General features: G+C 36.3%; 7 protein-coding genes and 1 long non-coding RNA gene across 11 annotated transcripts; 4 read left to right on the top strand and 4 right to left on the bottom strand.

Moving 5' to 3' along the window:
- The first annotated feature begins 4,489 nt into the window (after positions 1-4,489).
- LOC105165304 (uncharacterized) lies at positions 4,490-7,093 on the top strand. The gene is made up of 3 exons (XR_848080.3): positions 4,490-4,668; positions 4,761-6,733; positions 6,822-7,093. It is a non-coding gene; the product is annotated as an uncharacterized LOC105165304 (long non-coding RNA).
- Positions 7,094-8,134: 1,041 nt separating this feature from the next.
- On the bottom strand, positions 8,135-10,074 carry LOC105165360 (FCS-Like Zinc finger 8-like). The gene is made up of 2 exons (XM_088881005.1): positions 8,584-10,074; positions 8,135-8,386 (listed from the first exon to the last, which is right to left on the bottom strand). The coding sequence occupies exons 1-2, from the start codon at positions 9,310-9,312 to the stop codon at positions 8,369-8,371; spliced, it is 747 nt and encodes a 248-aa protein (XP_088737131.1). The 5' UTR covers positions 9,313-10,074; the 3' UTR covers positions 8,135-8,368.
- A 9,099-nt stretch (positions 10,075-19,173) lies between these two features.
- Positions 19,174-21,282, bottom strand: LOC105165361 (non-specific lipid transfer protein GPI-anchored 5). Its single transcript, XM_011084341.3, has 3 exons — positions 20,890-21,282; positions 20,562-20,576; positions 19,174-19,380 (listed from the first exon to the last, which is right to left on the bottom strand). Exons 1-3 carry the CDS (start codon positions 21,188-21,190, stop codon positions 19,298-19,300), a joined length of 399 nt encoding a protein of 132 aa, XP_011082643.1. The 5' UTR covers positions 21,191-21,282; the 3' UTR covers positions 19,174-19,297.
- A 927-nt stretch (positions 21,283-22,209) lies between these two features.
- Positions 22,210-23,285, bottom strand: LOC105165362 (non-specific lipid transfer protein GPI-anchored 5). The gene is made up of 3 exons (XM_011084343.3): positions 22,891-23,285; positions 22,682-22,795; positions 22,210-22,597 (listed from the first exon to the last, which is right to left on the bottom strand). The coding sequence occupies exons 1-3, from the start codon at positions 23,207-23,209 to the stop codon at positions 22,473-22,475; spliced, it is 558 nt and encodes a 185-aa protein (XP_011082645.1). The 5' UTR covers positions 23,210-23,285; the 3' UTR covers positions 22,210-22,472.
- Positions 23,286-27,395: 4,110 nt separating this feature from the next.
- On the top strand, positions 27,396-29,402 carry LOC105165363 (uncharacterized). The gene is made up of 4 exons (XM_011084344.3): positions 27,396-27,800; positions 27,880-27,906; positions 28,848-28,973; positions 29,082-29,402. Exons 1-4 carry the CDS (start codon positions 27,464-27,466, stop codon positions 29,315-29,317), a joined length of 726 nt encoding a protein of 241 aa, XP_011082646.2. The 5' UTR covers positions 27,396-27,463; the 3' UTR covers positions 29,318-29,402.
- A 2,501-nt stretch (positions 29,403-31,903) lies between these two features.
- Positions 31,904-34,436, top strand: LOC105165305 (vicilin-like antimicrobial peptides 2-2). 2 transcript variants are annotated; one of them, XM_088880908.1, is made up of 6 exons: positions 31,904-32,739; positions 32,809-32,984; positions 33,086-33,166; positions 33,259-33,525; positions 33,632-33,926; positions 33,999-34,080. In XM_088880908.1, the coding sequence occupies exons 1-6, from the start codon at positions 31,956-31,958 to the stop codon at positions 34,049-34,051; spliced, it is 1,656 nt and encodes a 551-aa protein (XP_088737034.1). In that variant the 5' UTR covers positions 31,904-31,955; the 3' UTR covers positions 34,052-34,080.
- Positions 34,437-35,173: 737 nt separating this feature from the next.
- On the top strand, positions 35,174-37,091 carry LOC105165306 (FCS-Like Zinc finger 16). Its single transcript, XM_011084274.3, has 2 exons — positions 35,174-35,717; positions 36,730-37,091. The coding sequence occupies exons 1-2, from the start codon at positions 35,458-35,460 to the stop codon at positions 36,839-36,841; spliced, it is 372 nt and encodes a 123-aa protein (XP_011082576.1). The 5' UTR covers positions 35,174-35,457; the 3' UTR covers positions 36,842-37,091.
- A 7,294-nt stretch (positions 37,092-44,385) lies between these two features.
- On the bottom strand, positions 44,386-49,394 carry LOC105165307 (type I inositol polyphosphate 5-phosphatase 4). 3 transcript variants are annotated; one of them, XM_020694459.2, is made up of 14 exons: positions 48,713-49,394; positions 48,512-48,599; positions 48,089-48,157; positions 47,837-47,927; positions 47,629-47,733; positions 46,907-47,531; positions 46,623-46,816; positions 46,322-46,430; positions 46,055-46,203; positions 45,635-45,937; positions 45,452-45,526; positions 45,268-45,330; positions 45,091-45,184; positions 44,386-44,998 (listed from the first exon to the last, which is right to left on the bottom strand). In XM_020694459.2, exons 1-10 carry the CDS (start codon positions 48,740-48,742, stop codon positions 45,712-45,714), a joined length of 1,686 nt encoding a protein of 561 aa, XP_020550118.1. In that variant the 5' UTR covers positions 48,743-49,394; the 3' UTR covers positions 44,386-44,998; positions 45,091-45,184; positions 45,268-45,330; positions 45,452-45,526; positions 45,635-45,711. The 3 variants fall into 3 exon arrangements, with proteins under 3 accessions (XP_020550118.1, XP_088738115.1, XP_020550117.1); XM_088881989.1 differs by lacking the exon at positions 45,268-45,330 and having other exon boundaries at positions 44,386-44,759; positions 44,908-44,998; XM_020694458.2 differs by lacking the exon at positions 45,268-45,330.
- Between the last annotated feature and the right edge of the window lie 8,124 nt (positions 49,395-57,518).

The raw sequence follows: 57,518 nt of genomic DNA, 5'->3' as shown, positions 1-57,518 counted from the left end.
CTGAATCAGTTGGTTCTAAATTCTTTCAAGATCTTGGCTGGCTTTTTTATAGCTCTTCACTTTCATGGTCATGATGTAACTACGCATCTTTTTGCTAAGTGTTATCGCCTCAAAAAGGCTGAGAAAGGGTTCTTTTGTTTCGTTCCCCGTAAGGGGGTGTCATTCTTGTCCCCTCCACATCCTCTCATGCATTGGAAGAACAACTTTTACGTCATCCCTCCTCATGTTTGGCATTTTTCTAAATAATGGATCTACGAAACCCCTCCCCCTGCGCATGTAGGGCCAAGGACAACAACCTTGTCCTCCTTGTTGGATAAGCTGAATGCCCCTATTCTTGCCGGTCTTTAGTTGATTAGAGGCTGTTGGGGCACTTCGGGCTGGCCCCTAAAATCGAGCCTTTAGGGGATTATTTGTGTATTTTTTTTTATTTCAGTCTGTTATTACATCTCCTTCTTCATGCTTTCTTGAAGTACTGGTGTTCCTTGTTTGTGTGCAAAGAATATAATGTCCAATAAGCTCATAAGGGATCATGTGATGGGGGGTTGCGCTGGAGGAACCTCGACTCCAAAATCTTCCAAGGGGGCTTCCACTTCCAATGACTCAAGAGGTAAACGTCCTTCCTCCTCCTTCTCTCCTGGTCCCGTGGCTAGGAGTTTTTCGAAGAAACCTCACTGAGGTTCTATGGGGGCTCCTCCTTCTCATACCTCGTCTATGCCTTCTCTTGCTCCCCCTTCTAAGGAAGAGATGATACCCCGCCTAGGTCCTCTCGTGCCTCTTCTATCTATCTCCACAGCTGTCAAGCGCTTGATCAAGAAAGGGGGAAGACCTCCTTGTTGGCAGACTTGAGGAAATGAGTTTTATCTCCTGGGGACAAGCAACTCTTATTCCCTCTTTCTAATAAAGAGCTTGAAGGGATGGGGGCTTACTATATCATCAAGGTACCCTACTTTCGACATTCTTCTTCCTTCCTTGTGCCAATCCCACTTATGGGTCTTGCTCTTTGTAGACAGCCTCTGTTTATGAGGAACTCTCTACCAGGCCTCAAGGGGTTCCTCCTATACCTTCAAACAACACCTATAAACGAAAGTTGGAGGATAGGGTGGATTGTCCAGGCAGTGAAAATACCAAATTGAGGGAGGCAAAGAAGGAGGTGAAGTGCCATTGCCAGCAACTAGAGAGAGGTGAGGAGATTACAAAAAGGAGACGGCCGACAATGAGAGCATCCTGAAGAAGGAAGTGGAGAAGGCAATAATGGGTTTCTCCAATTCTGAGGAGGGCAAGAATTACATAAAAGCCTATTGGAAGAGCCGGCCTGAAGGAGTTCAAGAAATCTAACGGCTATTAGCAGAAGGTGGCCAAGGTAGAGGGCCCCTACTTCAAGCATGGTTTCATAGCCTACAAGAAGCAATTTCAGGATCAAGGGTACCCCCTGCAAGAGATGAGCCTTCCTTCCTTGATCTTGCTACAGCTTTGTACAACGGGCCTGATCTCTTTGTCGAGCCTTCCATCCCCGGAATGGAAGCTTCCCCTAAATTCAGGTTGGTTTTCTTCCTTCCTTGATCTTGCTACAGCTTTGTACAATGGACCTGATCCCTTTGCCGAGCCTCCCGTCCCTGGGAATGGAAGCTTCCTCCCAAATTCAAGTTGGTTTCTTCTTTGTCTTCTATTTGTACTCCTTTCTGACTTTGTGCTGACCCTTGTAAAATTCTTGTAGAAAGAGATCTAGATAATTCATTGGGGGAGGTTGAGGCAGAAGTGAGGAGTCCCCCCAACGAAGCAGCAATTGATTCCACAGCGGGGGATCTCTAAGATGAAGACGCCCCAGAATCGAAGGATGAAAGACCTCCTGTGGCCACTAATGCTGATGTTTTTTTTATGCTTTATTTTAATTATAGTTAATTAATAAGATGAATGATCTAAAATTTAAAAGTAAAGAGAAATGCAAAATTTTATTTTATTGTTTGTACATCAAGGTAGATTTATATTCATCGAAAATATAATAGCATCACCAAAAAAATATTTGGCGGGAAACATTAAACTACAAGCACCAAGTCGAAAATAAATAAATACATTTATTTTACTTTAAATGTATTTTTATATTATAAAGTATATGATATACATACTTTTAAATTTTAATATGATTACCTATCTATATAAAAAATCAATCGTATATTTATTTTTTTTATTTATCAGCTTACACATTGTATATTTATACACACACATACTACATACATATTGATGTGCATGTGTCTTTTTTGTATGCTTGTTGTGTATGTATGTAATTATCTTAACTCCAAATTTATTTATATGAACTGATATTTACGTATACTAAGAAAGATATGCATATATTACATGTAGAAAAAATATAATTTTTATAATATAAAATAATAAATAACATAGAGAAAATATCATTTTATTTTAACCATATAATTTTACTTTGAAAAACTAATATTTTTTATTCATAAAATACCTATTAACTTTTAATTAATATATTTTTATTTATAATTTAATTTTAGTATTATATTGAAATAATACAACTTATATACAACGTACATGCTTCACATTAATTTTCTTAAATGAAGAAATATTAAAAGATAAATGAAAAATGAATTGCATACAATTAAAAGAACATAGAGAAATGCACCAAATTACTATTATTTCAATCTCATTATTGAAGTAGACGTGCCATCTTTTCTTTATGAGAAAGCAAAAGCATCTCCCCTTTTTTCCAAAGGGCAATTATTTTATAGTAAGCTCCCTTTTTTTTCAAATTATTTGTACTATATTATTAAAGAAGCCAATATATTAGTACAATTATCTGTACTATTCTTTAATTCATTTCGTCAATTTAATAAAATTTGATCATAATAATAATTAAAATAAATTTATTAAAAGATCCTTTAAACTTGTACATATATATTAACTTTCAACATATATTATGTTTTGGAATTACTATCTATAACCCGATTATCAACCCATAAAACAAATTTAATTATTTATAATTTTTAGTTATTTTGCACACTCATAGAATGGATCGTGTATGACGTATTAATACATGATGATAGTCCTTCAATTATTAGTTTTTTAAAATTTAAAAGTAAAAAAGTGGCCCCCACTGATCAGCACAACAGGCTTGCCCCTGCTGTCCCATGAGTAAGATATCGAACCCATAAATTTCTACTCTTATGCTAATTTGGTAGGATCCGAAACGAGTTCAATACAACAAGACAACTCAGAAAATAGTAGGGATTCCATAACATACATATTCTTAATATTTTTGTGATATATTATACTGAAATTTTTTTTTATAAGCTCTCTTTATATCCACGGCCAACAAACTCTCAAGATTTCAGGTTGACTGGGCATGACTTGTCCAAATGACCATCTCTCCTTCCCGATAAGTCCAAATCTCAATTCGTTTTTTTATTAGTTAGCCAACACGTGCAATTTTTAGCCAATGTATCACTTGTAGTAACTAACTTTCGAATCTATTTTTCAGCTGGCCTTTAAATAGAGATTATAATGAAGTCATAAGGGTAACTTACTTTCATTCACACACTCTAACATCAAAACCACGAGCCCCTATTCAATTTTTGAACTCCACCATATATTTGACTTGTACTTCAACATTTCACTATTCACTCCAATTTTTCGCACCATATTCTTATGTTATTTCAAAATTTTCAATCATTTATTCAATCAATCGATTACTCACTCAAACTTCGGAGTGGTAATCCATGTTTTTCATATTAGTCCTCCTATTATTTTAAAAATTTATTGAAATTTTTTTAATTTTCATGGTATAGTTGCACTCCAGTGCATATCAATACAATTAGGGTGAATAGTAATTTATTCCACTGTTATATTAAAAATGAGCACATTATCCCCTATAAAAAAATATAGCAATTTACTTCCCTATACATTTAAAACGAAGCAATTTACCTCCTTATACAGGGAGTAAATTGTTTCATTTTAAAAAAACTTAGAAGGTAAATTATTGTATTTTAAAAGATATAGGGAGGTAGATCGCTATTTGTTTTTTCGTAAGAGAATAATTTGCTCATTTACGATATCACAAAAAAATTATTTGTATTTTTCCCAATACAATTATATGTAATCCACGACTCACAATCCGTATGTTTTCACACGGGTGGTACTGAATTTCAAGGAAAAAAATTATCATTTTTAAATTAGAAAGTATAGGATAGTTTATTATTTTTGTCATACATTCAGTTTTTAACGCAACACATAAATCATAATTATATTTCTTCTTGGATATCAATATGTCGTAGTACTAATAATAATAAATAATTGAAGATATTTTTTTAAAGTCTGTTGAAGGACAAAATGGTCAAGTAAGTTTAGATTTGTACGTTGGTGTCAGTAAGGAGTAACGTTCGACTATTGGGAAGGGGGGCCAAGTGCACGGCGGTCCTATATACGACATTTAAATATAATTTATAGTCCCATTTGAGATCCGGGGATTTGGAAATGAAAGCTCTCACAGGCTGTGCAGTGTCTGCACTTACCAGTTACAAGTGGCTCAACCATTTCTCTTCTCTCTCTAAAATTATCACACTGCCCTATACATCCATACATACACTCACACACACTCTCCGTTAACGTATCTCACTCTAAGATTTGCTTTGTCCTCACTCCCGGAATCGGGTACTCTATGATTTGAATCTATTCTTCTACTTGATGTTTTTGCTTGTCTATTTGTGTTTGTTTTGATTTTTGTTTTTGGGTGATGTTTGTAGATCTGAAGGAACTGAAGAGTAAAGGCGGTTGTTGTACATATATGTTCGATGTTTGTGCAGGGTTTAGAGAATTAGATATTGATCTGCTCAGGTTTTGGTGGTTATGGAGGAGATTTAGGGATCCTGATTGTTTAAGATTTGTTTCTTAGTGTTTTGGAGCTGGCAGTCCTTTTCCATTTTTGATTTTTGTTCGAAGAGTTTGTTGTAGATGTAATTTAGAGCAAGTGGATAGGAGAAAAGTGAAAAAAGCTGAACTGAGTTGACTCGCTGAGGGTTGATTGATATGGAGACTCTAGTTGTTGTTGCTCATCACAGGAACCACCATCAGTATTATGGTAGGAACCGTAGCCATGGTCCGACTAAATTTGATTCGTTTGGATCCTCGCCTTCGGGAAATTTGCCAGGAATTAATTGCAGGTCATTTCAATCTGGAGCTGCTGGGTTACTACCAACCCCATCGAAAGATTTCTCCGCACCCGTTACTAAAAATGCCTTTTCTTCACTTTCGCCCAGAACTCCATCTCTGTCTGTTAACGAAAACCATAAATTCTCAAAAAGAAGTGCTAAAAGCATTACTAGTCCAATCCCAATTAAGATCAGTTTTGAAAGCAAGGAGGAGGAATCCCATTTCTCTGAGCGCTGGGCTGGGCCTGCTTATTCAAACTCTCCTCCCCCGAGTTCTTTGCCATTGCCTAAGTTCTTCATGAGGCCTAAAAGAACTGTTTCCCTTGATTTGCCTACTTTAGCCTCAGAAATTGATCTGCATCCCATTGCAAAATCTGCACCTGCTTCTCCAACAAGAGGGCGCAGCTCTTTCCCCATTGATTGGTTTGATAGTGCTGACTCTGCAACAAGGACCCTTCGACGGATCCTCAATCTTGAAATTACTGATGAATAAAGGAGTACTAGGTGTGTTTTAGTGCTCCTGTAGATATGGTAATTTGTCTAATTTGAGGTGTGGGTTAGTGGTAAAGTGTATATAACAAATAAGAGTGGCCCGTGGGGCAGCTTGTTTATTAGGTAACTTAATATGTTCTGAAGTAGTGGCGTGCAAGCACTGTGATGGCTGTGTGATCGACTTTCTCCAAAGTCTCTGGACGTAAATAGTTTGGTTGGGCATAGCGAATGTGGTTTGGTTGCTCAGAAGTGAATTGTGAAGGCAAAGTTAGTGGAAGGCAGGGATACATTGATAAGCAGCTGGTGGTATGGTAATGGTAGAATTAAGATGATTTCTGAATTGGTTAATCAATGGCAGATTTCAGCTTGGAGAAGATGCTCCATGCTGTTGGGTTAGCAATTAAGCTCTCCGAAAATATCTTCTTCTCCTGGTTGTTGTTATTGCTTCCCTCTTTTACCCTTATAGTTAGTTTTTCTCGGCTGTATATACTGTAGAAGAATCATAACTCGGTCGTTATAGTAGGTTTTTATTTTCTCCTACCCTCCTTGGCGCATTCTACTCTGTTACTAGCCTTGATATTCATCTTAGTTTCCATAATTTCCTGTTTTCGTAGTCAAATAGGCAAGTTGGTTTCCAGAAATCTAAATCTGTTTATCTCATTCCCTCGTACCATGTCCTCATTTGTCTATATTGTTGTTTTTGTCTTCTTTTGAAATAGTTGCTGACTGTAATATCTTTGCTGTGCACAGAGCTCGTTGCCCTTAACCATATTTTCTGGTTTTTAGAAAGAAAATTGGGAAGGGAATAGAAATAGGTTATCTTTCTGCTCTCAGTGCTCAGGCTCGGTACATTACCATTTCGATTGCCTAGTACTCTCTGTCGAATGTGGGTTACATGATAATCGTTCTGCTGTTAGTGCCTAGTTTTGATCCTGCTGTTAGTGCCTAGTTTTGATCCATTCCATCTCTTAAGCTTTGCCTACATCCCTTCTCTTTCGATCAAGATACATCACCTAATCTTCTTCTAAAGTTTCATTTGTCATTGGAGAGTCTTGATCACTTCAAGCTATTTACAGGTATTCTTTTTGTAGAACTTGTGCTCTCTTTTTTCGGCATTTATGGCATCGGATTGATACTTACGCATAGTTTTGATGTGTTTTGCAGTGGTTGTACGAGTAGCTGATGGAGGATGATACTTGAAGAGATTGTGTCGGCATCTCATCTAGTAGTCATTGGGTATTCTACTGTTGTCTATGTTGGATTACCATGGAGCAATTATGGCTTGTGTATTAGGTCTTTGTTTTTGAGTGTCATCAGTGAGTATTATGCATTGTGTGTTTGGTCTTTTGTTTCTGAATGTAGTGACTGGTGAGAACCGTCTTTATTTGCTCATGTGTCTGTAGTTTCTATAATCTCCACTTTGATGTTTTCCATTATCCCGGTGTTAATGACTTTAATGAGGCATCCGTCCGCCCAATCCAACTCTGTGTCGAAAGGATAAACTAACAATTGGTTTGAAATTATACTTGGCTTCAATAAGTAATAATCAACTTGTCAAGTTCTTGTTCTGGCATTTAAGAGGATCTTTCTTGCAAGTCGGGCATTAGAAGACGATATATGAAGACATATTTTTACAAGTATGACGCCTTCTAAATGATTGATGAAATTGTCGTTTAAGCAAGGGTGTTTTAGAAGGAGAATTGCTTTCCGGTTCTTATGCTCATCTAGACCAGAATGATGACTTCTCTTTCTTACTATTTCGTCTTCGCTGCTATCAGCGGAGTTTGGCCTACAGTTCCATAGGATTTGAAATTCAACTGTGGAGGTTGAATAGCCAATCACTTGATTGCTCTCGTATGAGCTGTTCCGTTAATTAAACTATGGACGTTGAACTTGTATGTGTTGTATGTTAGTCAGATGAGAGCAGTTCATCAAATATATTTGTTTACAAAGACTGTATGCTCTTTCACATATCTCCACGATAAAGAAATGCCATTTGTATCAAAAGATCTCATCGAATTAAATTAATTATATAATAAATATATTATACTTATTATGTAATTGAATTTTTTTAATTATAAATTAATCATACGATAAATGTATTATATTCAGCACACAAATGGCTCTGGATGATTACATTTAGAATTTTTTGAGCCTCTCATAAATTTCCGCAAACTCTCATTATGATAATTATTGTACATTATCCCTAGAGGTGATAATCAACCAGATATGAACTACATACGAAAGCCACCAAGCAATGACTTGCCTGGCCTGATAAAGTTCAAACGCACAATAACAAGCATATGATCCAAGGTAAAGATCATGGCAAACATAACCTATATATTCTTCCAGTCACATACAGTGAGCCCGTTCAAATGCCAAAAATGATGAGCTAAATGATAGCAAGCACCCATCAAGCTAGAGATGGGTTCATTTTGCAATAGCTTTTCCATCATCACCCCCAGAAAACCATAAAAGGAAAAAGAAGGAATGTTTCACATTAATTTGAAAATATGGTCCCCAGGCTAAGTCATATTCCTACTTATCAAATTCAGGACAAGGAAAAATCGGAGTTGTTTTATGTAAAATTTCTTTTCGAGATGCTGAATTCCTTTGAAGCAAGAAAGTGAAGCATGGAGAATCAGTATAATGTACGAGTCCAAAAGCTGGATTTTTCATTCCTTCATAAAAGCATCTCCCAGCATCGGCATTCATGGGCTCTCTCTCCCCTGATAGGAAAAGAATTCTATAATTATACCCCACCACAAAGGCAAAAGATAAGATTTTTCTCTTAATAGAAGCAGAGTTAAAGGAGATAACCGGAAATGAGTTGACAAGTCATTGATGGATTAGAATTGCGTATAATCCGTTAAGATTCATATGAATTCGTAATCATCCGTGTATAAAAGGAAAAACCTAAACAAACCTGTGATTTAATGTCTTTGCCTTGTCCAAGGCTGTCTGTGCAAGTATGGCAAAAACTCAGGAAATCCAGTGATGCAGAGGTTGAAACATTGGTTTCAGAACCAGATTTCATTTTCAAATTCACATCTTCCCCACAGCAGCTCTCCACAATGCAGTTATCAAATATGTGAGTGGTTTTGGGGTTAGGCCCGTGAGTGATCACACAAGTATAGTCCTCCGACAGCTCCATTTCTTTCAATGATAGCTGCCTGCTGAAACTCTTCTCCGGGGTTTCAGGTAAGGGGTGAGAGTTCCGGGTCTTGATCCCGAAGTCTGCCGGCGATTTTGGTGATTCTGCCCCAGAAAGTGAGTTGATGGCCGGAATCTGAACCTTAAGCTTTGATCCAAACAGAGCGGTTCTGTTTATTGGTTTAGAGAAATTCAAATTCCCATCACTCTTTTCCTCATTGAGTGAGTCAATCAGGGCAAGTCCAATGCCTTCTGGCTCTGATTTATTAGTTTCAGGAGATGATGGGTTTTGAGATTTTGGTAATAAAATCTTGTCATACCCAAATGAGTCCACAAAACTGGTTGAGTTCTTGGTGTCAAGAATTGAGGTTGGACTCATTTCTGAATCAGAAAGGGTTTTTGTCAACAGCCCATTCAAGAATCTTGGAGAACCCAACAAGGATGAAATAGGTGAGAAGGATGGATTCTTGGTGGGAGAAGGAATTGAACTTTGATCAGCCATGATACCTTGTTTGCTGCTCACTACTCTGGATCTATTCCTCAGCACCCAAATCAAAATAACTACAAAAATTACCCAACAAACCAAAAAAAACCCACTCAAAAGTGAGAAAAGATCCCAAGGGTTTTAACAATAAAGAGGTAACCTGGAACTAGTGGTTATGAGTAGTCCATGAACAGCTGCTGAAAGTCGCAGTAAAAGACTTGCACTTTTCTGAACCTCAAAAGACTGAATAAAAGTCGATCCCTTCTCAAAAGCACAAAACCAGTAGAGTTAATTAAAATCTGAATGACCATCGAAAGCCCTGCTAAATCTCATTAGCCTCCATTTTCAGAACGCTGACAGCTAAATACAAAAAGCCCAATCTTTCCTTTTGATGATTCTTTCCCAGTTTCTTCCTTCTCCTTCAATAAAAGCTACACTCAACACCCATCATAACCCACAAACAACAAAAATAGTCAAACTTGTATCCCAACTCCGCATCAATGATCAACAAGATTCAATAAAGATACACTCAAGTGTGTGTATGTGTGCGAGAACTGTTGTCTGATCTTCAAAACCCAGAAAATCTAAGAGCATTTCAAGAGAAGAGCAGAATCAGGGAGGATTGTTGTGAGAGGAGAAAGAAAGAAAGCATTGCATTACTGAATGATTGTAGTGAGAGGAAATTAAGATAATAAAAACAAGAAAAGCAAACGGCAGCAACATAAGGGGCCCTCCTCACTCATTCCTTCACTTTCACAAATTATTTCTCATACATTTTGGACTCTTCCACCCATTCTTCCCCCGATTACGATTTAAATAATTTTGTAGAAACTGGGACGTCATTTTCCAAATAAGATGCAATAAACTAACAGGTGTGTCTGAATTTAGTATTCCTTCATCTGAAGATGATCTTAGGCACAAACGAACGAATATTCTCTCCCTTGTAATAATTAATCATATCTGTTTAAAATCAAGATTTTTTACATTATGTGTATAAAAACATTGAAGAACCACATAGTAACAATATTTTGGTCCGGTTTCTGCAATTTTCTTTTGATTATTTGTTTCTATTGAGTCGTGTTTGATGGTCTAGTTGCGCTTATAATTTGGTTTTTGTGTGTGGGCCATTGTGAATAATGATGAGGATGTTCTCTCTCTCAAAAACACACACATGGAGAGAAAAAATACAGGCGCTTATCATTTTATTATCTAAAAAAATAAATTTTAATTTCTTCTCTAAGATTTGATGTCATTACACATAGTTTTTCTATATTTCGAAAAATTACATCTTACATAATTGAACTTTGCTCCCGTCTAACAAATAAGTCCATCAGTTAGTCAAAATTCATGAAATTTGCTGATCTCAATACAAAAGAAAATCTATGTTTACTCCCAATTGACTTGATACTAGTTTGTGAGGAGGTGTATCTTCACCATTATCACAAGGGTAGTTTAGCATGAAAAAAACTGTTTGACCTGCAATAAATCAGCTTTAAGCCAATTAAAGGTAAATATCAATTTTCAATTCAGTTCTTTTTGTTAATATCAACAAATTTAGTAAATTTTGATTAATATAGGAACTTATTTGTTAGATGGAATCAAACATTAGGGGTGCTAAATGTAATTTCTCAAACTATAGCAGGTCTACATGTAATTAACTGAACCACAAAAGAATAGTGTAATTATCCCAAAATTACAAGCAATTTCTTATCAATTTCTGTAGCTTATTAAAAAATATATATTACTTTTATTTTTATTTTCAAACACTCACTTTTATCCATTTTAACTTCTTTTTTTTCTACAAACTTATCCTCATCACAAAACAAAAATTATCGCAAACACCGAAGGCCTTATCGTCCTTTGTTAACTTAAATGCTCATTTTCACACAAAAACTTTCTCCGTCAGAAGTCTTCCGCCCAACTTTTATTTGTTAACCCTATTTTATTTTGAGCCTTGTCTGCAGTAAAAACATATCTACCACATGTTTTTTCTCAAACGGGATCGAATTTTTTATTGTAAACTCTATTATATTTTTTTGTTCCATTCAACATAAAATCTGATTGATGGGTTGTATGGATAATGTTGCATTTTCCGCATCCTCCTCCTCTACTACACAATGCTATTTCTTGAAAAATTTTATCCCATCAAATTGCATGAGACCTACTCTTGGGATCAAGTTATGTTAAGTAGTACAGATTCTGATGTAAGATGAATGAAAATAAAATAAAAGTGAAATATCTCACACATCATCAATAAAATCAATTACGTAATTCTTTTTCTACACTAAAATTCATTGAATTGAGAATTGAATGAAAAGGGCAACAGGGAATGCGAAATGGAGCTGCAAATGGAGTCAACGGGATATTTGTTTTATTTAAGTGATCTTAGATCTTAATTGAAATCATCCATTCATTAACTTCAAAATGTGTTAAAAAAACTTCTAAATTAAAAAAATAATATATATATAAGGGATAATTACACTCTCCCTTATGTTTATGTAATTACACATAAATCCTTCGTGATTTAAGAAATTATATCTAGCATTCCTGAAATTTGCTTCCGTCTAATAAATAAGTCCCTCTGTTAATCAAAATTTATCAAATTTACTGATATTGACAAAAAAAATAAAATAAAAAAGATCCATTTTAACCACCGATTCACTTATTACTGACTTATTAAAGATTCGATAATTTTTTTTATAACCAAATCACCCCTCATACGTCTTCACGCATCAACATATTATAAGGGTAGTTTAATTTGAAAAAAATTATTTGGCCTACAATAAGTCAATGATCAGTCAATCAACAATAAATATTAGCAAATTCGGTGAATTTTTCTATTAATATTAACAAATTCAATGAATTTCGACTAACAGACAAACTTATTTGTTATATGAAAGCAAACCTCAAGAATACTAAATGGAATTTTTCAAATCATAGAAAATTTATGTTTATCTACACTAAATCTTGAGTGAAGGGAGAATAATTATCCCTATATATATATTACCTCTCATGTTTGATAATTGGTTTTGATTGGGGCACGTAGATATCAAATTATGGGGGGGGGGGGTGTTCAAAAGTTGAGACACTAATGACGGCTTTTTACCCACCAATATTTGGACCACAATTACTTGGGTAAGTAAAAAAAGATAGACTTATTATTATTATATAAATTTTGTGGATAAACGTTGGAGTTAGAAGAAAAGATTGATTGACAATAAATTGATGCGACTCTAGAGAGCGACACCTACCTAATAAACCCATAGGCGTGCTATTTCCCAACTCACCCTTTTTAATAATAGCAACTCGTATTATATCACAAAACGTGTTTTTGGATTAAAATTAAATAAATAAAATACGGGAGAAGTCATCATTTCGACCTCTAATGCTTCCTATAACCCTATTACGTGAGATGTGAATTAAAAGCCACAATAATTTAGATGAAGACAAACATAATAACAGTTGTCTATTTTTTCATTGCCTGCAGATGAAAGACAAAAATAAGTGATTAAAATCTTATAATTAAAACATTGCGAATTCAAGATTTATAATTGTGAGAATATATTATCATATAGTAGTTTGTTATTTTTTTTATTTCGTTTGAACGTATTAATTATTTTTGCATTATTGACATATTAATTTTTTTTTGAATTTCAAAAAATTAATAATGTGTTGAATCACGTACTATTAATTAAACCATGCAAGATTGAATTGTATACTATTAATGAGAAACAAAAGTTAAATTGGGGCTGTTCATTCCATATTATCACCATCTCTTTCATGTTATTGACTATTCGTAGGTAATAAATATATATTTTGCCTCAAATAATAAAAATAATTTATTTTTTTATTAGAAACTTATATATTTTATTTAAATATGAGGATTATATATATTGATTCGGATGAAGGCCGCATTTGAGCTGAATGATAAAATCAATCTCGACTTGGATCTCAGGGACTCATGAAAAAATATTAATCGTCATACTCATTGTGTGATCCTTAGCGATGATATTTCAATACTTACGTCCATTTGGCCAATAAGAATTCGATTCGAAGAGCTAGACTAGATCACAAGAACAACACCGAGTGTGTATCATTTAACATTATAATTGCGAATATTAATGCAATAATAACGTATTCGTAATTGTATAAATCTATGTGATAATATCCTAGTTTTGAATGGTGGGGTGATCAACAATCATGGTGGGTCGGGTTAGTTATCGGGTAGGACCAGATGGAATGCAATCCAATCAAGTTCGAGCAGAAACACCAAGTTGTGGTTTTCTTGTGTTTGTCGGAACAAACTTATGTTGTTGAGGGTTTCTATTATTGAACCCTATAAAGTGTATCTGTACTGCAAAGATAATCGAAACCAAAATCACTGAAATTGTATCACACATTGTGGAAAAGGAAAGAAGAAAAAGGACTAGAAATGAGAGTACAAAATGACTAGAAAACTCCCTTATAATTAATACAAAATGACTAGAAAACTTCATAAATATAAATGAGAATCAGTTAGAACATTTGTCATATTAAAAAATGCTAGATAACAAATGAATTAATTAAATAAAAAAGTCTTTCACATGCAATTATAAATAGGGATGTTTTTCAAACAAATAGACACAACTCAAAGTACAAGATAAGACACAAGTGAAAACGAGTCAAAAAGCCACCGAAGACACATTGGAGATACAAGTAAGAGAGCTTGAAGAAGTTTAAAAATCCTCTCAAGCGCAAAATAAGGGAGATCTACGACATTCAAAGCAAAAATCAAGGTCCAAAGTCAACATTTCTTTCGAGAAAAAGTCGAAAGACCCGCGACTTAATGTCATTAAGACATATATCCATCTTGGTGAAAGATCAATATTTCAAATCCATCAAGAAATATTCAAATTCAAGTCAAGTTCTCCAAATTTATAGCTTTCAATTCAAGAATAAGTCAAAAGATCCATGGATTAACATTAATATTGAAGGCGATTAATACCTCAAGTTCTACCTTCGAAATTGTCGAAATTGAGGATTGTGTCTTAAAGTAAAGAATCGAAGGTATCAAGTAGAGATTTTATACTCACAAAAGTACAATTAAACTAAAAAATTATATATAATATTTTCTTATATTAATAAATTCAGAAACACAAAATTTACGTTGCAGTAATATTCAATTCTCAGAGCTCTCAACTTTGAAAATTTAAAATATAACCTAAAAAGTTGGATTCCTAGTTGCCATCGAATGCAATGTATGAAAAGTATAGGAAAAACAAAGTAAAGCCAAATGCTCTTATTGATTTAATACAAAGTGAGAAGAAATTGTTTACACCTTTCAATAATTAAAATATTAAATTATTTAATTAATATATTAATAAAATAATTACTAGATTTTTAAATTAAAAACTTTTTTGCACCTGTATAAATTATTTTAAATTCTTAAGGATAAAAGACTATTTATCCTCTATTTTTATTTATAGTTCTTTTTTACAAAAATTATTACATTATACATATATGTTTATATATTTATACTCAAGGCGCACAGTGGCCTGGCCAGCTCAAGACTGGTTTGGACCAGTCTAAAACCAACCCACTACTGTTCATAACCGATCATGAGGTGGTACTAGACTTTTAAATAGGCCCTAGTTGAGTCCATTCATAAACACAAGCTCAGTCCATGAAAGTTGTGGCTTGGATCAGGCTGAATCAGGCACCAATGTGTGTATTATTTTGGGGCAAATACACTTTGCTCCCATGAACTATTTGTTTATGTAACAATTACCCCATAAACTAACAAATGTAACACTTATCCCGTACAATTAAATTTTTGGATAATATTGTTCTTATATTATAGATATATATTTATATATTTAGTTAAAAGACTTTTTTTTCATAATTTTGCATTTTAAGTTTAATTAAAATTTTATTAATTGAAAAAATATATTTTAATTATAATAAATTAAAATGTAATTAGTGAGTTAAATAGTTCTGATGGGTATGGCAAAAAATCAATTGGCCCAAGAAGAAAAGTTAAGCCCAAACACAAGCCCAGGAGAGAGTCAGCCCGCTAAGGTTGCTAGGCTTAACCCAAGAAAGGGGGCACCCTACAGTATGGTTTGGCCCAAGAGGGAACCCCCCCAACACTCTAGTCCGTCCAAGGATGAAGTTTACCTTATCAAGCTTGGCCCAAGAAGGAACACCAATCCGAAGGCCTTCAAAGCTAGCTTAAAGGAAGGAAGGTGTCCTCACGGAGTTAGACTCTTCAGTATGAGAGAATCCCCCCTCCCCCCAGGTAGGAGTCTGCATGGAAAAAGAATCCTCCTTCATCCAAAGACTTGCTGCTTAAGAAACGGATGAGGAGGAACCTTATCCCTTCGAAGCTCGCTTCCCTTACTGGGCATGTGGATCCCCCTAATCAGAACTCCTGTCACAAAGGAACTCCTCTTCTATAAATAGGGAAGGTACCCCTTGACAGGCAGTCCTTTCAATACTTGAGAACCTCTTTTGCTGATACTCTGCTACTCTAATTTCGTGCTCTTACATGTGAAACTCTCACTTTTATTATAATTTCTCGTCATAATTTATTTTTATATATATCTATTCTTAAATTCGGAACTAACTTAAGCATCAAAGTGCAAATCTTTTATTTTGCAGGTCGTCTTTTTCAAGAGCTTTCATTCAATTAGCCAAATTCGATAGCAAGAATTCAAAGACTTTGGACCCGTGCTAAAATTGCACACATCAATTGACGCCATCTGAAGAAAAACATGAGTTAAAGGCGTGAGATACCGTGGAGACTTCCAACAATCCCGCTAAGAAGCAGAAGACCGTGGAGGTACCGAGCAACCCTAGCACTAGTAGAAGGATCCAACCCAGCTTCCCAGCTTCGATGCTGTTCCCCAGAGTGACAGAGCCATTGGCTGATCCTCCAAGGCGAAACACCTCCTCCAACACCACATCAGGCGAACTTTCCCCAACCTTGTTGGGCGCGAACCGACAAGTGGTTGCAGCGACCGTGCGGGAGCAGATGGTGAGCTTTTGGATGACATAGGTGGGATGGGCACCAGTAAATGGTCTTTCAAATCTGACAAACAAAAAGATCTTATTGAGGCCTTAAAAGACTTAGTGCCAGAAGTCACCAATTTTGTTTGAAACACAAGTTTAAAATTTCAAAGTAAAATTCAAATCTGTTTAATTCAAAGAGTACTTCTGGAAAGTAGCCTCAATTGCTAACATAAGGGAATTTGAGGGTTTCTGAAAAAAATTGAAGAAATTGATCCAAAGATCACAGATGAAGTGGAAACAACCTCTGAACGGCTAAGAAAGATAAATCCACAACATTGGGCTCAGTTCAAAGCAAATGTGACATTTTGGTAAATAACTTATGTGAAAGCTTTAACAACTACATACTTGAGGGAAGGAACAAACCGACTATAAGTATATTTGAGTGGATTAGGACAAGGTGGATGTCTAGGTTGCAAATGAAAAGAGAGGGAATGAAAAATTATAGACGGTCAATTTGCCCTAACATTCTAAAGAAGATAAAGAAACAACAACAGACTGCAAGAAATTGTTTCATTAGGTGGTACTGGGGGCATAAGATTACTTAAAAACCAATTTTGAGCCCTTTAAACCTCTTAAGATTAAAAAGAAAAGGGGCAGACTTAGGAGAAAGGGTCTTAATGAGCTGCAATCAAAGACATTAATGAGAAAATAATTGACACATATCTGTAGCAAATGACTTCAAACATGCCACAACAAGGGTAGTTGCAAGAATGAAATACATCCTAAGTATAAGTTTTTCAAGGTTTGTACCAGTTTTTTAATTTTTTTAAAATTTCAATCTGTCATATAACAAAATTATTATTTTTTGCAGGCAAATGTTGTTGAACTTAAAGAAATGCAACAGGGACTCAAGCCCCCCCCCTAAAGCCAGAGCAATCAAGTGCAAAGGTAATTTCAATGTTAAGCCTGCTGAATTATGTTCTTTTTTTTTTTTAATCACTGAACCATTTTTCCTATTGAATTTGTGATTTTTTTGTAGGTTGCAACAAGAGGTACAAGGCAAAGCCAAAAAGTAACACAGCCACTTGCACCAAGATTACAATCCAGGTGTGTTCTTGTTTTTTCAAATATTTTAAAACCAACTGAAAGGAAAAATGAATAACAAAATTTACTGAAAATGTATCCTAAATTTAATGGAGCAACAAGTAGGCTATCAAGATCTCAGAAATGCATCCTTATTAGGGAATGTTATCCAGCAACATCTTCAGTACCTGCAACTAGGAGATACAACAAGAGGCCAACTATTTTAGAAGTCTTTGATAAAATGAAAACAAAAGAGAAGATAACATGATTAGTTTAGAATGGCATTTTTTTTCTTTTTTGGTAAATGGCCTTTTTGGTAAATGGCTTGTTCTTTTGTAAATGTGGATTTTATTAATAATATGAAAAAGCTTGCTGTAATATGGCACTCAATGGCTACAATATTTGGATTTTACTCAAAACTTGCTGCAATATGGCACTGAAAACTGTATCAGGTTGCAATATTTTCTAATGGAATCCAATTTTATGTTTTTTGTCAATTTTGTTTAGTGTTTGTGTTCAGTTTTTCTGCACATTTCCACCTTCTATTTCTAGAATTTTAACTTCTGGAATTGAATTATTTTAATGTTTAATGTTAGTGAATAACTGTCAATTTTTTGAACAACAAAGTGTTCAATTTCTGTTATTCAAAAATCAAGTAAAAACAACTTTTGACCATTCACTTTTATTTTCTTATCACAAAAATGCGAAAACGTTAAAATATTACAAATTAATTCATGACACAACATATATACTACAATAAAGGTCAATACTTAAACAAAAAATTTTTTACAAGTTTAATTTACATTGTCTTCATTTTAATTTCATCAACAAAACTAACACTAACACAAAGAGAACACTGCTAACCAATCTAAAAACTGACATTTTTAGCAAATGTCTCTTCTTTGATATTAACACCAATAGATCCACCAGTCCGCAAGTTTGACACTACTTTCTCACCATCGTCTGAATCACACTGTTCTTCAAAGCCACAGAAAAGTTCTTCACCACTGTGTACTTTGAGCATGAAATTTTAGAGGAAACTCACTTGGTGCCCATATAGCTCTTTCAACCTCCAACCAATAAAAAAATTTACAATCTTGATATTTGCAACTTGATAATCGAATCGAAAATAAATTGATCTCGAGAATTTAATTTTATAACACATATTTTGATTTCTTTTATCAATTAAATCAAACTCAAGTTAAAATTTAAAATTTATAAAATCAAAAAATTGGGTTCAAATTTGGTTTTATCATGATTAAGAATCTGAAACAACGAACAAAATTTGAATTAAAAGTAAAATTCAATTAATCGATAAAAACTTATTCAATATTTATATAAATTGACATTTACTTACATTGAAAACATGGCACGTGGAATAAAGAATATCATTTCATTTTTAACCAAATGCCATGTATGTTTTTATTTAGAGTTAGATGCAAATTACCCCTATAATTTGTGAATTATCTAAAAAATTTCTCTATAATCAGAAAAATAACAAATTACTTTCCTATTTTTTTCATAATATATAATATTGATATTATATATAAAATTCGTTGGGAGTTACATAGGCTTGAAATCGTCGTATAGGTTATAATGCGACCTTAAACTCCTTTTAATTGGTCATTGGAGGAACATGCATGCATGGGCTCTTAGGGCTTTTATGGGATTGACATAATTGGGGCTGCCCATCAGCCCGATTCAGAAGAGATGCAATTGGACAAATCAATCAGGAACTGTCCAATCCAAGATTAGATCTTAACTACTGTTTTGCAACTCATTAAATTTGTGTACAAAGAATCAGGGTTGATCACAGCACTCATTATTATTCATAAACAAGAAGTAAGTTCTGAGAAATTTTTTATTACAATCATGAAAATAAAATCTATCTCAATCAACACTCCTAACTTAGAATTTAACGTTAGAAAGTTCAAATGATCATGAGAATTCCTGCACATGCTGCAGCTGTTGGGACAGAAAGCAGCAGAGAGTTCACAATCTTGGTGGAATATCCTGATAGCCAAAAATTCAACATTCATTACATTCTCATAGCTATTCAACGACTTATGAGAGAATATGTATTAATTATATGGTAAAATCCATATTACCCCTCTGATATTCGAAATATTTAAATAGGTTTGGTGATATTAAAAAAAGTATCATATAATCCCTTGTAAAATTTAAAACCCCCTCACTTCTAGAATTATATTTCACACGCTCAAAATGCGACTGTGTATGCATATTTGCCCCTAAATGACCAAACTACTCATATTTTTAAATTATACATATTTTAAAAAATTTAAAAAAATATAATTTAGTTATATGTATATATATAAAGAAACCTAAAAAATATAAAACGGAAAAATGAAGATAACTCGCCGACGGACGGAAGATTGGTGGTGGGTGGGGTGTCATAATGCTCGGTGTTGGACGGGCTTTCTAACAGTGGTAGACTCGAGTTGAGAAATGGTCGGACGGTGGAGAAAAAAGCGATAGACGATGGGGGCGCGGGTTGGGATTTTTTGAGCAAAAAAATCGATATAACTCATAAATGGATTGGAAATTTCTGGTGGGTGAGGTATCAAAATGCTCTCCATTCGACGAGTTTTCCAACTCCGGTAAGCACTCGTTGGAAGGTAGTTGAACCGAGGAGGAAAAAAAGCGATAGAAAATGGGGGGCGCGGTTTGGGTTTTTTGAGAGAACAAATTGAGATAATTTACCAACGGATTGGAAATTTGCAGTAGGTATAGTATCAAAATGCTCATCATCAGACGGACTTTTCAACGATAGTAAGCTTGTTCCGAAAGGTGGTTGGACAACAGAGAAATGGGTGGAGAAGAAGACTAGAATTGGGATATATACATACAAATATATATCTATATATTAAAAAATATATAATAATTTATATATTAAAATAATATATTTTAATTTTTGATAAACATGATTAAATCTGAGCCACAAATTTATATCAGATTAAATATAAGCCATTCATTTAAAAAGGATATTTTTGTCGTTGCAACATTAAACTCATGCTCAAATACACCAGGAGCAAGTATTTACTTTTTTTAAATATTACAGAGAGTTATATGGTATTTTTTTTTATCATAAAGGCCTATTTGAACATTTCGAATATGACAAGAGAGGTAATATGAATTCTACCCTAATTACAAGAAAAAAGGGTCGTTTTTATTACCTGATGGTGGTGGAACTGCAAATAAGACACAAAAACATCCAAAATTGTCAGTCAAAATCAGAAGAACATAACTTATAACTGGGAGATAACAGTATCATAACAATAATATACATATTTCCGAATAAAAAAAAGATAATAATATACATATTTCTGAATGGTTGATTTTGCCAAAAACATTATTTTAGCATTCAAAGGCTAATATCTGTCGTGAAATTTGATGTTATCCACTTAAATACACGACCATGAAATGCTAATGTTCGTTACCAATATTTACGTTATCGTGAAAGATCGATGATAGTAATAGGGGAAGATGTTGTTAATTTCTTACAGTAACAGTCGCTAGTGGGCGGAGTTTGGACATTGCAAGCACTGGGGAGATCCAGAACCCGAGTCCTGTTGAGGCCTTCTCCATCCACAACCTGGCACAGACATTCTGGTTGTGTGTCAACCACGTTTTCAAGCCGACTGCAGCACTGACGAGAAGGGGTCGCGTCGCTCTCGTATATGTAACGATAGCACGCTGACAGGCTTGCTATCACGTCTTGGCAAGACGATTGTGCCACCGTCTCCAGAGGAAAATCTACTGCAAGAATTGCGATGATCAATACTAGTGCTACTGCTCTCTCCATCCTTCTTGCTGCTGTATAGGATATTTCAATATTATGATTGTGAGAGATTGATGTCCTTGTAGAATCCTTATTTTAAAGCAGTACAAGTCTTGGTGCGTTAGTTTGATTAAAAACAGAACTGAAGATATAGGTATTCCTAGGTGCGGGCGTTGGGTTGGGTAATAAAAATTTGAGTAATTCAAATCGGGTATCCGAATTTTTGAGTGGCTGAAACAGCTATCCAATCCTAACCCGATTTTTGTTGAGTACCAAATAGTTGAGTACTCGAATTTTTTCTTTTTTCTTTTAAATATTAAAATAAAATTCAGAGGCAAAATATTCCTCTGAAAGAATGAACAGACGGGGCAATTTTTTGCTTCTGTTTATTACTTTTTATTAAAATTAAGTATTTGAGTTTACAATAAGTAATATAAATTTGAATATATAATTAACTAAACAACAAAACAAAAAAAAGAAAAATACAAACATCTGGATTTAAAGATTTAGGGCTTGAGAGAAAACAGAGGGATTTTGGTTGGGGTTGGAACTTAGTAATTGAGAGGAAAGGAGAATAATAAAAGATTGAAGAGAGAAGGATTTTAATTTAGAATAATATAACCCTATACTCAAACATGAAAAGACACATTATTTTTTTTAAAAAAAAAATTCAGGTATCGAGTAGTTTGGATAGGGAACCCGACTTGATTTTTTGAATTTTATCCGATATTCATTTATTTTTTCAATAAAAAAATTCCAAACAATTTTTCGAACCCGATTAGGTCGGGTTGGGATCGGAACTACCTGACCCGCACCCCCCACCCCTAGGCATGCAGCCAACTGCTTCCTGCCTTGTTGTTAGGTTTTTAAGTGAACAACTAACTTTGGACATAATTCATTAGTTGTGTGCAAAAGGGCTAGCTAGGATTAGGCATAACTCGGTTTCTGGGCTATTCTTGAATAATGTACTATAATACAGATGATGATCGTAGGCCGGTTCCAGATTTCCACAACTTAAAAACGATAGAGTGAGCATAGCGCAGTTATGATACTACTCATAGTATTACTCCTCATGACAAGCCAAATGTCCAAATAAATGACAATAATGGAGAACAAATGACAGTACAAAATAAAACAAGCAGGGAACTGAGAACTTCTCAACATGAATCAAGATTTGAGCAGATCCCGTAACAGGGACTGACTAAGAATTACGCCAATATAAACGCTGGTAACATGAAAAATTGCCGAGATAAAATAAGATTGGATGCTGCAAACGACGTAATAGATCATGCAACTTGGAGGGAAGTCAAAATTTGATAGTGTTGGCAGCCCAAGTAGCGATGAATAGAGTGAACGCTGAGAGTTGGATGGATGACGTGATAGAGCTTCCACCGGATGTGCCCGTGTTGGTACTTGGGACTGTCTTCGACCCTGTTTTAGAGTTATTGATAATTTTACTAAACTGTGACATAAAATTTGATTCCTGATGAATACTAATGGAAAGTTTTTATGTACCTGTAGATTCGGGAATGGTCGTTGTAGCTGGAGTCTCAGCTGGTTCGGTGGAGGCGTCTGTAGGGGAACTCAAGGGGGACGGTGCAGGGGCACCGGCTGGTCCATTAGCAACAGCTGGTTCACAGCACATATGATGAAAAGTCAAGCTCACTGTCATAATCAGTTTCTTGAAAACTTGTACAAACTACATATAGCTATATGGAACATACCATTGCACTGGCTAACTGGAGGAGTCTGCACACTGCAAACAGCAGGAAGTGCCAGAGCAAGAGTTTGATTAATGGCGATACCAAGAGAAGAACCACCGCCCGTTAGCAACGGACAAAGGCAGCGTGGCTGTGACTGAACAACACCAGCAAGCGACGAGCAGCATGATGCAGATGGGGTTGATGTGTTTCCCGTAACGTAATTTAAACACGACGAGAGGCTCATAATTGTGCTGGAACAGCTTGACTGGGCCGTTGCTTCTCTGCATAGCATAAATGCAAAGATTACGACCAAGACCATTTCGTACTTTGTAGTAGCCATAGATCTTGTCTAAGGTAGTTCTTTAGTGTCGACAGAGGAGTTCAAGGAAGAACGCTTGACTGGTTAAGAAATATACGATCAGCGGATTTATATCAGAAGCTGATCAGAAGAGACAACATCATTTGGTATTTCGGTTGGCCTAATTTTCCTAAACTATGGAACCATTAACAACTGAATCAAGAATAACACTAATTAAGTCGAAAGAAAGTTGTCGTTGGTACATGAAATCCGAATACGGAGTTGACAGATGTCACCGAGTTATTGTAAGAGCAGATATATCTGCAGGTGAACTCCTTAGGTATACCTAGCCTGTTTGAGTGACCACACGTACTTATACACACAATTTATTATTTTGTTCTGTAATAACCGTATGCCGTATCGTACTTATGTTATACATCAGTCCAATTGTATTTAGTTCTCTATGTGAATTGAACATACTTGATTAGTAGGGATTCATACTGATGTTCTTGTGCTAGAACATAAACTGGGAAAACACAGAAAAAAAGCACATTTACTACTGTTTGATGATTTTTGCCACACTTACTGATAAATTAATACTAGTGAAGTTCATTACATCCATAGAAAGAATCTAATAATGAAGTAAGTTCGTCAGATACGTTAATTATATTATTTGTGTTCACCTACTTTCATCGTAACGTGTTTCTGGAGACAAGCTTATGTCTGTCTTGACAGGAAGGCAAGTTTCACTTAAAAACGTTTATTATTGTTAATTAAGTTCTTGGGACTTAAATGGATTCGAACAAGGATGATTTTGTAGTTTTTGTAATATATCCTGTGCCCAAATGTGGCACTTACCTCAAGGGTTTACTGCAGTATCTTTATGTGATATTGTAAATAAGCATGTTATGCCATATAGAGACATAATAGTAATTTATCCTCTATATTTTTTTAAAATAAAGTAATTTTCTTCCTGTTTAAGAAGGTAAATTATATTTTTTAATATAAGAAATAATTTATTCATTTACATTATGATACGAACGTTGCTTGCATTTTTGTCAGTAGTTGAATGATCTGATCCAGAATTCATGTATTCAGATGAACTGGAAACTTCTTCCAGCTTTTCAACTGAGAAAACAGCACTGTTGCGTGATGGGGAAATGATGTAAAATCATTAAACGATCTCTGTACAGACTCTTGAAGCCTGTTCCTATCAAGATTGATGAATTTGCTTAAAGTTTTAACCTTGAGAAATGGTTTTTGGGATGAACTTGTCGATGGTAAATTATACTTCGATTTAGACCCAAAATAAAATGTAATATCTATACTCATACCCTATTGTCATTTATTAGGTCCAAACCAGGTGCAAACCCATTAACGATAATAGGTTGAGTTGGGTTTAACGTAGGTCGGTTCAGGATCGACACGAACCAGCTCGAAAAAGTTTGGCATATGACCGGTGCACTACAATTTATAGCCGATCTTGGAGTGATTTTGGGTCTTTAAATGGGCTCTAATTGAGTCCATTGTTAAATCTAGGCTCAGCCTGATTGAGAAACAGACCAAGCCCAAACATGCGCACATCAGGCCTATATGTGCTTGTTTAATTTTTTTGTTTTAATGATATTGAGGTTTTCTTTATAAATAATACTTCAATATATAATTATTGTTTGAATAAATAAATAATAAACTAAATTAAACAAAAATTTATATATAGAAAAATAATAGTTAAGAATATATATAATGAACTTGAAAAAAAGGCCCAACAGGCTTGGCCTAGGACTAAGTGGCCCAGGACCATTGGGCTGGGTTGGTCCTAAGTATCGATTCATGGGATTGGCCCAAGACCAGCTCGGTCCCAAGCGGGCTTGGGTCGAACCAGTCATTTTTTTATTGGTTCAATTCGGTCCTAGGTTGAGTTAGCCTAACCTAGCCCATTGTGCATCTTGGGATCTAACATGTATATAATATGCAATGAATGAATACGGGTTTGGGTATTATACCTATTGCATTGCTTCAATCCATTTTGTAATTTGAAAGAGATTGATCTCCTTGTTAGACGGTGTTTGGCGAGAAGAAAATGTTAAAGCGGATGGCCTTTTTCCAAGCTCGCTAGTGCCCTAGGAGATTGCAGAACTAGGTACATTACCATACAACATCTACCAAAGCCAAGGGCTCCTTTGGGTGCTCAAGCGATATCTCTGCTAGAAGATTGGAGGATTCGAAGGTTGGAAGAGGGACACCTTCCTAATAATAGGTGGGACGCAGCTAGACTAAAAATTGGGGCTACTCCTTTCCTGCTACAAGGAGGGATCGATTACGAGAAATCTTTCACGCACCCTTTTGTCTGATGCTTGTCTCAGCAAGAAGGGATGCTTTTCCTTAAACAAATACATAGTGGCTGTTGTGGAGTGCATATTGGAACATGGGCACTCGCTAATAAAGCTCTATGAGCTGGATACTTTTGGCCCATTATGAAGCAAGATGCACGACAATTGGTAAACCAATGCGAAAAATGTCAGAAGCACTCTTCTTTTATGTAATTTGTGTAATTTTTATGAATATGTGCAATTTGTGTAAATTTTATATTTGTGTCAATTTTATGAAAATGTGTAATTCATGTTATTTTATGTAATTTGTGTTAATTTAAAAAATATATGTGTAATTTCTAAAAGAAATTCTGAAAATTTTTTAAATTTATTTTTTGGAAATTTTTTATTTCTTTCTAAAAATATTCTTGTAATGCTTTCAGTAATTTCTGAAAAGATATATTTATGTATTTTCTGAAATTTGTTTTAACATTTCTATTCTTATGAATATTAGAAAAAACTCAGGATTTAATTTTATGTAATTTGTTTAATTTTATGAATATGTGCAATTTTATGTAATTTGTATTGATTTATGAATATGTATAATTTGTGTTAATTTATAAGAATGTTTTTAATATATTAGCAAAATTATAATTTTATACATAATAAAATACATTTAATAGTTATTATTTTTTCAAGTCCCGACCACCTAGCCCAGCTCTTCGTTAGCCCAGCATGGGACGCCTCTAGTTGATCAGATGGAGCTGATGGGGAGCATGATCTAAATTAGGGTGCATGGTTTATCTTTTTTATTTTGTTTTAAATTTAAAAATTTGTTGTATATTATGAATACAATTTTTAAATACTATCAATTTTATTGTTACTATTTTCTTGCCAGATAAATTATATAGTATTTTAAATTTAGAAAATTCATCAGAAACTTTAAAACTAAAAAAATTCAACAAAATATTGTAAAAATTAATACTAGAATAATTTAAATATAAATAAATATATAAACATGTACTACATTTGTAACGGCTTCCGTAATAGTTTTAGGAATAAACTTCATTATCACAAAACCTAGACCAATTCCTAAAGCTGTTCCAATAATTTCAAATAATCATTCCATAAATCGTACCAAAATGAGATACAAACACTAATATGTCTTTGTTTAAAAAAACGTTACTAAAACTGGAACAAAAACCGTTCCAGAAGTCATTCCAAAACTTGATCTAATAAATTCAAAACGATCATCCCAAAAAGAGTTCCAAAATCAATTTTTGCATTCGGCCAATTATTGTAACGGTTATGTTGACAATTACAATATCCGATACAATTAGGAACTGCTTCGTCTAGAGCCGTTACAATCTTTTTATAACTCCTAAAATAGCCGCAAATGGCTTCCGTTCCAAATTAATAAAAATTGTTATAAAATTAAAAATGATCGTTACAAAAACCGTTCCAATAAAATATTTTCTTTTTCTTTTTGTAGTGTATATTATCTGATTCGAAAACAAAAAACAGGACCTAGAAAGTTAGGGAAGATGAGAATTTCTCATTCCTATGAAATGTGAAGTTGATTGAGGGACAAATAGTTGAGGATCAAACAAGACGCACAGCAATGTATTGTTGGCCAACTTTTGAAATCAATAAGTTTATTAACTCAAGTAATAAATGTGTGGTTCAAATTTAAACTCTAATCACTAAAATTCCCTCTAATAATGCCCCTTAAACTTAGTCATACAATGACTATGCTTAACACTGACCATCCTTCTTTCATGTCAAGATGGCAGAGGCAGACTAAGAACTATTTACCCTTCCACAAGAATATTAGTTCAAGTGGTTGAGCTCCAAACCCCCATTTCAAATCTACCCTCTTTTACTTCCAAACTCAATAAAACTGATTATTTTATATACGTTTCAAATATCAACACAAGATCAATAGCCTCGACTCTCAAAATTTCCAGAAAATTAACCATCAGGGAAGATGGCTCATCGTCGTTCATGCCTGTGTGCGTCGGTTGCAATACTTCTGTTAATATCTTCAGTTTTCAGGGCGAGAGCACAGATCACCACACCGTGCACCGCTTCGGTCATAAGCAGCTTCACTCCCTGCTTCAACTATCTCACAGGGAGCAGTGGGACGGGTTCTTCGCCAACTGAGGACTGCTGCAATTCGTTGAGATCTCTCATGACAGATAACGTGGACTGCGCATGCCTTATAATAACCGGAAATGTTCCTGTCTCGATACCGTTTATCAATGCAAACCTGGCGATTTCACTCCCCCGTGTATGCAAGAATTCGGTACCGTTGCAGTGCAAAGGTACGTTTCTGAGGATGGAAGTGTTCAATTTTTTTGCCACATTACCTTCACTGATCATGGTCTATCTTGTACTCTGCAGCCTCTGGTGTCCCCTTGCCGGCTCCAGGTACGTTCGAGCATTCATAGAAATACAGCATTGTCTGAAAATTTATGTGTTAGGAATTACGAGAAGAGGTCAAGCGTGTGTAAGAATGAGAAAGTAAGCAAATGCAAGAACTCAGATTTCAGATCATTTGGATGTTGAATTTTTCCTAAATTGATTGCATAAAATTTGTTACTATGATAAGAAAGTTTACAATTAGGCCTTGTTTACCTGGAGACATAAGATTATAGGGCCTAGAATTAAATTTGGATTTTGGTCACCGATAGGTGGAAATTTATTATAAATAAGGTGTTTACTTTTTACTTGATTATTTGTTAGAATATTAGTTAATATACTCATAACGTGTTTACTAACATCCTTATTATAAGGGATTGGATTGACTTTTGATAAATTTGTCATTCAGTCATTTGGGAGATAAGTTGTTAGAGCATTTAATGCAATGGGTCATTCTGGACGAAATTTTGGAGAAAATATGAGGCAATATGGATAATTGACACGCAAAAATAGGAGATAAATGTGAAAATATATAAAAAAGCTAGCTTTTAATCAAATACAAAGATAAGAATGGATTCAAATTTAGACAAAATAGAGCCCAATACCGGGTCTAGACATTAGTATCAGGCTACCAAAAGAATTTGTGAACGGGGCATTAGGTTGGATTAGCGCGAATATCCAACCCAATACCTGCTGGTAAACGAATTCTTACAAGACAACTGCTGTCCGACTGTTTGATTAGGTTGTCCGTAAAGTATGATAAAATCATGAAATGTCTCTAACGGTAAACGTACGGTCATACTCTAGTTCTCCAAATTCCAGCATGCACTCTAAAACCAAGAACCAGGTGTAGTTGCACAATCATCTATTGATATCTATACATGTGTTTGATGAATGTCACAGTGTTCTAATATGTAAGAACATTTGGCTGAAAGATTTATAAATGGCAGGTCCTGTTCTATTCGGTCCAACTCCAGCTCCTGCTGCTCCAGCTTCTCGTGGTCATCCTGCTGCTCCAGCTCCTCGTGGTCATCCTGCTGCTCCAGCTCCAGCTCCTGATGCTCATAGTCCCAGAGGTACTAATCATCAAAGGGACTACTTAATTATATATGATGTACTAAAACTCGGAGTTTTCACTTCGTATGCACATACAATTTGTTCATTCTATTCTTCTTTTCTTGCAGCTTCTAAAGCAGCAACGGCAGCGGTAGCTGCCCCACCAGCGGTGGAAAGCTTTGATGTCGCGCCGGCGCCGCCTCCTAAATTTTCGTTAGGTCCAAGTGTAAATCCGGGTGTCAGACCGGTGGTCAACCCCAACGCGGCCTCCAGCCCGTCCACCATGTCATTACCGTCTCTTGTTCTAATACTTATAGGAACTATGGTTTCCAATTCGCTTTACAAAATATTCACTATATGTTGAGATTTTGTATCACACTTTGATGTTACACTAGAAATATGTAATGATACCCGTCACTTTCGGAATTGAAAAATATAATTCAATTGAATTGTATTTTACAAATACATACATATTATATATACGGTGGCGTGACATATCATTATGTAACGTAAAAGTGAGATAGAATATTTTTCACTTGTCACGTGAGGGTTTGTTTCTGCGTGTTGACTAATGTGGTAAATTTAATTAGTAAAACTCATGAATACTTGCCAAATGTCTCTTGAGAATTTTTTCATAGTTAGATATAATACCACAAGCAACAAATTTTGAGAGACAAAAAAAGTTTCCTGTAAAATTTGAGTCTTGCGGAAAATTCTAGCCCACGCGTACTTGGTTTGATCAAATCTAAACCAATCATATTACAAGTGCAATGCACTTATCGTGTTATCGTTGTATAGTTCAGGGAAAGTAACCAATTACAAAATTCATCTAGTTCCACCAAACTTAATTCGAGTAAGAATTTTCAGAGTCTTAGATACAAAATTAATACTTTAAGTGCGTTTTCGACGAGTAACAATGTGAATTGCTTGAAAGCCAACTTATTTATTATCAATTAGGTATAATTTTATCCACAATCGACACATATAATGTACAACAATGGTGGTAAAATTAGTAATTTCAAAAGTTGACAACAAAAATCATTAACACCATGTATATCTATGTCCAAGGGCAAGTAGTGCCAAAAGAATTGAAACAGCCCTCAAGAGGGACAGCAACTCTGAAAAGTTTGCACCAGTTCCATAGTGAAAATCAGTTCAGATAAGTACCAAGTAGGGGAAGCAAGAAATAAGTCGTTTTAGGCTACATTTGAAATTATGGATATTAGATTCTTGGCGACAAAACCTTTTAATTTGTACGAGTAATTTTAAATTCTTTAATTCCAAATTTAAATAATATTAATAAATGCGATCACAATTTTTCCTTTATATGTATACAATTAAATTTATCAATTTAAATGCATGCCCAATTTTTTTTTTATATGTATACGATCGGATAATATCAAATAATGAGAATTAATTCATATCGATAATGTATTTTATTTTAGTATTTGCATTCTTGATATATACAAATAAAATTTCACCTAATTCCCAGTTCAAAAGGGCACCATATTGGTAATTAATTAGTAGATTTATAGTATATTATTTATTTACTTAGTCGAAACGTTGGATCAAAACATAAAATTACCATGTAATTGTCGTTGCAGCAAGATTGAGACCAGAGCCTTGATGATCAAAATTTCAAATTTAATATCTAATTTTTTTTTTTGAAAAATTTCAATTTTGAAGCCATTCTTGATTAAATGAGATCCAGAAAAGGACAGAAGCAGCCTTGGAACTTACCCTCTATAATCCACTGAATGAAATGCCTCTCCACTGCTACAACACAAAACTCTTCACCTCAGACTGTCTCCAAACCTCGTCATCTATCCGTACTATCACGTGGCTCCCCACCTCCTTCTGCGTGCGACGTGTCGATTTCATGTCAATCTTCTCACTTGTGTAAGAAAATTATACAATTTTAATCTCATAATAAGCATAAGACGGTGACTATTATAGATCTGTGCGAATTTAGTTCCACAATTTTGTCTAAAGATTACACATTCTATACGTGCATGTTATGTTTACTTTTCTAATTACCTCAATAAATTTTAATTATTTTTATATTTAATGTGCATAATTTTTTAAATTACATGACAATTATCAGTATATATTGGTACCGAACTAACATTACTATATCCTATATTTACGGGACTGAACCTGCAATTTTCCCTTTACCTAAAATTTCTCAGTCTTTTAGAATTTTTTTTTCATTTTCAAGCTGATAAGTATGTAGTTCAATATTTAAATTATAATTGTTATTGATATTTAATAAAAAAAATCCCAAAATTAGAATATTTGTTGTTGGCAAGTTAAATGACTTAACATAATATAAATACACCATAGTTATCAAAATTTTATTATTAATAACCAAATTGCTGATTCAACAATCGTTAGCTAATATTATTATTTTGGGTTAAATATAATTTACCTTATAAATATGAAACGAGTAAAAAAATTCTTATAAAAAAGTTAATAAATTATTCTCCTATCAAGAACTTAGATAGAAGAACAATTTGTTTATTTTTAAAAATATCGAGACTAATATAATATTTTTTTTCACACTTATTTATTATATTACTGGAATAAATTGTATTTTTTTCTTATTTATTTTCCAACGGGAATGCTTCTTACTTCTTAGTATAGAAAACTACTCTAAATCGAGTAAAACTACGTACATACAAACTTTTGTCTGTCTTGGTTTTGTCGTGTAATTGAGTTAGCTAGAATGAGAGGAGCATCTCCTTGGAACAAAGTGTACATAAAATGATAGCTGTATGTACAGAGACATAGTCTGGCTGATTCTACTTTGTCCTGATGAGTACGCGGCGATGGTTCCATGTGTTGCATAGACACGTAAGGAGGACACCTGTGTTCATGCATGCCTTCTCATGCAAAACTCTCATCTCTATCTCTTACTCCACCACTATAAATTAATAATCCGCTCCCACCCTTTAATTCATCTTCATTCATCAAAGAGAATCTAAGCAAAATCGAAGAGAACAATGAGTTGCGGGGGGAGGTTGTGTTTGGTGCTGTTTGCATTGCTACTTGCTTCTGCAGTTGTTGCTTCTGAGTCCAAGGATCCGGAGCTGAAGCAGTGCAAGCATCAGTGCAAAGCTCAGCAACAAATTAGCAAGGAGCAGAAAGAAGCCTGCATCCAAGCGTGCAAAGAGTACATCAGACAGAAACATCAAGGGGAGCACGGCCGCGGAGGCGGTGACATCCTCGAGGAGGAGGTCTGGAACCGGAAAAGCCCGATAGAAAGGCTCCGCGAGTGCAGCAGGGGATGTGAACAACAACACGGCGAACAGCGAGAAGAATGCCTTAGGCGCTGCCAGGAGGAGTACCAGAGGGAGAAAGGGAGGCAGGACGATGACAATCCGACGGACCCGGAGAAGCAGTATCAGCAGTGCAGGCTTCAGTGTCGCCGCCAGGGTGAGGGAGGCGGATTCTCCCGCGAACACTGCGAGCGCAGATGCGAGGAGAAGTACAGAGAGCAGCAGGGGCGAGAGGGGGGGAGAGGTGAAATGTATGAAGGGAGAGAAAGAGAGGAGGAGCAAGAAGAACAGGGACGAGGGCGGATTCCGTACGTGTTTGAGGACCAGCATTTCATTACTGGTTTCCGGACGCAGCACGGCCGGATGCGGGTCCTTCAGAAATTCACGGACAGGTCCGAGCTCCTCAGGGGCATTGAGAATTACCGTGTCGCGATTCTTGAAGCGGAGCCTCAAACGTTTATTGTACCCAACCATTGGGATGCGGAATCTGTAGTCTTTGTTGCAAAAGGTAATTAATTGCCTTAATTTTACGAGGGTAATTGACATTTGATGTATATTAATGGACTGAATTGTGCAGGAAGAGGAACAATAAGCTTAGTTCGGCAAGACAGGAGGGAGAGCTTAAATATCAAACAAGGTGATATATTGAAGATCAATGCGGGGACGACAGCATACTTGATCAACAGGGACAACAACGAGAGACTTGTCCTGGCCAAGCTTCTCCAGCCTGTCTCCACTCCTGGAGAATTTGAGGTAATTAATCAAAGCTGAATTTGGATGATTACTGAGACAAATGGTTGATATCATCACATTTCGGTTTGGTGATATTGAATATGATTCTTGTGACATGACAGTTATTTTTCGGGGCCGGAGGTGAAAATCCAGAGTCGTTCTTCAAGTCTTTCAGTGATGAAATACTCGAGGCTGCTTTCAATGTAATTATTTTGATTAAAACACTCCACATTCATAGACGCGTGTGTGTGTATATATATGTGGTTAATTTGGTTGTTCTATTTTATGGATATAGACGAGGAGGGATCGATTGCAAAGGATCTTTGGGCAACAGAGGCAAGGGGTGATAGTGAAGGCGTCGGAAGAGCAGGTCCGGGCCATGAGCCGGCACGAAGAGGGCGGGATCTGGCCTTTCGGCGGCGAATCCAAGGGCACGATTAATATCTATCAGCAACGCCCCACCCACTCCAACCAGTATGGACAGCTCTACGAGGTTGACGCCAGCCAATATAGGCAGCTACGAGACCTTGATCTCACTGTTTCTCTCGCCAACATCACGCAGGTAAAAAGGAAAAATCTTGAGATTCAAACTCTAAACGGGTTCGGTTTTGTATGAGTTGAATATTTTGAAGGTTGATAACTTAAGGGTTGGTTTTTGTTTGACATAGGGTGCGATGACAGCTCCCCATTACAACTCGAAGGCCACAAAGATCGCCCTAGTGGTTGATGGCGAGGGCTACTTCGAAATGGCTTGCCCTCACATGTCTCGGTCACGGGGCAGTTACCAGGGCGAGACTAGAGGTAGACCAAGCTACCAGAGAGTTGCCTCCCGCCTAACACGTGGCACGGTGGTCATCATTCCGGCTGGTCATCCTTTTGTGGCTGTTGCTTCGAGCAATCAGAACCTGCAGGTTCTCTGCTTCGAAGTCAATGCTAACAACAATGAAAAATTCCCTCTTGCAGGTAAGATCGGCCCGTCTTGGTGATACATCATGTATTGATCATGATGTTCTGTAATTGAAATTTATTTCACAGGAAGAAGGAATGTGATGAACCAACTGTCATGTATTGATCACGATGGTCTGTAATTGAAATTTATTTTACAGGAAGAAGGAATGTGATGAACCAACTAGAGAGAGAGGCGAAGGAGCTGGCGTTTGGAATGCCCGCGAGGGAAGTGGAAGAGGTGTTCAGGAGCCAGCAAGAAGAGTTCTTCTTCAAGGGGCCGCGCCAGCAGCAACAGGGCCGTGCTGATGCGTAAGGCCATGTTGGAAGCGGTGGGGGATGTCGCGGAATTTTGTGTTTGTAGCTCCTATGTGAATGTTGTGCAAGACTCTGATATAACTATGACTCTTCTGTATTAGCATCTGCATGATCTGCTATAATGTAAGCTTTTTGAAACCCTGCGGAGATGTAAATATGTAAGACGAAGCCCTCTTAACATAAATAAATAAGACTCAGCTGGTTCCAGGGGAAATCCCTCCTTTTCCGGTGCTTTTTCTCAACAAAATGTTTGATTTGCAATGAAATTTTTGTTTGGATCATGTTTAACTAAATTAAATATATTATATATTACAGAGCACGTGTATTATACGTGTTATATAATTAGTTATTTAATTTTTTTTTTTAAACTGTACATCAATTACACGGTAATAATATTGCATTTCTTACATGATGGATTCAGATTCGATCGAGTTGGTATTAGAATTTCCCTAATACATCACGGGCACCCTGAATTCGCTTGGTGGCGACTCTCTTGTTTCATGAGGGATTATGCGCATTTGATATCATGCGATTGGCGATCTCAGTTTGAAATTTTTTTTCAAACTAATACAAGTCTGGTCAAATAAATTATTATATCATTAGTTTAAGTCTGGTAATTCAAATTAGAATTTCTCATCTAAGTTCACAAAATCTACCGCGGATTAAGTGAATTTCTTGCCACGGTTTTGCCCTTTTCTCCCAGTAATCGCAATTAGGAAATGGTGTTTGATGGGCGACGTTCGTTCCGCCTTAAAACCCGCTTTCCAAGCTTAAATTGTGATACCACTTAATATTAGTATAGAGACCGATAATCTCAACTGCCAATGTAATTAATTAATGAAATCAGTTAGCGTAAATTAATAATTAGATTAGTTTAATCCACAATTGTTGACTCAAGTTTAGGGTTTAACGGAATGCATCCCCTCATTTCCGGTCATCAGCAATCGCTGTTTGGAAGCACGATATTCTATAATCCAAAACCCCAAAACCTCAAGACGAAAATTTTGCAGCGTAGTTTAGATATAAAAATACGTTTTTGCTTTAACCTGAAAACCGTCCAGATACGGGCCCACGGTGCCATATATATATACATATATAGGCCACCTGGCTAGCTCCTTTCCTTCCTCCTCTGTTTCTCTTTGATCCTCGTATTCATTCCTCCGTTTCATTTCCACACATAAGCGAGAGACAGCTTAAAAGCCCTAGCTCATTTCCGTGTAATTGATTGAAAATGCCGGTGAAGCGCAGCAGAGCGGTGGGTCCGTCGAGCCACCTCTTCAAGCAAGTTGCGACCAGCGTGGACGCTGGCGTCAATCCGACTGCAGTTATTAAGGCTGACGCCTCCGGAGGGTCGTCCCAATCGAAGATTTTGAACATCGCTTATCCGCTAAGTGTTGGAGATTCTGATCGGGTAAAATTTGGGGTTTTCTTGGAGCGGTGTCACTATTGCAAGAAGCGGATCGCTCGGAAATCTGAGGTATTCATGTACAGGTATAGTTGTTTATGATACTGTTAAATCGTGTCTCTGTTTGTGATTGATTTTTTCTTTTCTTTTTTTTTTTTTTTCTGTTTTTTGGGGTTCGTTTGGTGTTCAGTTTTTCATGTGCTGGTTTCCTCCTTTCTATAGAGCTCTTCATGAATCTATCACCGGCTGGGTGGTGATGTTCTCCATTTACATTTCCTAAGCTTCCTTCGAATTCAATCTCTTTTTCTTTCTGAGTTTGTTTGTCCTGTTGTATTGTTATTACTTAACTTTTAATCTGTTCTAGAAGTATTTCTTCAGTGCGCTTAATTCTAGTTTTTCTTTAAATTTAACTTTCTTTAGTTAATCACCGGATTATGATGGAATTGAGTGTTAAGCTTATTCTTTATTGATTATTAAGCTTTTCTTATTAGGTTTATCTTTTGTCTTCTTACTTTATTGATCGCTATAGAAGTATGTTTTGCTATCTTCAATATCGTAAAAGATTCAGGATTTTCTACGTTTAATTTTATTTATAGGAATCTATGAAAAGTTTCTGTTGTTCATTTCCTGATTGAATTACGATTAATCAACGCTTCAGTGACTAATTTCTGATGATCAAAGGTATTCATGATTTTATTGCTTCAATAGTTGTTTTGTCAAGTATATAATTTAGTCAACTGAAACACCTACTTTATTGACTTTGTTCTGCATCAAAAAGATGACTTGCAATACAAATACTCCTGAGGTAGTGATTACTGTTACTTTTACATGTTTTTCCCTCCTTTGCGTAAAATCTACTCAAACTACTCAATCGCTGAGACCAAAACCTTAATTTTAAGTTTTATATAGAAGTATCATTGATATTTTATTTTATCTCTTGGGAACATATAGGAGCAACTAATAGTACAGGATAAGTAATTTATACTTTTCTGCAACCTATGATTAATAATACATCTTTTGTTAATCTGCTTAAGTTTCCATGACGTATTGTTATGCTCTAAGAGTGCTGTCCCTTGGATGTACAACATTATCATGCAGCGACCTCTGTGCATTCTGCTCTGCTGAATGCCGTGACCTTCAGATTGCACTGGACCTTTCTACGCAGGAACAGCCAGCGAATCGCAAAGAGAAGGTAGTAGTTGATGGCTAGGGTGTTTCCAATTGAAGGGTCAGTTTTGTTCATAAAATGGAGAAGAATGCTGCATATATAGTTACAGAGTAGCAATTTATATGCTTACTGTAGATATGCTAGCTGTTAATTTTTGGGTATCAGCTTGCATTTTCTGCTTGGAATTAGGAAGAGTATGGATCTGATTTTCTAGTACTATCCACCTGTACAGTTTCTCTTATACATTAGCTATGTTTCTGAAGAATTAAATAGGTATAGGTCTTCTGCTTCAGCTGCTAATTTGGTTTTATATATTGCTTTTACATCATATTAAAAAACAGATCATTCTTTAGCACTAAAGTGATGCTAGTGGATGAAATACCTACATGGACTTTACCTTTAGCATGTCTTGTTGGGCCGGGGAGTTTGTCAGTTTGACCCAATCTATGTGCTAAAATTTTATCCCACTTTGGATCTGGGCATTAGAGTGATCACTTATGTTCCAATTCCTGTTATAATCTCATCCCTTTAAAAATTTTTGAGCTTGTTGCCGAGGTCAATTAGGTCTCCTAGTAGAACGAGAACGGCTACCCGAAGAAGATACCAAAAATTCTCTACAGGCTGTGTTGTCATCTTTAGAGGATAGTAAAGAGTATTAAAGCATGCCCTATGATAAAGGGTTATGCAATTATCCATGTTGGTATGCTGCCGTCGGTAAATGTATCACATCAGTAGTAGCTGGTATTTTGCTTAGGGTCATATCACAAGATTCTTTTTAGGATAAATTACAACTGACTTTCCTGAGATTTGACATAAATACGAATACCTCTTGATTTTAACGACCGTCTAACAATTAGCCCAATCTGTTAGGTTTCATTCATTTTTTGTATGGTGAACTGATCAAAATATCTTTGTGGATTAAAAATTAAATTTTTTTAATTTTTTTAATTTTTTTTATGAACTAAGTGAATAAATTTTTTTATAATTTAAAAAAAAAATTAATACATCCCGTCCGATTTTTTATAAAAAAAATAAAAAGATACAATAAGGGCAAATTTGATAATATTATACCTCCATCTAAAGATTACATAATTTCATCAATCATTAGGTGGGTATTTATATTTTTCAAACAACGGAAGATATTCGTAATTATGTCAAAATTTAGGGGAGGTTGTTGTAATTTACCGTTCATTTTATGGGTGTGATGGACTCTGAATTTCTAGGCTTCATCCTTCTCGCTTGACTGTGGATAAACCAAGGAATCACAGTAATCTGCAGCCCACCAAGGTCCTGATTGCTTTAGAAAGATTGGGAAGAGATTAATTAAAGGCCCAATGGGCCTTCCAGAAATGTGTCATTAGTCTGGAAATTGGAGTATATAGAGGTTAGTTTTTATAAAAACGAGACCTAGGGTACCCATAAAAGAGTTTTCTTTAAAAAACTATGTAAATCCCAATTTCTTAACAAAAGTTTTTCCCCGAAAATTGTTTGCTAAGTTTGACTTTGTTCGGGTACTAGAGTACATTTTGCAGCGCCAGTCAGTCGTACACTCGTATATCATTCATCGTCGTGTGTCCAGATTCATATACTCTTTTCTCTGAGTCACTCAGACATTGGCACTGCCCCCATCTGCCTGACAGACTTCTTTAACAAAGCAGGCCATAAGGTGACATCATCTAATATCTACTACTCTTTTACATTATATAGTCTCTATGCATGTCTCCATATATCGTTTGCGGAAGAAAATAGGCATATATAGTTAAAGAGCATTGGGCTGTTGTTACGTAAATAAAGAAGGGCCTCCATTAGTGTGATTGTTGCTTGCTTACTTTATAATGCTGGTGCTGATACAAAAATTAAGTGTCTTGAGTATAGTTAACGACTATTATTATAGCTAATAAAGAAATGTTCTGTGGTACGTGTATGTGTGTAAGATTTGGAGAAGATATAGTGTGATGATAAAGGCTGAAAAAGGAAGTTTGCTGTTTGATCCCTCACTCTCATCAATATGTATATATATATATATATATATATATAATGTAAAGACAAGGGTACGGTGAAAATAATGGTATCTGCTATGTTATTTTCAAGGCAGTCAGAGTCGTGTTAGTCTAGTCTCTATCTCAACCCCCACATATTATGATATTGTCTATTTTTAACATAAAAGCTAATGTACTCTAAAATAGTCGAACGGAAAGCTCCCTTCTTTTACCCTTTTTATCTACTAAAATCTTGAATCCATCCTTCATGTCTTCATGTGTTGTTTGTTCCTTCTAGTATAATTAGTTATTATTAGCCAATATTCGAAATAGCTGACAACAGTAGATTCATAATTTGATTATGAAATTTAATCCTTAGCTGTCCGTGGTGCTGGAATGCAATTCCTATGTTCATACTTATTGTTGCCTTCTCTCTCCTCTTTAACAAAAACAAAAACAATCAGATTTTAAATTTTTTTAATTTGAATCAGGTTTGATCGAATCAAATGAATCATAAAATAAGAATGATGCACTTACTATTTGATTGGTAACTTTTTTTAAATTGTAAATTAACCATATGCGACATATAATTTGTTCAAATACGATCAAAACCGACATGAGTTATGAATTTTTTGTATATTTTTGTCCACCATTTATTTGGACGTGAGGTCAGACATTCTTGCCACTTCAAATTATTTCCTTCCCAATTTCATCCACACAAGCAGTTGATTTTGACGGGAAGTGATCAATAACAAGAGACTTCCATCTGTAAGCTTAGATTGTTTAGCCAACTTTTTTGGCATTTGAACCAAAGGGCTAATATAAGAACCACAAAAATTGCATTCATCAATTGGATTGTCGGCATTCATGGATGGACGATGGACAAAATCCTAAAATTTGCTGGAAAGTTGTGTAAGAACATATATTATCAAGGTCATTGAGCAAGTGTCTGGAGATTTTCAGGTCTCTAGACCTTTTCCAAAGGAAAAATAAAAATAAAAGACAAAGGAAAGGCAATAATTGTATCAAAGTGAATAAGATGGTTAAGAGGGTGTAGGACCCTTTTTCCTCACAAACTTATAGGTTATGAAAATGACTTCCAATATTCCATCCCCCGAACTTAAATATTAAGGATCGGGTCACATTCTTTCGCCATCTATAAGACATCCTTCCCTTTCCAACCCACGTGATTTATCACACAACACAATTTATGTTTCGGATGGATGATCGAAAACTTTCAACGATCAAGTACTGTGATTATTTGACATTTCATCGTAATTCATCTCAATCAAAGCAAAATAAAAAGAAACTTTTAATATACTTTTAGATGGGAGGGGAAAAAGTAATCATGATTGTTGTGTAATATGTAAAATGCAATCATATGGTATATAAAATATCTATGTTACACTTTTAACATCTATACACATTATTTGATTCTGTTTTCATATATTTATTTACCAGGAAAGAGTTCATTGATTCAAAACTAGGCAGATTAACATTTAGGCTTTTTTCTTTAAGGGCATGTTTATTTGTCGAGTTGTGTGATATAATTATTTAATAAAATTATTTTTATTTATTTTAATTTACGAGCAGTGTGATTTGCCAAACCCACGGACCTGACTTAAGAAAAAGGCCTAGTAAAACACTTTTCAAATCACAGGCCCATAGTCCAGGCCCAACTAGGAAAACTCATGAGAAAGGAGGCATTCTCAAGACGTGGAATTCATGAACCTAGAGGGATTCCCCGCAAAACATGACTCCTCATATGCAAGGAGTCCTTCCCCAGGCAAAGATGTGTTGCTGTGAGGTGATCCATTCGAGATAAGATCAAATCAAACCTTATCTACACTTATTTTGACCACTTTCTACGAAGATAAATGTGGTGTGGAGGACGCCCCCTATATATAGAGGCTCAGTCCCCCAAACGGGGACACCTGCCAGAATTTGAAAAATTACTCTTTATTCTTATTTTAGCTATCGAATTGCTTCTTAATCACAATTTCTTCTACGAATTTCTTAATCATATCTCTTTTTTTATTACAATTTATTTTTACGGTTATTTATTCCTAAATCCGAAACTAACTCGAGCGTCAGAGTGCTAACGTGTTGTTTAACAGGTTCCGGTTTTCAAGTTCTTTTGCTTGATCAACCCAAGTCCATCATCAAGGTCCAGGCTTGTTGGATCCATGCTAATCGCACGCATCAAGTAGCCGCGTTTGTGAAAAGCTTGAGTTAAAGACGTGAGTTACTATAGAAATTCCCAACAATCCCGCAAACAAACAAAAGGCTATGGAGGCATCTGGCAGCAATCAAACTTTATAGGTCCTCGCAGGAACTTCTCTAACCCCGATTAGCAAAGGATCTTCCCCAGCACTCCCTGCACCAATGCCACCCCCCAGAGCGGTGGATCCTATGGTTGACCCTCATGACGAAGTACCTCATCGATACCACTTCAGGAGAGATTTCTCCAGCCTTGTTAGGCGAAATTCAACAGATAGTCGCAATAGCCATTTGGGAGCAGATGGCAGTATTTGTTCCTGTCCGCATAGCTCCCATACTAGAAGCTGGTGTTCTTGAAGAAGGAATAGAAGGAGGCATTGCTGAAGAAGACGTCCGCATATCCAGGCCCCAAATGGTTGATAGACAAGGCCCCCTTCCAACTGCCCCTCCCCCCGGCAATGGCTGGCACAATTGGTATGCCTACAGAAGGGTCTCCAAGATGTTCAGTACCAGATTGCAGGGCCCCCAAAGACGAGCAACAAGTTGTCCCCTTTACGGATCCGGTGATGGTGGACGAACTTCCAGCAAATTAGCGCACCTCGGCTATTGCTGAATATGAAGGACAATTGATCCTCAAGAGCATCTCTCACGTTTTGAGAATGCAACTCTTTTATATAGGTACATGAATGGAATTAAATGTCGCGTTTTTGTTACCACCTTCACCAGAGCTGCACAACAATGGTTCAATCAGTTGCCCGTGGGAACGATAGGAAGTTTCCAAGAGTTTCGATCTCTCTCTTTACATCAATTCTCTGGTACTCGGAAGCTTTGCAAGACAGAACTCAGTGTTTTTGCCATACGTTAAAAAGACAATGAACTTTTGAAGGAGTACTTGCAGAGATTTAATGCTACTACTTCGAAGGTGCCTTCCGCCACTCAAGAAGTGAAGGCCAACGCATTCTCACAAGGACTTTTTGGACGGGGATTCTCCAATTTCAACGCCCTTTTAGCTCGTGCTGCAAAATATATCAACATGGAAGACGCTCAAACTGCTAAGAATGAGAGTCGCGGAGGAAAAAAAAAGGATTCAAAGGAGGAGGCCCCTTACAAGAAGCCTCGAATTGATTTTTGGTATAAGAAGCCACCCTTCTAGAGGGTAAAATGCAGTGTACACCCCCCTGAAGGTATCCATCACTCAAACTCTTATGGCGATTTAAGAAAAAAAACCTATTAGCTTGCCCCAAATCATGAAGAGATAACCCCCAAAGCCCTAAATCCAACAAATTCTGTTGTTTTCACAACAACTACTATCATACCACTCAAGAATGTTGGCACTTGAAGAATGAGGCTGAAAGACTTATCCAAAACGAATATTTGTAGGAATACATTTGTTGGGAGAAAGCTCAAGGAACAAGGCCGTATCAATAGCAAGAGATAGACAAAGCAAAGGAAGCAAAAATTTCTAGTCTTGAATCTCTCCCATGAGAAAAGCACAAGAATGCATTTGGGGAGAGGGCTGAGGCTAATAACCCTCCCTGTAAAGGAGTTATACAAATAACTGCAGGAGGTCCAAGCGGAGGCGACTTCGACCATGCTAGAAAGGCTCAAGTAAAGGAGGCCACGACATAACCATAAAGGAAATACGGGAAGTTAGGGTATTAGAACTACTCGAAAGACTTGCTTGTTAAATTTTTTAGTGGTGGATACACCCTTAGCCTAAAACGTCATCTTGGGGAAATCCACCTTCAACGCTTTCCAAGCAGTGATTTCCACCTATCATATTTCCAAGCAGTGATTTCCACATTCAAGGCCCAACTAGGACAACCCATGAGAAATGAGACGTCCCGAAGACCTAGGACTCATGAACCTAGAGGGACTCCCCGCAGAACAGGAGTTCTCATATGCAAGAAGTCCTTCCCCAAACAAGGATGTGTTGCTGTGAGGTGATCCGTTGGAGATAAGATCAAATCATTTTGACCTCTTTCTCTGAAGATAAAGGTGGTGTGCAGAGTCCCAACAGAGGAGAATGCCCCTCTATATATACTGACTCAGTCCCCCGATGGGGACACCTGCCAGAATCTGAAAATTGCTCTCTATTCTTGTTTTCTATTGAATTGCATCCTAATCATAATTTCTTCTATGACTTTCTTAATCATATCTTGATTTTTTTATTACAATTTATTTTTACGATCATTTATTTCTAAATCTGATACTAACTTGAATGTCGGAGTACTAATGTGTTGTTTTGTAGGTTCCATTGCTCAAGTTCTTTTGCTTTATCAACCCAAGTCCATCATCACGGTCCAGGCTTATCGAAACTGTGCTAAAATCGCACATATCAGTATTAATTTGGGAAAAATGCAATCCTTCTACAAATTACCTCTCTATAAAAAAAATACCAAATTACCTCCCTATCTTTTTCCAAATAGAGCATGGGGGGTGGTATGATACACTCTCTTTCTGCGACTGGGCAAAATTTTTAAGAATAAAAATATTATTTTTATATAAATATATTATATATAATATACTAATATTATTTGATAAAATAATAAATATTTATTAAAAACGAAATATTATTTTATATATAAAGTATAGTTTTTAAATATATACTTTTTCTTAATTAAAAAAGAAAAAGAAAACCCAACCCCCCACCCCCAACCCCATCTCCATCGCCGCTCCAACCCAATCGCCATCGCCACCACGTCCAAGCTCCATCCCAGTTGCGGCCTCCAAGTGCCACTTAGTCGCGGCCTCCAAGCTCCACCCCCATCACCCGCGCCACCAACCCCCTCCGTTGCCTGGGCCACCACCCGCTCCATCCCTTGTCGCCCTCCTTCCTCTTCCCCACTCCCTCCCAGTTGCAGCCCTCCTCCCCCTTTCAAGTCGTGCCAGTCATCGCCCACCCTCCCCCTTTCCCTGCTCCCATCGCCGGCCTTCCTCCTCCAAGACCCCTCCATCGATGGCCTCCCTCTCTCCCTACACTTACTTTCTCTCTCTCTCTCTATATATATATATATGTTATTTTTATTTTATGTATATTTAAGATATATTTTTAAATTAAAATTTTATAGCCCTGATTCAAATTAAAAAAAAAATTTAGATGATCTTGTTAGTTGAATTTGAACATTAGATTGAATCATACCAGAAGGTTATGAAGCAAGCTTATAAATATATTTTATAATAAAAAAATAAAAAATAAAACAAATAAAGAAAACGGGCGTGGACCACATAATATAGTATGAGGTGAATATATTTTTTTTTATAGAAGTAATTTATTTATTTTCAATATTATATTACATATGGAGTAAATTGCATCTTATCGGTATTAGTTTAATTCTGACTAATCATTTTGAAGTAAATATTCTTTAGAGAATTAAGTAATATGGATTCAAGAAACAGAAAAAGGAAAAACTAGCTCCTGTCAAATATGATTTTTCCCCATACAACCGCAATCGAAGAGAAAATTAAAGTGTTGAATATTATATAGACAAATCCGAAAGTCACATCTGTCTGCAGTCAAACAGGCTTTGTGGGATTCTCCAAAACGTGGAAATTGGAATCATCCAGACATGTCGTGATAACATACTTTGCCGTTGGATTCAACCAGACATGTCGTGATAACACTTTGCCGTTGGATTCAACACAACTGATGTCCCTTTTCCTTTTCTTTCCCCCTTGATAAACAAAGCTGATTTTCTTCGCAAAAAGCACTAATATTCCCTTTGAATTGTGTGAGAGAGGTCTTTTGTCAAAGCATAGTACTATAGTACAGTCATCAAACACAGACAGAGTGAAGTTAAAAGTTTGATGACAATGGGTAGTACAAACGTTTGTTTATCTACAGATTGAAATACCCTTATCATAATTTTTACTAAATTATGTTTCACCTCATTATTGATTCTGACTCACCTCGAAATTCTCCATAAATAAATAACTGATCAAAGAATTTGGTGGATGTTGGGTCGAGGGCGAAGTAGCTTTTCTTTACAGTTGCAACAAGCTGTTAAGAATGTCGAAACATAGATATAGAGATGATTAGATTAGTTTATTATTACAAGCAAGGAAAGAAGGGAAGAGAAGCTTGTGATTTACCATATGTTTGCTTGATATGGTGAATGTTGACGTCTGTATCTTTTGTCTGAAGTTCATCTGCAACAATATAAGCCGTTTTCTGTCCGAAGTTCATCTGCAACAATATAAGCCGTTGTGAAACGAGAATGTAATACGCCTTATAATGAGAGCAAGAGTTAGAAAGTTAATGGAGATTACTTCTATTTTTGAGTGTTTAAAGAACCATGTAAATGTGTAGTCGTTTTCCACAATTACTTCGAGCTGTGATATTTCATCGGATATCGTACACCAAACCAACAGAATTAAGATTTATCAGTTCATTTTATCATTCTGGCATTTCATACATTGATTCTACAGAAAAACAAAGGATGTCACAGATGACCTGAATTATCGAGGAATTATTCTGATTGAATAAACGAATTAGTTGTAGAATCCATCGACTTTCAGGGCCTCCTACCTGTAAAAATCACATCCCAGTTATCAATGAGAAGAACTAGAAAATACTTAAACTTTTTCAACAAAATGAAGCAAGTTAAGGAATCGAGACGGAACTCAAATAACCTACTCGCTTAGCAGCTTCTGTTACTCATGTTTGCAACATAAGGTCCAAAATGCCATCAGGGAGGTTATATACAACGATCCTTAGAAAAAATTTAGCTGACCATGGCCATGAGAGTATGGCAACAGCTCTTCAACCTCAATCCGAGAGCTTGAATAACTCATGCTTTTCTTGATGCGGCTGCAGTTGATGGACTCAACTTCTGCTAGGAATATACTGTATACTGGTCTATGATCTGAAAACTTAGACTCTCCACGAACATATGATAGTTGTCTTAGACCAGGACCCCGCCACAGTATACGGTCACACCTTCATCAACAAATACATGGAATCAGAAAAGATGGGTGACTAGAACATGGAATTTCCCCCACCTTTTATATGATAGCACCAGAAAGTTAATTTTGGTTGGATAGAAATTCAAGTTACCATGCGGGTGTTCTTCGTTTCTCTTTTGGGTGCGTATTCTCGCCGGTGTATCTGTCTGAATTATTTGAGTACTTGTATGTAGGAGGGAAATATATTCTTCCTTCGTTCCATCCTGCAAAAACACGCCCATGTCTCTGCTCTATCCGGAGCTGTTTTAGAGGGGAAAAAGGAAATCAATAATGTAGATTGATTACGCATTGGAATGGTTAAAGTCCAATTAATCTGAAAATAAAAATGAAGCTCCCATGGTGAAATTCATTCGCTTGCCTGGTCGTTTTCTAACAAAGCTCTCCAGTTGCGCATCTCTACAAGAGCCTTTGCACATCGGTAGGCAAGGGCGATTCTGTAGTTCAAGTCCCCAAGCCATATGATTCGACTGGAAGTAAACACAAAACAAGAATTATTAGAATCAGAAGTTCCTATACTGGAAAGAAACTTCTTGCACGTCATCCTTTGTGAAAACGAAATGGCCTAACAAATTTGGGATGATGGAACCACTAACATAACATAAATGGAAATCCAAACCAAATGCTTAAAGAGAGCAGCTATATAGGGATGATGAATATACTCATGATCAAGAATTGTTTGAGGGGAGTTCTCATCTCCCATTGCATGGACTTGTGGGAATCTTGTTTTCCTCAAAATTTCCATGACATCAGAGTTCCTTCGCAGCTCGTCACCGTCCTTCTCTCCAGAGGTCAAATGACTACAAACGAAGCAGAAGCTTGTTTGGTGCAAAGACATGCTTATTGAAATTGAACCCTGGAAAACTTGATGCCATAAGATTGCCACTTTCTGGTGATCTAGACAAGTTGCTCTGGAATTATGAGTTCAAAGAAACAAAATTTATACCTTGTTTCCAAGATAACCCATCAACCCTCTTCCAACACAGGATACCTTCAGATTGCGAACTGCCTCTCTCAAATCACTCTTTATCCATACAGTGAGAAATAGTCCAACCATCTGTTTGCTTGCAACCAAACAATACCTTGATTGCCCTGGGTGTCTGTCCCTCTCCTCAATACAGACAGGTCCATCATAAGAGAAAGCTGAGTAGTTAGTATAAGGTGAATCACTTGGCCCGTCGTCATCATCAGAGGAACAACCACACCTCCCATTCAGATCATAATAATCACTCGGTCTATGCCCATACATTATCCGATCACAGACACTGAATCGGCGATCAAGTGTAGGCTGTGGCATAGAAATGCCACTTGGCATCATTCTCATGCTGCGGTTGATTGACTGAAAAGAGCGGCGGTAGAAGAAAGAAGAGTCCTTTTCTCTATTCGAACCCTCAAAGTCATCACCCAGTTCATAAGTTGCAGCAGGAATCAGAGAAGGTAAAGGACAACTACCGCTACTTCCCGGAAGACTGTTAAGAGTTCTCCGAATAAGTGCTTGCCATTTCCGAGCAGGGCCATTATCTTCTGTGCCCAAAACATTACCAGCATTTAGAGGAACAATTTCTTGAAATCTGAAAAAATGATACAGGGAATTAATTCCCATTAATCAGTATCTCAATACCAGTCAATAGAAGGGTAGAACACGCAATTGAAAACTAATTAACTCACCCGAGAACATAAAGATCGGCAGGAGGTGAGGTGTGGAGCCAGTCTTCCAGACTTAAGAAACTTGGTGGGGACTTTCCAGCCACATTCCATGTTGCCACAAAGATCCTGTTCCATTGGAATAAAGAGTGTATAAAGTAAATACTTGCTTTTCCAAGTGACTTGTTAAAGATTAGTGAGTTTATGAATTGGAAAAAAGAAAAGCACACACCTATAGTTGTGCACATCTGTAATTTGGGATGCATCAAGTTCAAACTTATGTTGTCGGACGACACGGTCTGACTTTCGCCTGTTTGATTTCTCTGTCAATCCAATTGAGCAAAATAAGCAACAGGGCTGGACTATATTGTAGATGATTGGATAAAGATAAACAAAACAGATAATGTTTCTGGAGCTTCTGTTGGAAATAATGACTAATAACAGTATTGTGGTCCAGAAGAAAAACCAGTTGTCTGATCCTTACCTGTCTTGCTTGTCTTGATGGTGCATGCCTCCACCTCTGAGAATTTTTTCCTCCATTCTTCATCACTACCTGAAAAGCCAAAAAAACAAGTGTTTAAAGCTGTGGCATTAACTGTTACAGCAGAAAACAACATTGCACAACAGAGAACAACAAAAGACAATTTCCTTCCATGAAGAAAATTGAAATCTATGGAAACTTTTCTAGAGACATGATTAAGAAGAAGAGTGAAATCTCAGCAAATTGAAGAGCGCAAAATCTTTGCAATCCAAATGTCTCCATGAAAGATAAAAGTGGTAGACACTGATTCCGACTGAATAAGTTAGGAAAACTCAGTTTCAATTTAAAAATTATCGACAAGACTCAAAAGATTCAATTCTCCTCAGAATAACAAATTAGCTTCGCTTTTTTTGAGGACCAAATTACCTTCATAAACGATATCATCAGCATGAAAATCCCCAGCTTTTGTCTGGAGGTTGAACCATTTCTTGACTAGTGTCTTAGGCCATGAAAGCTACATCAAGAAACAGAAAATTCAGATAGTACGAGAGCAACAATTCAAAGAAGCAGCAGAATTCACAGAATCACATTAATGCGATTCTTTTCTATTTTCTTGAATGAACCAACCTTGCTTTTCTTTGTATTTTCATCTCTCATTGTTTCACCACTTCATATATAAACAACTTTCTGGACTCTTCGGAATTAAGCCAAGATCAAAAGTTTCTTCCTTTTCTTGAACAAATTCTTTTTTTCCCCTCTCCAAGACAAATATTAATGGGAAAAAATTCAGGAATTCATGCTGACAAAAGAATAAGATTTAAAGATACACCAGGCCAAGCCAAATTCTAAGAATCCCAGATGGAAAATCTTGCTAGACTCGAGAAGTTCGCAGAATACAAGAAAAAGATTCAAGAAAGGAAGAGGAACAGCAAGATAATCAGAGTCTGAATGCAGAAAGGGGAGAATCAAGAATGTAAAGATCGATGAGAGACAATGTAGAGATATGGGCGTTTGATAGGGGGTTCTGGAGGAGGAAGATAGTGTGTTCTCTTCTGAAAACACCTCCTTTGAGTACAGAGCGAAGTATTGAATTTTGAAGTGTATAAAGTGCAGCAAAAGAAAGGGAAAAGAAAACAAGAAAAATACTCTTCCTCTCTCTCTCACACACATACAACAAACACACAATATGTGAGTGGTTGTGTGTGTAATTCTCGAGGTTTTTTGGCTCAAAACCAAGGGGCCCTGACTCAAATTATGGGTGGCAATGGCACTGTAAATTTCGCTTACTGTTCCAACAGGAGAACCCCCACCCACCCCAAGTCGCCGGGCCCCCCACCCTCATTCTCCATTGGTTTCAATTCAAGACTGCCCGCGGTCAGCAAATGAAGGCTTAATCCATATCCAGATGCTACCCCCCCACCCCACCCCACCCCAAAAAACAACAGTCTGAAGAGGCAAAAGAAAGGTTTTGGAGAGTTTTTGAGTTACCTTTCCTTTCCTTCTTCCTCAATTCCACTTTTCTGTCCTCTTACAAGGGCAGCAAACTATGGTAAATACAGCTAAGACAACCCTATGCATCCACGAACTGAATTTTCTAATATATATTTGCATTCCATCTCATGTTGCATCAAACTTTTTAGAATAAAGAAAAGAATGATTTTGTGTCTGGGAATGCACTAATATGCATATTCTTTGTCTAATCTAAGGAATTTAGAGGTTGTTTTGGGGTCAAAGCAGATTAGTGTGTTGGGGCAGTAACTCCCAATTTAAGGACTTTTGTTTGGGATTATTCCATTTGGAACAAAGACTTAGGATCATAATTCATGGGTTAATGCTACTTTCTTGTGCTTTGGGAATATCCTTTATTCAAGAACAAGCACTTAAATTTACATAGAATCTAAGGTCTTCTTGAGGTGATTTAAGTAACTAATTATTTTATTTAAGGGATGAGATATTGTAATTTTTCAAATAATAAAGTATATTTTGTAATTACACTGATAATGTACACAAGCACCCCATATTCATTGCAAATGAGGAGTTTGCGTGGCTTATAACCTCGAAGACCTCTTTTCCTTAGGAGGTGTCTTTTTGAGACTGATGCGTGCAAAAAGCCATGGGTTCAATGAATATTGACTATTGTTCAAAACTTGGGTCGAAGCGAATGCAAATCCTGAAAAGGGGACCTACAAGAAAAGGCGTTTATACTCCGACGTCCAAATTAGTATTGGATTCAAGATAATATAAAGCAAAAAAGTAAGCAAATTGAAGTAAAAATCAAGATATGGTGAATAAAGTTGGTAAAAAGTGCAAGAGCACGTGATAATATACTTAGAAAGAACTTAAGAGATAATTTAGAGAGTAAGAGAGGTGTCTACCTCATGAAGGGACCAAACCTGTACTTATAGAGGAAGTGCCCCCGTGTCAAGGGCCGCTCGCACACTCGGCACCCTTGACGTGCATTTTGGCTACCCAACCGTTCTACATGGCCGACCAATCAACCTTCACTGACAGACGCTGGACATCCGCAGTCTTAGAGTCCTAGGTGTTGGTCTTTTACTGCTTTGTTATTTGCTTTCTGTTGTTGAGATTGCTCAGGGGGACGTTACGCCTCCTGAGGTGCATTTTTCAGCTATTTTAATATCTAGTGCTTTTAATAGGATTTATTTTTTTAAGCCTATTATAGGGGGGAATGAGTATAAGAAGCTTGGCTTAGTGACGTGTTAGAGTCCCCCTCAAGGCGATCCCCTTGCTCTAGCATCGTTGATAATTGTATTCACACTTTTCAGTTTAATGCAATCCACTTTCTGAAATCGTGCGTTCGAATTGCTGTCGTTGCGTTATTGCTTTCGTATTGTGATTCCTGTCGGAGTGCTGCTTTAGTGTCGAGCGGGAGTGTGTGTTGAGATTGACGGAAATAGTCAGCGGACTACTAGCCACACGATGCGCTTTGCAGAAGGCGCCTCGTGAGACCCCGTCTGCAGGGGTCTATTCCACTCCCGAAAAATCATGCAGAAGTTGGTTGGGATAAGGGATAAATCACTCTTATTCGTAGCTTGAAGTGCTTTAGTAAGAGTCTTTTTCAACTTGGGAGATCCCTTGCCTGCAATGAACCTAGCCGCCAGGGAGTCTCTCCTTACTCATGTGGGACTCTTTGAGCTGACGTGGTCCGAGGTGGCTATTGACACTTGGGCCAACTGGATGCCACAGTGGTGTGTGGGTTGCCACGTGTGTGGGCCTTTTGGGCCGAATGTTTTGTTGAGTTTTAACCATGATCCGAGTCGGGGGATGTCCTGGGTCTCTTTCCTTCTTCCTGGGCTTCTTAGGCTACTTAGGTTGTTTGGGCCTACCTAGTTAGACTGTGGGTTGTGCTATCCTTAGCCTCTTGGGAACATTATGGGCGTGGGATGTCCTAGGCCTCCCGGAGGGTACCATAAGCCGTCCGTTTCTATCTTCTTTTTTGGCCGCTTAAGCCTCTTTGGATAGCTTATTTTTAAGCACATCAGGAGCCCTCCACTGTAATAGGTGGAGATTTCGACACTTATTAGAATAGATATCTTTAGAGGTGAGTCCCGAAGGGGGAGCTTTTGATCTCTCTCTCTCTCTCTCTCTCTCTCTTTTTGAACTCCTATAAAGAATGTTAGTAGTATAAGCATGTTGAGAAAAAGAGAAGCTTACTTCATGCCCGTACGGAGCAAGGCTTTTTATGAAGCTGCCTCCACTGAGGAGGGCTTAACAGGTGTCTTTTGTGACTACTCCGGTGTAGGACTTTATTTTTCTGCAAGAGAATGTTCAATTACAAAGATATGTATATATTACAAATAGGTCTTGCACGGAGCAAAATTGTTGTGCCTCCTCGGAAGAGAGCTCATTTGAGGGAACCCTACTTAGAACATGACTTATGGACCTCACCGAAGGAAAAATAAGGTGTGTGCTGAAAGCAGGGCTTAGATGCCTCCGCAAAGGAGGGCTTAGGTGCCTACACGAGATAGAGCGTATAAGTCCCCCAAAGAATGACCTAAGTACCTACCCGAAGGAGGGCTGGGGTGCCTCTATAGAGGAAGGCCTTTGTGCTTGTGTGGAAGATAAGACTTTATTTTGAGAAGGATGCCCTACTTGAGGGGGCAGGACTTTTGGCCAGAGGTTCGGAGAAGTATCCATCGTGAAATCCCTACAAAAGGGCACATGTTAACACATTGAAAGTGGTAAAATAGACCTCCAAGATTACTAAGTTAAAATGTTAAGGATACTCTTTGAGAGAAGCTTGTATGTGAAGATTTATTCTATAAGGGATGCCCTCCTGCTCTTCTAGTGAACGTCCTGTCTCAAGGTTTCCTGCACATTGAAAAGTGGATTAGTAGGAACATTATAATTAAATAATGATAATGGAGGGGTTACTGAAATTGGGCAATAGAGGTAGTAATCATTCTTGGGAGGTCCTCCAACGTGAAGGGGACCATCATTCCGGGGAGGTGTGGACTCCTTCTATTGTTCTCACGTCTTAGATCTATGTTTGATAGATGACGACACTTGATGGGTGCAAAAAATGCTTGGGTTCAATGAATATGGACTATTGTGCAAATACTTGGGCTGAAGCGAATGCAAATCTTGAAGGGGGGACCAGCCAAAAAGTCGTTAGCACTCCAACGCTCAAGTTAGCATTGAATTCGAGATGAAATAAAGTAAAAAAGTAACCAAATTTAATTAAAAATCGAGATATTACAAATAAAAAGTTGATAAAAAATACAAGAATACATGATAATACGCTTAGAGAGAGCTTAAGAGATAGTTTAGAGAGTAAGAAAGGTGTCCGCGTCATGGAGGGACCAAACATGCATTTATAGAGGGAATGCCTTCATCTACAGGGGTCTATCCCACTCCTGAGAATCTAACGAAAGTTGGTTGGGATGGTAGGAATAAGGGATAAATCATCCTTATCCATAGCTAGAAATGCTTTAGTAAGAGTTTTCTTCAATTTGGGAGACTCCTAGCCTGCAAGGAGTTGTCACCGCCAGGAAGTCTCTCCTTGCTCAGGTGGGACTTCTTGAGCTGACGTGGTCTGAGGTGGCTGCTGGCACCTGGCCATCTAGATGCCACGGTGGAGTGTGCGCTGCCATGTGTGTGGGCTTTTTAGGCCGAATATTTTGTCGGACTTTAATCATGATCCGAGTGGAGGGCTGTCTTGGGTCTCCTCCCTTCTCCTTGGGCTTCTTGGGCTAGTTAGGTTGTCTGGTCCCTAGTAGACTGTGGGATGACCATCCTTATCCTCTTGGGAGAGTTATGGACGTGGGATATCCTAGGCCTCCCGAAGGGTACAATGGGCATTCCTTTTCTTTTTTATTTTTTTTTATTTTTTGGGCCGTTTGGGCCTCTTTGGACCAACTTATTTTTATGCACATTAGGGACAAATCCGTGAAGCCTATACGAAGCTAGAACAGATAATACCTCGCACAACGGGACAACGATAGAGTTGTAAGCCACATCATTTGGCGTCGTACGTGGGAACGAAGTCATGTGCCCCTCCCAAGCCCCTCGTCTGAGAGACTGATGATGTAGGCAAGCGTCCAACATTGGTTGCAAACGAGGACGTTCGATTGGTTTATATGCCCCAAGGCTCCTGTCCCTAACGAGGTGTTTTTAATTTGAACACAAACTTGTGAAGCTTATACGATAATAGAGGGGATAATACCTTGCACAACGAGATACCGATTTGGACGCAAGCCAGAACATACACCAAGCCTCGTTACCTTTTATTTAAATAAAATCTCGAATTGGAGTCTTATATATTTGTGTGCTGGTTAAATCTAAATTAATCAAATATGAATTTTAGGTATAGAGTGATTTAAGAGGAGCAAAAAAGAGAAGTTTAAACTTGGATTAAGCTCTCTAGGCATGGAAATCCAGTTAACTAATTCTTATTCACATGCTACATGTGGGAGACTATCTTGGTCCCAGCTATCCCCATGTAACTGTTGTGACATTTTGAAGGCTTTCTTTGTGATCAAGAAGTGGATTAGTTTTAATTAATTAATCTTAAGGATTAAACAAATGGAGTTGACAACCAAGAATCATTCCAAAGAGGTTAAAGTCCAAATCTCCTAATTAGGAATCCCTAACAAACCCTAAAAGTGAGCCATTAGTCTATGCTCAAAGCTTCCACTAGCCATAATTGACTCCTTTTAGGTCTCAATAATTATATATGCTAATTAATTATCCAGCAAATTAATTAAAGAGATCCAATACAATAATATCTATTATTATATTTTGACAGAAAAGAAAGGAGGGCAAACTTTGTGGCCTCCCATATTGTTCTACATGCCCTCCAATTAACCACTAACACCATTTGATTATATAAGTTGGATTGTTTGGTTTGAGACTTTTTGCTCTATATCCACAATTTTCTTCTTCTTCTTTTTTTTTTTTGCATTACACATATGTTACAGGTATTGCATTAGTGACAATATTTTGTTAAGATTATATAGAAAATTTATTACCTCAATTAATTTTTTTAGTTTTCTCTCGAAACTTGAAAAAGAAGGGGGGGCAGAGGGACAGAAATAGGTGCATAGGACCAAAACTTGAAAAATACCACAAAAATGCCAGGAAAATGACTATTTTTCCCCTTCAAAAGAAACTTCTTTAACTTTAACAATTTTATTAAAAGGACTTAAAACAAATGAAATAATAGTTTAAGGACCAAAACTATAAAAGTAACAGTGTTTGAGGACTGAAAGTGCAAGTATTCTGTAAATATCCTATTAAACAAAATAACTTTTGGCTCACTTTGCACGATGCATAATCAGGAATTAATAGTGATTTAAGGTAGAAGGGAAATGCAATTATGATTGCGGAAGATTCATGCTTTCAATCATTCATCACTTTACAGATTATCCATTATCTATCAATCCGGTCCTCATTTTATAGAAAAATAATCCAACATATAACCGGACGTTGCCAAACAAGACCTGCCAATTTCCTCATGCATATACACACTTCAAAATTATTTCAAACCAAGTAAGAAATATGCCTCCTTTATTATTAGGGTAAATTAAAATTACCTCCTCTGAAAATGATATAATTATAATATTTTTTTATCATTTGAAAAATTACAAATATTTTTTTGATGTTTTATGAATTATGTAATCTTAGATGGAGGTATGAAGTTATCAACTTTGCGCTTATTGTATTTTTTTTTTAAATTAAAAAATTATAAAAAAATCAAAAGGGATGGATGAAAAAATTTTAAAAATTGTAAAAAAATTATCCACTTAGTCCATAAAAAAAATAAATTTTTTAAAAGATAAATAAAAACTATAATTTTTAATCTATAAGAGCATTTTGGTCAGTTTACCATTAAGAATGGATGAAAACCTAACGGATTGGACTAATTGTTAGGTGATTGTTAAAATCAAGGGAATATAGGTAATCTTTCAAACAACAAGGCGGTATTCTTAATTATGTCAAATCTCAAGAGAGGTCGTTGTAATTTACCTTTATTATTATCTTGACCGAGGGCTGTAAACAAGTATAATAAAGTTAAACGCATTTTTGTCCAAGTTTATTTAAATTATTATCGAATTTGAAAATATGCGTTTGAACTTGATTTGCTTAGTAATCAAATCTGTTTAAATGAGTTTTAGTTAAATCGAACACGAGTCGAGCCCACGTACATAGATTGATATTTTCAAATATATTTTATTAGTCTTTTGGTAATTGAATCGAGCTGGAGTTGAGTTTAAAAATCTATCAAATGAAAATTTAAGTTTAAATTTAATTTATCAAATTAACGAATCAAATTCAGAGGATCTTTTACCAATCAATTTTAAATTAAATATCCAATAGTTTGATTTTCTTTTAGCTCTCTGTAAATTAAATGGAAGTATATACATGCATGTAGTTGGTTAATTAAACTCTGTGAATAATTGTAAAGGCTAGAACAAATAATAAGATGTGAGAATGTTGAAATGATTTTTGTCCTTGGGGTTTATGAATCAAAGAAGAATGTTGGTAGAGAGACTGACTGTTTCTCTAAGTACAGAATAATCAATAATGTGGGGACAATTAATTAAGATGGATTATTTCAACTACCATTTGCAATTATCTCTTTAGAAAAATACCTCACTTTTTTTTTTTTTAGTACAATGGGGTGGGGTTCGGATTTGAACCGAGGACCCTCTGGTTTTAATAGGAGAGTGATGTTAATTCAATCGATTAGTTGATCGTCCATTTTTTGTTAGGAAAATAAAAGAACAAGAAAGAAACAAACTGAACAAATGCCTCCACTATAATTTGCTATCGGATTGATATGACAATTCACTTTTAGTATACGACAAGCCTCTTAAAGTCCGCAAATAGCAATTTTGAATACTTCTATTAGGAGCAAACAAAAAACATATATATGTGAATACATAATTCAGGGATTAGCATATGTCATTTGACACTTAGTATTTATAGACATTTCAAACATTTTTCCTGGATTATTGCAATATTTAAATTGCGGATCCATTGATAATCGTTGCAATATTTTATGCAAAAAAACTACATAATGTTTTAGAAGAAAAGTTGCAGTCACATTTTTTCAGTTCTTGTCGAGAAATTCAAAATTCAATTTATACAAAATAATTAAAAAATTAATTTAAAAATAAATAAATAAAATTATTCGTTTCAAGCAAACAAGAGTATGTGTCAGGTGTCCATGTGCCAAGTGTATATATATACTAATATATTTATTTATTTTAACTTTCTTCAATTTTTCTTCCAAGTTCTATTTAAAATTTTAAGAAGATATATCTCATTATAAATTATTGTAGATTTATTTATTCTTCCAACGTGAGAGGTACTTTTATTTACAAATTATTTCCATGACTTTTAATTTATTTAGTATGAAAATAAAGTAGAAAAGTTTACCCATTGTTGATGTATATATTGTTAATACACATTTATTTACAAGGGCAAAAAAGTAACTTTCATATATATAACCGATACAATAAATACATACATCCTACCATACTACATAAATTTCAACACCACTATAAACACCAACAATATAATTTTTTAGAAGGATTTACTATTCATTGATTTGGATCCCTCATACATACCAAAAAAACCCTCTCGTAAATCGCATTTTCACCTGGTGTACAATTGTGTCGTAGGTAAAATTTTCGTTTCATCATTTTGTTAAAATCACCTATCATTGGCGCCATCTGTGGAAAAATTTGCCTCGACACTGAGTATGGAAATTAGGTCTCAGGCTCATGATGTTCACGATTTAGACGTGATCCGTGCAGCTCAAGTGAACGAGGCGGAACAAGACTCGCCTCGCTACCTCATGAATAAGTTCGCCTCAATGGAGAGATCCCTTCACCACATTGACAATATCCGCCTGCGCCCCTCGGGAGAACAGTCCGCCCGGAAGTTCCACCGCAAAAACCGATGA

Source organism: Sesamum indicum, linkage group LG6 (assembly GCF_026168435.1).
Source record: "Sesamum indicum cultivar Baizhima isolate 11 linkage group LG6, ASM2616843v1, whole genome shotgun sequence".
Classification (NCBI taxonomy): Eukaryota; Viridiplantae; Streptophyta; class Magnoliopsida; order Lamiales; family Pedaliaceae; genus Sesamum; species Sesamum indicum.
The sequence above is the reverse complement of the archived record's forward strand: the minus strand, read 5'-3'. Positions and strand labels throughout refer to the sequence as shown.

Coding starts and splice junctions, on each gene's coding strand:
- LOC105165361 (XM_011084341.3), bottom strand. CDS start 21,190: ATGGAGAGAGCAGTAGCACTAGTATTGATCATCGCAATTCTTGCAGTA.
- LOC105165307 (XM_020694459.2), bottom strand. CDS start 48,742: ATGAGAGATGAAAATACAAAGAAAAGCAAG. Junction 48,158..48,511: donor TGATGATATCGTTTATGAAG/GTAATTTGGTCC, acceptor TTGGCTTTTCAG/GTAGTGATGAAGAATGGAGG. Junction 46,431..46,622: donor CAAACAATTCTTGATCATGA/GTATATTCATCA, acceptor GTTTACTTCCAG/TCGAATCATATGGCTTGGGG.
- LOC105165363 (XM_011084344.3), top strand. CDS start 27,464: ATGGCTCATCGTCGTTCATGCCTGTGTGCGTCGGTTGCAATACTTCTG. Junction 27,801..27,879: donor GGTACCGTTGCAGTGCAAAG/GTACGTTTCTGA, acceptor TGTACTCTGCAG/CCTCTGGTGTCCCCTTGCCG. Junction 27,907..28,847: donor TGTCCCCTTGCCGGCTCCAG/GTACGTTCGAGC, acceptor TATAAATGGCAG/GTCCTGTTCTATTCGGTCCA.
- LOC105165362 (XM_011084343.3), bottom strand. CDS start 23,209: ATGGCTACTACAAAGTACGAAATGGTCTTGGTCGTAATCTTTGCATTT. Junction 22,796..22,890: donor TCCAGTTAGCCAGTGCAATG/GTATGTTCCATA, acceptor GCTGTGAACCAG/CTGTTGCTAATGGACCAGCC. Junction 22,598..22,681: donor GACCATTCCCGAATCTACAG/GTACATAAAAAC, acceptor ACTCTAAAACAG/GGTCGAAGACAGTCCCAAGT.
- LOC105165305 (XM_088880908.1), top strand. CDS start 31,956: ATGAGTTGCGGGGGGAGGTTGTGTTTGGTGCTGTTTGCATTGCTACTT. Junction 32,740..32,808: donor TGTAGTCTTTGTTGCAAAAG/GTAATTAATTGC, acceptor TGAATTGTGCAG/GAAGAGGAACAATAAGCTTA. Junction 32,985..33,085: donor CCACTCCTGGAGAATTTGAG/GTAATTAATCAA, acceptor GTGACATGACAG/TTATTTTTCGGGGCCGGAGG.
- LOC105165306 (XM_011084274.3), top strand. CDS start 35,458: ATGCCGGTGAAGCGCAGCAGAGCGGTGGGTCCGTCGAGCCACCTCTTC. Junction 35,718..36,729: donor TCTGAGGTATTCATGTACAG/GTATAGTTGTTT, acceptor ATTATCATGCAG/CGACCTCTGTGCATTCTGCT.
- LOC105165360 (XM_088881005.1), bottom strand. CDS start 9,312: ATGGCTGATCAAAGTTCAATTCCTTCTCCCACCAAGAATCCATCCTTC.